The sequence below is a fragment of the Cygnus olor genome, chromosome 3 (genome assembly GCF_009769625.2).
Source record: "Cygnus olor isolate bCygOlo1 chromosome 3, bCygOlo1.pri.v2, whole genome shotgun sequence".
In the NCBI taxonomy this organism is placed as follows: Eukaryota; Metazoa; Chordata; class Aves; order Anseriformes; family Anatidae; genus Cygnus; species Cygnus olor.
In genome coordinates this window covers 107,630,378-107,699,080 of record NC_049171.1, presented here as the reverse complement: position 1 = coordinate 107,699,080, position 68,703 = coordinate 107,630,378, and the positions used below count along the sequence as shown (strand labels likewise).

Genomic DNA, 68,703 nt, shown 5'->3' with positions numbered 1-68,703 from the left:
CAACCTCTGCTCTGGGCTTGATGTGGTTGCGGTTTCTGCTCACTCGGTATTTAAGAAGAGCAAATTCTTCCTTGTTAAGGGTGGGTTTTTTTTGGTATAAGGAAGCAAAACTCTGGTCTGTGGAACACCAGAGAGCAGAGAACGGCCTGTTCTCAAGGGGCTGGCTTGCCAGCATGACTCCTGGCTGCTTCTCATTAGAAAGGACTTAAGCGCTCTTCGACATTGTGCCTGTAGGATTTGAACCACTGGGAAGGGGAGGGAGGGACACGTGTAATGTTTTAACAACGGCAACAGAGAAATCCTTAGGAAGTCAAAGCAGCTCGCCAGCAGAACCAGACTGTCACTCCTATCAAACGGGATTACGTGGCCACTCGGATTTCCCCAAGAGGGAAGTGAGATTGTGAGCAACCCCCAAATTCACCCAGCCAGCTGTGCACATGCTGTTCTACACACGTACGTCCAGCAAAAGGACCAGCCCACTCCGAAACACCAAATGGCCTGTCCGAAGAGTAGGCATTGTTATACATAAGTAAGAGTACTGCATCTGTTATCATTAAAAAAAATAATACGTAGAAAGGTTTAATCCACAGTTTAATCTTCAGGCCATGTTGCATCCCACATTTATAGCTAGCCGTCCTTCAGGTTTCAGTAAGCCCAAGCACAGAGAGGCTCACTTTGAGAGTAAGGCCTTTATTCAAACAAGACAATGCTTATTTGAGGGTGAGCAAGACTGCTTCTATTGTCTGTGTGTTGGTTCGCTCCAGTCATCCAAGCAAGGAGAGGGAAAGCCATGTCACAGCACCCCAGCAGCCAGTGACACAGAGCTGGAAAACACCAACAGGACAAAATGTGAAGAGGAACTCGACAAGGGTGCAGGGAATTGCAAAAGAGAGGTCTCAGCGCCTCGGAGGCCCACACTTGTCTGCGAAGCTGCTCACAGACAAAACCTTGCACTGCCTTTGTCCAGCAGTCTGGATAATATACTTCTAAAAAGGGATTGAATGCAGTGGCTGAATAGTTTCATTTGGTCAGGAAAAAAAATAATGTGTGAACACATCACGTCTCAGTTTGCCATCTGGATACTAATTAGGTTTTAATGAACGTGCCAGCGGGGCAGGGTCAAGGAAGCTCCAGTTTCATCACAATTTATTGGGGGGTCGAGTGCCCAGAAAACCCAGACCAGCCCTGTAGATGATCTGTACTGTTAGAGGCAGTAGAAGCTGCAGGGCTGGCTTCTGTAGGAAGAGCAACATGGGTCAGACCTTTCACTTAAAATCACAAGACCTCAGCCACAACCGATGGACCTAGCTGGACGTTTTGGCCTCCTCACAAACCTCAGTGCACAGACTTGACACAGTCACAGTTCTTTGCTCAGTAAATGCCTTCCACCAAAATAATTAACACCAGGATTAAGGAGCTTTAGCATAGCTTTGCAAGGAAACGTGCAGAGACCCACCACAGGATCTCCTGCATCATCTGTGGAACACTGCTGGTTTTATGGGTATTAAGTCTTTCACAAGCATTCAGTAATAAATTAGTTTACATTTTCTTCATTCTCTACCACTCAAAAATAGATTTCTGAAACAGGAAAGCTTTGTCTGTGAAACTGTAGCTATTAGAATACGTTCATATTTCCAGAAAATCTTTCACATAAATGTTCTTTAGCCTCCAGCCAAGTTCCCCAGTTTAATTCAAGGGTAAGATTTGTAAGATCATGCTTATAAAGACACCAACAAGCAAAATGGCAGGTGAAAGTGCCCCCTTTGTGACAGCACACATCAATAGGTTGTGTTGCTATAGGCCACGTTCCCAAGTTTGCTTTAATGGTATGGAAAAAAACACGGGGACATTTATTTATGTGTGTTTACTTATTTATTTATTTATGAAAAGACTATCATATACTTAAGTGTGGGGGATTTTGTCTTTTGCTCTCAGCTTTCACAGTTCCTAACTTGTATGTAGAGCTATTCTCCGGGCAGAGAGTTAGAGAATTCAGTCACACTTCCCAAAATAATCGTCGGTATTGCAGTCCCTTGGATGTTATCTAGCTACCTCCATTCCAACCCACTATCTGAATTTATCTAATGATAATTTCATTTAGCCCAGCCCCGCTCTGGTTCCTCCAGGGCTGGAAAGCCAGCTCTAATCTCTGCAAGGCACTCGGGGTGGAAACCAGGGCTGGCAAAGGGGACAACATTTTTTTCTGTCTCTAAGCAACAAGATAGCAAGCCTCAGATGTTGAAAAATGAGTAATTATGCTCCCCAAAGCTAGGACATTACCTCTGAAATATCTTGGGTTTTAAAGGCAACACAATCTAAATGCTTTTTCTATCTGCATTTTTATTATTATTCTTTTTTAAATATATCAATCATAAATCAGCGTTAAATTTTCCGGTTTTCCTCTGCGAAACTGGCAGCCAGAAGCAAACACAGTATAAGAAGTAGCAGGATTTGCATACATTCACGTCAATCCAGAGGCTGGAACTTGAACAAAATCTACAAATTATTCTGAGATCTCTTGGGGGAGACAAAATCTTTAAGAATTAACAAGCTAAATTACCACGGAGATGTTTGAAACAGCTCCTTCCTGGTCAAACAGGCGGTCTCATTTAGAGCGAAATTACGACTTCAACACTTCCTCTTTTCGAAAGCCAGGGAGCTCTAATATCAGAGGGGACAGAATAAAGAGAAGTGAGGCAGCTAGATGTGGAATTAGTTCACCGCACTGACACTTGATGCTTTCTTTCCAGTCATCCTGAACCATTTTGTGTCAGGTCAAAGTATTCCACCAGACACTTAGCTACTGTCCGCTAAACTTCAGGACTCCAACCCAACAGTTCTTTACCTATTAGGAAATCACTCAACAACAAGCAGGCCTTATTTGCTTCACCTCACTACAAAATGGCTGCACTTCACTACAAAAATAGAGAGCAGTTAAGCAAGCCTTGAGGCAGTCATTTCAGGCATGCCATGGCCACTTCAGCATCAAGCAGCATTATCTGCTCAGGAGTCCCGCTGTACTGAGCACAGTCTGTACAGAGCAAGAAGCCTGCAGGCGCTACAGTCCAGCACTCCAGTTCTGGGCTTGAAAACACACAGGCAACCACATAAAGTCAGTTTGCCAGGTGGGGTAATGTTTTCTTGATGCAAACAGCAGAAGGGGGACCAACTCCTTAGCTCTCCATAACTTTCAAGGGTATGTCCCTTGAACCCACTGTTGGCTCCCTAGGGAAAAATGTGTTTCTTCTCCAAAAGTATTCATTTAAACTATTCCCAAGGCCATCTCCCGATTTTCCTTCAAATTCCAGGACAAAACATTGCTTTGCTTTGATGAGGGGGAAAAAATAAAGAAAAAAGCACTGGGTAGGAAACTAGTGCATTAAAGCCACTGTTTCCCTCTGTGTAGGTCCAGTTATTCATGTCACACAGCAATTTGAAGCTCTGAGCATCAAGAGCTTCTTCCTTCTCTGGGAGTACAGCATTTGCAGACACAGTGCTTAGGTCCCACGACACCACAAATCATTTGGAGTTCACTGGGCTAAGTCAGCTTGCACTGAGCGAAGACTTGTCCTGTGTAATCTTCAACATCCTTCTTGAAGATTAGATCTTTCCTGGAGAAGCAAACTGTGAATTCAGGGAGCCATCAAAATGCCCATTTATTGAGCTTCTAGTTCAACTGAAGGTTAATGCTCAAGAACATGCGAAGTAGCTGAATACACTGAATGAGTTTTGAATCAGGGCCCAGCTTCAGGAGAGGGAGACCAGAAACAAGCCTCCATACCACTCATTTAATTCCATCATTATTTCTTTCTTTCTCCCCCCAGCATATTTCCCTTCATCCCTAGGGGGAAAGTCCCTCCAGGAGGCCATTGCTAATAAAGAAAAAGGCATATTCCTTGTAATTCTGATTGATTAGCATTAACAACTCATTGCATGCCACACAGTAATCCACCCTCACACATAATTAACAATGTCCAGTTTAATAACGTCAGGAACGCAGGCTCTCTTTCCCCCACCCCAAAGGATTTGGGCTGTAAAAGGGTCCAGCATTTCAAGGTCACCCCTGCAATCTCCTCCACAGAAGAGAGGAGGCTGAGGGAGAGGCCCATGTGAAAAAGGAAACACGAGGTACCTCTAAACGCCCCTGTTCTGCTCCCCTCCTGCCTCCATCCTGGTGATCAGACGGGGTCTGGGGACGCCCCCACCTCTGATCCCTGCTGTTCCCCCTTCCCTGCCTGGATCTAACCAGCTCCGTCTGGTGCGCTGACTCACTGCTGGGGTGAGCCAAGTTGCAGCCTGCGGCAAGCGGGAGCAGTTCCACTGAACATGGGAGTAATTGCCTCTGCAGCCCTGTCTCTGACCCCAATCCCACATGAAAGCCACTTTCTCCAAAACCCTCTCACCCGTGCTCAAGAGAACCACCAGCCAGCCAACCCCCACAACAAGCTGTCCTCTGCTGTGAAGTCTTCACCTCTGGATTTCAGTGGTGACAGCATCCTGCCACTCTAGGAGTCATTCAGTCATCAAACAGTTGACATTAGAGATTCTGGAAATTAAAAAAGGAAAACAAACAGAAGTAAATCAATAGCCGGTCTCAGTATCATGAGGAGTTCCGGACCATGTAGACATTTGGGAACGAAGCCCTAAGATGAGGGTGGTTGGCTAGCTGCTGTTTTCATGAGACAATCCTTGGCTCATGGAGCTCCCAGTACAAGCAAATGGAGAGAAACAGAAGAAAGAAGTGAGACGATTTGCCTGGGGCTTTCAGGCAACCATTGGCAGGGCTGAGACCTGGGATCTGTCAAATCCCAGCCTCGTGCATTTTGTACTACACAGCGCTGCCACCAGCCTCCATATGGCCTCGGTGAGGTAAGGCGATCTGGCCTCCATTTCCTAGATGAGAGGATCCTGGTCAGAGCAATACATAAGGCTGCAAGGCCTGGGAGCTGTTCTGATTCATGCCAGTTTGGAGATATAAAGCACTGTGATGTACTTTAAAAAGTACTGAAAATGATGCTTATCAAGGTTATTGTTCAAATCTAACCCTTGTTACAGCCAGGAAAAGCTGCTCAGCCACTGAAATGAACAGCACCTACCACAAGCTCCGTGCTTCGTACGTAGGGATACAGCACTTATAGTGGACAAAAACAGAAGGGGTGAGGGTGTGTACAGAACCACGCTTGTATTTCATCACCTTTACTCATAGACTTCTCTCTGAGACCAATAGGACCAGACCAGTCCTATAAAACTTCGCAGACATCTCACATTTGCTTGCAAGCACACATACCTGGTACAAGCTGGAAAGTCCTGTTTTCCTTCCTTTTCCTAAAAACACACTGGCCAACCTACCTTAATTCTGTTTATTAACCTTGGGCACAAATCCCACCCTTCCTCTGGCTGCGTGGCCAGGGAGCACTCTTCTGAACTCCACTGCTCAAGTTCTCACTGAGTCAAAGACTGTCATTCCCCTTTCCCTGTAGCTCAGCCTAACTCAGAAGGACTCTGCACCTCCCCAGTTGGATTCAGGCTGAGCTAGTCCACATGGTAGTCCCAACGTGGTGGTTATTTCTTCAGGTCTGCAAACCCAGGGGGAAGATCATGACATGAAGCAGAGCAATGGATCTACAGCACAATGTCTTGGACGCAAGACATAAAATGTGCGGCTGTTCTAGGAAGCAGCCACACTGACTTAGGGTGTGAAGTGAGGAAACGCAGAAGCGTTTTTCAACAAGAGATCTTTGCAACACAACGGTATTAACGCCAAGTACAGAGGAGCCAAGGTGAACCAGGCAAAGAATGGGAGGTAATTGAGGAAGATGCCAAATTCTGAAAAGGGATCTGGGATCAATCGTGAGAGGATCATCCCATTGCTTGCAAACCCCCACAACCACAGTCCCACCGCAGCTATGCCAAGGCCAATGTTTTCCGAGTCTCTCCCTGACATTCTTGGGAAAACAAAGGAACAGAAGGCCCACATGATCACCCTGTGGCAGAAGTCCAGGCGGAGGGATGCAATGACCATTGCAAGTAAATAATTCAGTCAGTGCAGATACCAGAGGACGAAAGTAATCCCCATTGCGAGAACCCACTGCCTGCTTAATCCAAGGCCCTTGCTTATAAAAAAAAGGGGTGTCTTCTCCATCGCTACCATCCACGCTTAAATAGTAAGGGTGTGCATGTGTAATACACACACTGCCAAAGGCAGAGGCCTGGCCTGGAAGCTCCCCAGGCCCCAACAGGTAACATCCAGCTGGTGACTGAGACAGAAGTGAGGAAGGAAGCAGAGCCAACCTCTTCAGCTGGGGAGTTTTTTCCTTCAGGGCTACACCTCAGAAACACAGACGTGGAAGATGCTGTTTAACAACCCCCACCCTGACATTTCCAGCCTCATTTCCCCTATAGCCACAGTGCTCTGGGGGCTACCAGGAGACATAAAAGTGAGGGACCCATCTGCTCTTCCCAAGCTTCATCCCCATCTGGCCTGAAACATCTTCCAGCCCCAACATCAACGCTGTTCCTGTGTTCCTATTTAACTCCATTCACTTCAGCTATCACAGGGGTCCCAGGATGCATGCCATGGCGGAGTCCCTTCTTTCCAAACCTCTACCTCTGCACATTACCCTGAAGACTTTTACTGGAAGTGAGGGTGGGAATAGATTTCAAACCCCTTTACTCTACTTTTTTTTCTTTCCTGCTACAAGTCCAATTGTCTGCCAGTTTTTCCTCAGGTTTCTCAGACTTCAGAAGACTGAGAACAATTTTCCTACCTATTGATGCCAATCAAAGGACAACAGAAGGACCCTGGAATGTAAAAATCATTGCGTTACATCTTGTTTAGCACAAGACAGAAAGCTGTGGCTTCACCTTCCTCTGTTACTTTCTGCTTTTCTGAGGGGTAGAGGGCCTGCTCACCAGGTGGCACTTGGTCTCCTCATCAGTGGCAACCCACAGCTGTGATCCTCCTGATTCTGCAATGTCAAGGTTACTCCCCACCTGCTGTCCCTAGCACGAAGCCAGCACCCACCTCCAAAAGCCCAGAACATCCAATACCTGTCAGCAAGGCTACTGGTTAGGACTCATTTCTTAGCCCAGGACACACTGCAAAAAAAAATACATGGGCTACCTCTGAGCTTCCTGAACTGAAAAGGGGCAGAATACATAGCAGAGGGGGGTGCACAGGACAGGTGGAAGGAAGGGTGGTGGAGACATCATGTAGAACATGGCAATGTGTTAGGTATATGTGTATTATGTAGGACAGGAAGATATCTAACCTTAGGAAGGAGAGTGATAACCTTCCTTCCTTTTGCACAACACAAAACTTGCAAAACCTGGGGCTTAAAAAAAAACAATCCAGACAAGTAACGGGGACATAAATATAACTTTTCCCAGCATTATACTCTCTGCAGTGAACTTGGCAGCATGTCACAGCATTTGTTATACCCAAATGTTGAGAAAGTTTCTAACTATACCAAATGACAGAACTTTGCTCTCTCTGTTGATTCTCACAAGTTTATTGGCAAGAGTATTTACAGTATGAGCCAATTGCAAGCAGATATTACCTAAAAAAAGCCAAAATACAGATTTTCTGCAGGCCCTTACACTGCAAACCTGGTTTTAAAAGGGTAAGAAATACCAGACTCCTCATGGAGAACAAGTATCTCACAGGAGATGTTTCTCAGATAAGAGTATTCCAGCAAGCTGTTCCCAGACGAACCCCAAGACTAGGCATAGGCAAATAAAAATAATAATAAAATAAAATAAAATAACGTAACATAAAATAACATAAAATAACACAAAATAAAAAACACTGAAAAGGCCCACAGTCACCTTGCAACAACACCCCAGCTGGGCAGGGAGAAGGAAGGAGAAGTGAGCTCTGAAAATATTAGATCTGTCAGAAACCCCTTCTCTCAGATCTAACGTGATCAGAACAGATCACTGCTCACAGATCTGGGCTCTGATGGTCAAACTGCCGCACACTTCGGAGTTTGAGGAGAAGCTGAGAAAGCCTGTAGAGAAAAATAAAAATTAGCATATTTCATTTGTTCTGCTACTGAAGGTGCCTCTTGCTCCAGCAAGCATGTGAACTCCCACGAGCCCCACTCTACGCTCAAGCTTTGTGCAAAGTCCTTGCTTAGGAATTTTAAGCAGCAGTTCAGAAAGGAGTGTTTAATAAGAGGGCAGCCAGTTGCTCTGGAGACCAGCCGTGCCACAGCACCTTCAAAGATCTGGCCATGCCACCTCTAAGTTTCTATGTCTCCTACTGCCTGCTCAAGTGCTTCTAATCACTATTTGCCACCATTTAAGCAGCTTCCTCCATAATGTGCACACACACCACTTACTGAAGGCTGGCGAGATAAGCGAGTCTGTGCTATGAGGCATGACTTGAGGTGTAGTTCCAATGCCTCTCCCCAGACCTCTCTCCCCAGCTATTCCACTCGTACTTTTGTTTATTTGTTAGGCAGATGCTGGAGGAGCTGGGATAGCTCAGCCTACCTTAGGGCCTGCCACGGCCTCACTCAGTGGCAGGATGCAGGGTCTGTTTCCAGGAGTTCCTGTGCGATCTCCAGCAAGTGCCCTACAATATAAAGCTGTAGATTTTATCATGGAGTGATATAGGTTTTGGAAGAGATTTTGCAGGTCAGCTCCCTGCTCAAAGCAGACCCAGCTCGATCAGGTTACTCAGGGTCTTGTCCCATCTATGGCTGTTAAACCTTGGAGGCACCTCTCTCTCTCGGTTTACAGTGGGAATAAAGCTACCTCTGGCAGCCTGTGGTATACCTTGCTTAACGAATGGGTAGGCCCTTGACTTACACGTATACACCACCCAGCCCATCCAGGGCCATTTGAGGCTAATAATACTGGGAAAGGCCTGAGCAGAAGAGCTTCACTGCTAGTCATCCACATGGCCTCAAGGTCCTCGACAGCCACGGGTCTACTACAGGACGACAGATACACTCAAGCTCTGAAGACAAGGACTCTGACAAATAAGCTCTAGCAAGCCTGCATGGCGCTAAAGACATTTAGTTCTGTCTCAAGCATGATGCTCACAGCTGCAGATCTTATTCTGAGTATATTTAACCTTAACAAAATAAGGAAAGACTGGAAAAGATCTGGAAAAGAAAAATCACACCAGAACTAGTATCTTTGTCTCATCTTAAACATTTGAAGGTCATGGTCTAAAAACATCATTTCGCCTGTGGATGTCTGTATGTGCAGTTACCTTAAAGATATACAACAGAACCATTTTCCAGAAAACAAAGTTTCTGTACATAGTGGTGCAAATAAATACAAATAAGTTTTTTAAAATACTTCTCATTGAAGTAGAAAAATATATATATATATTATATTTATCGTGACACAGAAAGGGATGAGAGCTTGGTTTTGGAAAAGCTGAAAAGAATAATTTTTGAACCATTTCTAATTGGAAATGGAAGATGTTTTTTTTAAGCACAGCAGCTTAGCAGTTGGCCATGCTGACCTCTACCTTACCCTGCATTTGTCTGAGCCAGGCAGTTTCAACTGAGAGCTGCTGGAAGGTACTGACAGAAGTCACAGAAAGCCTGGTGGCACCACATCCTCCCACGAGGAAATAGTCCTAAATGGAGCTTGACTGCTTGCAGATGCTGAGAGGCAGCAGTCAGCAAGTTGCAGAGTTCAATACTGGGTGGAAGCGCTACCTCCCACTCCTGGTTTCTTCCCTAAATGCAGACACATGGGCAGCAATCTGCCTCCCACAGTCTAGGAGAGAAACCATACCCTTTCCAAAACAGACCATTTTATAGCAGGACAGTGGTCTCTGGACAAGAGCTGGTAGCTGTACTGGCTTCAAAGAAACTATGTCGTGTGCAGATGGGCTATGCAGAGATAACTAACTTCACATCATCTTCTCTTTCTTTTGTTCCTACACTCACTGCAGTCATATGTACCTCAGGGTCCTCTTCAGATGGGCTGTCAGCCTTGGGCAGTGCTACACGCTGGTTCCTCACCTTCCCTGGGCCCGGACTTCCCCAGTTCTCCTGCCATGAGCTTCCTGTGTAGGTCATACTCATTCCACTGCTGTTCCTTGGGACTCCAACAAGCAGTGCTTTGCAGACCCTTTATTTTCATTCTGTAAATAGGAAATACAGCTCCCCATATGAAATTGAAAGTCAGTCAGGAGGGTCAGAAACGAGACCTCTTCTGCAAGATAATGGGCAGGGTTAAGCCCTGGGAGACAGCAGGGTTTCTGTTCTCATTACAGGCTGCTAAGGTGACCGTGGCTTGGGCATGAAATACCTATGCTGGAAGAACTAGGCTCAGGTTAGCTGCGGTGACTGGGCCATGCCAAATTCAGTCAGCTCCCAGGAGCAAGATCATAGGCTTGCAGCAAGTGTGTTTACACCTGCATCTTCCGAATTTCAGAAAGCACCATGCTTTGGGCCAAGCCAGCATCTCAGCTTGAAATGGTCTTTTAGCTCCAGGAATGGTGTGCAAGAAAAACCTGGACTATCAGCTGCAACACGGATGAAGATTTACAGTCATTATTCCCATGTCATGCAAGTAGGGGATCAGAGAGAGAAGGCTCTCCTTGTTTTTCATCCTCCAACTTCTCACACCATCCAACAGCTTTATCAGCAGTACGGCCCCCTACAGACCTTCAGGGATACTTCTGCTTGAAGAACTCAACCTCCATCTCCATGAATTCCTGCAACGTGCATGTCTTTCACCAAAAATTCAGTCATCTCTGGAAAAAAAAAAAAAAGTCAATAACTTCCCCAGTCACGAGAAGATGAGCTCAAATATGACTGAGTGGTGGCGCTGCACTCAGAAACATCACGTGCTCAGCCGATAAAAGGCAATATCCAGGTGCACCTCCACCTACTGCTCAAGGTGGAATTTTCCAGCACCAGCTCAAAACAAAGCTGGAAAGTGACAGACAGGATGAAGAAGCCAAAATAAGGAAAGGAAGAAAACACCAAACCCAAGGTGAACATCAAACCAAATGCAAGTCTCCAGACAGAAACATTAAAGCCAAAAGGGTAAGAAGCATGAACCAGAAGAGATTCAGGATGGAATTAGGTGACCCTGCTTGGCACAGGGGTTGGACCAGATGATCTCCAGAGGTCCCTTCCAACCTCAACCATTCTGTGATCCTGCAAAATTCTCAGCTCAGAACTCAATTCCCAACTCAGAGTTGGGAAACAAAACAAGAGACAAAGTGAGACTGAAGCAATGCTAAAAAGTTGAAAAAGAGGCGCTCTCAAAAAAAAAAATAATAAAGATTTTATTTCACAGAAATACTGACTTTTGATAAAAATCAATATTGTCTAACCAAAAAGAGACTGAACTCTGATTCTGAAATCATATGTGCCCTCCTGCCAGCAGTCAGGCCCCAAGAAGTGAGATATTGATACATTTCCAAATGGCAGTCTAAAGCAAGCTAAGGCTGTTTATCTGCCGTCTGGATTTTAAAGCTGTGAACTAAGTTTTCCATTGTGTTTGGTTTTGATTTCAACATCCTATCTGGAACATTCAGCTCATGTTCTCATGTTTTTCTAAGCAACCACAAGGTTTAGAGATTTACTTTTTTAAAATGAGAAAATGGAGATTCTTATGCAATATCTTCCTTCCAGCAGCTGGGAATTCAAGAAAAAAAAAATATATACAACATCCTGAGACTGCTGACAAGACCATAATGCTTAGTAACCACTACAATGTGCCATTAAAAAAAATTGCTGTCCGTTTCCCTTCCACAGAGAACTCTCTTATTTTTATCATTCATTCTCTCTGCCAAAGAGTTTGCTGCAGTCTTTACTGAAGCAGTGTACTGAAATGAACTATCTGTAACTTCTTAAAAGAATTTCCATTAAAGCCTGACTTGGATGGCTCAAAAAGCAAATATCATTGATACTGCACCTGTCACAGAAAAACAAACAACATCTGTGCTTGGATGTGATCAAGACATTGTTTTATGGAGAAGCAGTGCTCCCAAGACCATCACAAATCCACATGGTGCCTGCGAGTGCCAGATTTTATGTTCACATCTTGAAGTCAGCTCAAACAAGTGGAAAATCACAAGTAGACACAGAGCCCCCTTAATGATTTCAACTGCTTAGAAGAGTCCTGTGCTGTGTTTGTTCTGGCAAGCACGTGAAATATCTAAGCCTCATGAAAATGCAAGTTTTGGACCGTGTAAATAAATGAGGACACAAGTTCTCCCACTCTAGAAGAGCCCTGGCTCTTTTTTGCATGTGGACATTCACACACACATGCACTAGCATACGCCGATCTTGCTATATGTATGCCCCCAGGTGCACCCTAACTTTTGAAACACTTCCCCAGACCTATGCCAGGATTATAACTGCAGGTGCCTTGCTATTTCGAAGTACCTTTTCAGGGCAGAAAGCCCTCCAGGATGCGTATCTCTACGCAGGGTTTTAGTGCTGTGATGCAGTTGTGTTGCGGTTTTGTTGCAGCAGCAGGATTCCTCCAGGCTAAGAAGCCATTCTGACATTGTGATGATCACCCAAGATACACATTCTTTAGATATGTTTTTGGTGAAAAAAAAATCTGAAGAGCAACAATGCTTCATGAAAACCTACTTCACCTTAAAGTGGTACTTTTTTAGCTCGTGGCTACTGCAGCATTAGAGCCAATTCTCATCTATGCTAAAGGTCCTTCATGCCAAAAACAGGACACTTCACGTGGCGCCAGAGTAATTCACACCCCATCTAAAATCCCAGCACGCTGGCGTGAGAATCAGGCTCCGCACCCGGACCAAGGAGCTCAGCAGGAAGGAGAGGGCTCTGCTGATGAGATCTCCAGCTCCAAGCCGGCTGTTCTGTTCTCCTGGTTTGCTTCTCAGTGAGACAAAGCTCACAACATATGTCAGACAGCACAGGCAGAGCTTCTGGCTTTCCTTGGCAATTCTGCCTAACCCCGCACTCCCAAGAACGAACCCGCAACCCCAGGGCTTCTTGTAAGCTACCTGGAGCTGCTATAGTCTCTTGATGCAAACAAGGACATACATGACTGATCGGTACTTAGGACTGCCACAAGCTTCTCTTTCTAGCTTGGGGCGATCTTGTTTGATGCAATGTTCCTGTCCAGTTCAGCCAGAGCTGGTCATGACCAGAGAAAGGATAATGTTGCAGAACAGTCTTGTCTCCCCAGGCTGGGATAATGTTTCTGGACCACTACCTCCAGCCAGGGTCAGAAGGAATCCACATTGGCCTGAAAAGTGCCGGAGCTGTGTCCTTGGCTTCCTGGGGTAAAATTGCTCTCCTGGTAACCATGTGGATTGTGAAGGACCTCCTTCTCCTCTTCCTTAGCACTATGTTCCCAACAGACAACATGCACAACCTTTGTGGGCTCACCATGAGAAAGGTCCTCGGCCCGAGAAGAGGGGATTTGCCAGGCAGGTCACTGGGGGTGTGTTTCCACCGTGTTTCCTTTCTTCCTGTGCCACAGAAGCTTTTGCTGCGGAATTCCTTTGCCCTGACAGACCAGCTGAAACACAAGTGGAAGTTACACCATTATTGATGGATGCTGCTTTTTAAGTACCTCCAAGAAAGGACATTCATTTCTTTCCCAAATAACCTAGTCCACTGGCTTGCTCTTCTCACCTTTGGAAACATCCATCTAACCCCAAATGTCCCTTTCTGTGATCTCAGACCAATACAGCTTGTCTTCAGCTAGCATGAGCACAAAGAACACGTTAATTTTCTGCAGCTGACCCTCACATAAGTTTGGAGATTGCTATGAACTCTTAAGTGCTTTCATCCTTAAACTAAGCAGCCTTCCAGCTCCCTGCATATTCCCTTGTAGATCACGCTTTCTAAACTAACATGAGCTTTTACCTTTACCTACAGTCTCTGTTTCCCCTACCCTGTGACTGCAGGTCAGTGCTCAGCACAGTGGAAGCTGCAGGCAGCCTATCTCCCATGACAACCTGCAGGACTCTGCGCAAGTAGCAAGATGAGCAGTGAAAAACAACCCTACGTCTCCACCAGACCCCTTTCAGAGCAGAATAAATTGCCATAAAAACTCCTGGAAGACTGAGCTCTTGCGCAGTGAGCTGCTCCAGGAACCAGGGGTGATGGCTCTGCACCATCTTCTCCAGGAAAGAGCACTGGCTTTAAACAGCATTGCCTCTTGGCCACCACTACAGCCAAATGTGGCCCTTGCTCATATGCAGCTAACGAAGCGAGTTGGGAAAGGGGCTGCTCTTTCGGACACGGTTGCACAGCTATCACCCAATGGGCCGAGGCTCTAGAGTTAAAGGCTTCTTTAAATATCAGACAGAGGCTGCTTTTTTCGAGGTATGGACTTTAGGAACTGCTGGCAGATAGCTCTAAAGCAGGAGACGAGAGACTAGATCTGATGAGATTTGGATGTTTTGGCCTCTAGTGACTTATGTTCCCCAAGTTCCAAAATTCCTTTGGGATTTCTGTCAGGTATGGGACATCACAGATAAGGGGTGTCTAAGGAAGGATGGTGTAGATTGAGTGAATTGAGAGCAGTTGGAAGGATGGGCCCTTCAATCAGGAGCAGGCAGTTGAGACTCTTTGTTTCCAGATTCATCTCCCCCAGAACGCCATGGGGAGGCCATGAAGGGAAGATCTGCTCCTAGCCTGACATCTCACAGGGTCCAGGGCTTCCTCAGGCTCTCGGCACAGGTAAGGGACAAGGCAGACAGGTGCAGAAGGAAGGCAAGACATCACAGCAGCCCCCAAAGAAGGGAGCACGGTCATTTTCCAACCTCCCTGTAGCATCTGGGCTGCTCAGTCAGGAACATTTTTCAGTTTCACAATGTAAGTCATTCACCAAACTAAACCAATTACCCATCTTTTCCTCCAATGGCAGAAAACTTGTCTCCTCAGCAAAGCAGAAATGGGGCGGGGGGCAATACATGTTTGTTAAAAGAGCCAGGAAAGAGTGGGAACAGGAGCCAGGCACCGGTAGGGAGGAGAGAATATGGAAAAAGCCAGAATTGGATTGTCCTGGGGAGTTAATGCTTCAACCAGTAATTAAACAGGAAAAGTGTTATCACCACTGAATACAAACTCAAATTAGTACAAACTTAAACCTACTGTATGTGCCAACAGCTCTGAGAAGCACAGGTCACAGGTGCAAGCAGAAGTGCCACGTCCCTCTGTAGTGCTGTGTTCTTCTGTAGGACTGCGTACAGTGAGGGTGTGCTGCAGGCAAAGCCTTTCAAGTCTTGCTATCCCATCAGCAAGACTGTGCAAAACCACCAGAGAGGAAAACTGCACTGCTGCCACCAGATTTCCACCTGCCCGCTGTGTTTTGCTGATCAGCCAGTCTCAACATTCCCAACCTAAATATTCCCCCTTCCATAAGAAGCCTGCAATGAAGGGGCAAAATTCATCCAAGCTCTATGATAATAATAATAACAGCAATAATAGAAATAGCCATAATAATAAGGCAGAGCAAAGACAAAGTCCAGCCCTTGCTATACGTGCTGGGATGTGGTGGAGACTGTTTTCCCATGTTGGTCAGCATTTCTTCACCCTTGGACTGGTGTGAAGGATGGGAGCTCTCTGGTGGCAACATGTGAATTTGCAAAGGCGAATTTTCAGCGGCCCCACTGCTTTTCCCTGCTCATGTGAAAGGCACAAGAGCAGAGCTGAAAAACAGTCCTGTGCTGCCCTCCCTTAAAGGAGATCCAACCAGAGCACCTCTCACCAGAGAGGAGCCAAATGAAAGACGGAACAAGATGCTTTTTAGTGCAGGGAAGATTGTTGGAACAACCGGGAAGGTTGTTCCAACAGAGGCACTGTCAAGATGTTCCTGCTCTGCACATTGTAGGCTGGTAGACTGCTTAGCAGATCTTCTGCTGCTGGCTCATTGCCTTCATCCATCCTTCCCTAGGGATCTGCTGTCAGGAAGAGGACACGAGGCTACATGGACCTTCGATCTGACCTCGAGCAGCTCTGATGGAAGTGGAGCTGTCACACCTCAAGTCCTAGCAGAGCCTGTCCTTAGATAACTCCCTCTGCAGCTCCGTAACACTCCTTCTCAGTCTGAGAAAACGTAACAGGGTCAACCAGGAGCTGGTCAAATTTGTTAGCTTAAGCCTCTCTGCGAGAGGTGGTCCCAGCAGCTGGGGAGAAACAAGCGCACCAGGCAGGTAGGGAAAACCACAGAAAGGAGTTAAAGCCACAGGAGAGAAGCTGGCCTAGAACAAAAAAGAATGCCGGCAACTACCAGGCTGTGTCTGGCTGAGAAAGTCAGGACCGCTCTCCTACAGCTGTGAGGACGAATTACTTTCGTGCCACAAGATGGTGCCGTGTCTTCACGGGAGCGGCCAGCCAGGCCCTGCGCCCTCTGCTCTCCTGCTCTAGCAGTGTCTGATGGGTCCTGTCCTCCCCAGCAGCCATCTGAGGGCAGCTGGAACAACTCCACCCTGACCAGGCTGTGTGGGATCTGAGTTTGGGACCGAAAGGCTAAACCGGGAGAGGAAAGTCAACTGACAGCCCGGCTGGAGGTGCAGCCAGGGAGGGGTGAAGTGCTGTCTGTCAGGAGAAAGACTTTTGTGACAGGGAGAGCATGATCCAAGAATTGTGTTTTGGTTATGTTCAGTCCTTATGAGCCTGGGGAAGCAGCAGGGCCCTGAGGAAGGATATCAGGGGAGCCTGCGTGAGGGAGAAGTTGTTCTGGCAGGCCAGATTTAGCCCACACACCATCGGCTGGCTGCCTGTGCTTCCTGGCCTCCCTTGGCAATGCTGCCGCAGCCATGCCCCGTGCCAGCACCCACGTACGGCTGTCGTGACTGGCCGTCTGAGACCGGGCCGCTCTGGCAGTGCTGTGGCTCAGAAAGACACTCGCAGCACCCTGCTTGTCAGTGGAAGCTTCCCCACAGGCACTTCTTTGTACAGGAGCAGACACAACAGGAATGTATAGCTCGCCACGGCCCAGCTGTCAGCCCAGCTGGCTAGCAGAGCAATAGCTACCAAGCCCCTCTTGACCCCGTTCTCAATCTACACATACAGACCACATCCTGCTGGCCGACTGTGCCCACAACACAGACAGAGGTCAGGGATACAGTCAGAGCTTCCCACCCCCAGACTGCTATATCCACTGTGTGCCTGCACACTTGAGGAAACACAGCCAGACCCTCATCTCTCCTAGCATCCATCCCTGTGATAGCCACCCACCCATCACCTTGCACAGCCCACGTGGCAGAAGTGGTAGGAATGTCGTCTATATGTGCCTGAGGCAGGTTCACAAGGAAAGTAACATCCATTTTAAGACTGCCCAATGTATTGGAAGCCAAAAAAAAAAAAAAAAAGCAAGCACAACCTGCGGGCAGATTTGTCCTGCTGCCCATGCGGGCTGTGGGCTTACCTCTCCACACCTGTCTCTGGTAACCATCCTGAATTCTCAGAGCAGCACCCCGTGCCCTCCGCATACAACAACACATTCTCAGAAATCATATTCAGTGCTAGAACGCTGGTTTTGGACAGTTTTGAAGGGAGTTTGGGGGCTTTGATTACCCTCTAGCAAACCTCCTCATAGGCCTTCCCAGCTATCAGGCTGCTGTTGATGAACACCGTCATGCTGACTAATATAGTCACATTGCTTCCTTTTTCGTTACCCCATACGTTTCTTATCTTATGGTTAGATAGTAAGCAGATTAGGGCGGGGACTTTCCAGTCGATGCCTGTACAGCACCTTGCACGATTGGTGATACGTGTGGTAGGGCTAATTCACATGCCACCCAATCTTACCCTCAGAAACCCTCCTTAAAATTAACTGCTAATTTTAACCACCCCAGCAACAAGAGCCAACCTCCCCCCATTCCCAGACAGGTTCAACAAGTGGCCTCAACCCCAACAAACACAAACAGGCCTGGAGTTTCCAAGTCAGAAGAAACAGCCATCCTGCAGAAGCAACAGAGCGCCACAAGATTTTGTCATTATTCTGAGGCAGCCAAGTGCAAACCCTATCATGAAAAACAACCTGCTACAAAAACCTTCTGCCTGGGTCACATTGTGAGAGTAGCAGGGGTTAATTTAGTCAGGAAGAAAAAAAATATATATTAATGGCATTGCAGATAGATGTCCGCAGCAACCACCTCCACACCTGGAGCAAAGCCCACATAAGCCACAAATGCTTATTCTCTAAGAAATTCTTACAGCCATGCTGCCTTCGACAAACATGATCATCTTACATGCTCGGAGAATAAATGGCCTAAAGGTTAGGGTGTTACCCCATAAAGAGTGCATCAGCCCTACCACAGATTTCCTGCCTGGGGCTGGGAGTCACGCAGCCTCCCACAGCTCAGCCCTGCCCCTCTATAAAAGAGGTTGCAGACACAGCCCGGTGTCACAGCAAAAGCTCAGGAGCACAACCATGCTGGCATGGCAAAGCATTCAGATAATACAGCCAGAGAGACTGCTTAAACCTTTACCCACAGGTTCGGAGCAGTCCAAGGCCTCAGTGTGCTCAACACGCCCTTCCCTTCTCAGACTGAGGGGGATTTAAGACACAATTCATGCATATGCACGGAAGCCAACACATCATTTTAAGTTTTGCTTGTTGCCTATTTTGATGGTTTAATTGAGAGTTGAGCAGTGGTTAGTCCTTAGGCTGATTCTGGGGCAGGATGCATTTCATTCTCATCGTATGGAGGACTTAGTGCAGGCAGTCTAGTGGCAACAACAGAAAAAATAAAATAAAATGAACAAGCCAGGTAGGAGACATCAAGCTGAGTGGTGCAGTTGATACAACAGAAGAAAGAGATGCCATTCAAAAGGACCTGGACAGGCTGGAGAAGTGGGCCCATGTGAACCGAATGAGGTTCAACAAGTCCAAGTGCAAGGTGCTGCACCTGGGTCAGGGCAATCCCAGACAGGAGTACAGACTGGGAGCAGAAATCACTGAGAGCAGCCCTGCAGAGGGAGATTCGGGGGTTCTGGTGGACAAAAAGCTCAACAGGAGCCAACAGTGCGCGCTTGCAGCCCAGAAGGCCAACTGCGTCCTGGGCTGCATCACCAGAGGTGTGACCAGCAGGTCGAGGGAGGTGATTGTGCCCCTCTGCTCTGCCCTCATGAGGCCCCACCTGGAGCACTGCATCCAGGTTTGGGGCCCACAGCACAAGAAGGATGTGGACCTGTTAGAGCAAGTCCAGAGGAGGGCCACAAAGATGATCAGAGGGCTGGAGCACCCCTCCTATGAAGGAAGGCTGAGGGAGCTGGGGATGTTCAGCCCAGAGAAGAGAAGGCTCCAGGGAGACCTCATTGCGGCCTTTCAGTACTTAAAGGGGTCGTATAAAAAGGACAGAGACGGACTCTTTACCTGGGTAGATAATGACAGGACAAAGGGGGAATGGTCTTAAACTAAAAGAGGTTAGATTTAGATTAGAAATTAGGAGGAAATTCTTCACTCAGAGGGTAGTGAGGCACTGGAACAGGTTGCCAAGAGCAGTTGTGGATACCCCGTCCCTGGAGGTGTTCAAGGACAGGCTGAATGGGGCCTTGGCCAACCTGATCTAGCGGGTGGCATCCCTGTCAATGTCGGGGGGGGTGGAGTTTGATGATCTTTAAGGTCCCTTCCAACCCAAGCCATTCTATGATTCCTTCTATGAGAGTAGCTTGATGACATTCTTGCATTTTTAAATTAACATGGGGCTGTTCCATTCCTGAGCTGCCTTTTTGTTTTATTCCCTCCTTCATCTTTCTAGTGATGAAAATGCCACTAGGTGGTAATGAAGCATCTGGATACCTTCCCCATCACGCTTGATCCAGAATGGTTCTGATGAGGTTGGTAAAACTAGCCAGGATTTATAGCAGTAGGCAAGGTCAGATTCTTCTCCGGTTGTTCACAGGCTGCAGAGTTTTTACCATGTGGGAATTAAGAGGACTGCAACCTGCAGCAACTGTGGAAGCTGAGAGCAAATTAAAATAATACGAGTTCTGACATTCAATCTTTAGCAACTTAGGACAGCCTTTTTATTACTGCAAAAATAGCATGTATTTATAAGCAGCATCCAGCTTAGATATCCACTAAAAAATCTCAAATCACACTTCAGTAACAAGGTTAACACTTCACAAATGAGAAACTAAGGCAAAGAGGTAAAACAGCTGGCCCACCCTCACCCCAGAGGCCAGGGCAGGGGTTTGGGCCAGACTCCAGGCTCTTGGCTCCTGTGCACTGCCTGCTGTGCTGCACCATGTCTTTAGAAAAGGGACAGAGCATCTTTAGCCTCACCCCCTCCCCTGATATTTCCCTGTAAATTTTGATGCCAGCATATCTACTAAGCTGAACGTTTCAGCAGTGCACAGCAATGGGTTTCTCATTGCTTTGTTTCTGCCAGTGAAATAGCAATGACTGCAAGGTTTACAGAGACTTTCTGTTCCTGTCTAAAATTATCTTTGCTGAGCCTTGCGATGCCAAGAGCACAGAGCCAATATTCCATAAACCCTGAGAAATATGGACTACTGAATTTCAGGCACACAGAGCAAGTTAGGTTACAGCAGCATCCATCAGTCATGACCACAGCTCAGAGCACCCGCCATGCCGTGCACAAGGGGACCACTTGTTTCTTTGCTGCATGACAGCACACAAAGTCGGGGCCTGATCCTGCCACCCGAGTGCTCCACAGTTGCGGGGGGGTTGTCCAAACGAAGAGGAGTCTCTGCAATCCCTGCTTGAAACACAGCAAACTGGGAGAGCGGGGCAAAAGTGTATGAAAAGGCAGCAGGTGGGTACAGACAGATGGGGGAAACGTGGGGCTAAAAGGGAGACAACAGCAATTAGCATAAGCAGCAGCAGCCTCAGCTCACCAGCTGCTTTGCCAATTGTCTGCCTCCCTGAGTTCCAGCAGCAAAGCAGCAATTTGCCTAAAAGAGCACAGTCAGTAGCCAAAACTGCCCCTCAGAACTGTAAGTATTGGGGGAAAAAAATGATTTCTATGGTACAAAAGCAAGGCTTGCAGGGCTGTCATGTAGGAGTTTGCCTAAGTAAGGCATGGAACAGGCAGCTCAAAACAGCTACCAAATACTTGAGAGCGAAAGGCTAAAAAAGGAAGGTTTTAGAGGAGGAAATGAGTCAGTAGCTTGGAGGACAGGAGGGGGAGTTCACATAGCTGAGGCATATAAAGTAAGCAAGTAGTCACCATCTCAAATGCTAGAAACACAGTGAGGTGGAGATAGTATTGATCTCCGATGTCTGTAGATGCAGGGGCTCATCCACAAAGAGGAGTCCGTGGACAATTTTTTATATTGACCGTGCTGGGTTTTGAAGTGGCCCTTCACCGAACAGAAGCTTGTTGGCTGCAGTTCATCCAGCATTTCAGACTGCAGCCAAAGCAGAAAGCAGCCATGAGCAGCAGCAGTAGTGCTGCTGAAGCTTCTCAGGCTTACTTGTGGCTGGGGGACAGATTTTTCTGGAGGGAGGTTTCAGGTTAATTGCAAAGGCAGTTTGCCTTGAGAGAGGGAGGGGAATTCAGAGGGGGTTCACATTTTGAGGTGGTTCGTCTGAACATCCAGCTTGAGCTTTCTGCCTAGCTTATTCATAGCACTAATACCAGGAAAAAAAAGGACAAAGCTTATTCAGTGCTGGAAAGAAGCAAATTAAAACAAAAAATGAAAAGCGACTCCATTTCCACAACACTATTGTAGCAATCAATGGTGTTCATTTCTTTCTCTGTAAGAACTTTGCTCTGCATTTATGTCCTGAGGCCGAAGGGGAAGGCCTGGGCTCCTGGAAGCCTGGCCCACCCAGACAGGTGAAGGGCACAGGTTCCTCACCTCTGCCCCGGGTATCTGCCCCGTCAAAGGGCAGGCCCAGCGTTGAGGGAATCAGTAAAAAGAAGCACCAAAATTCCTTCCCCAAACGCGGGAGCTTCCCCTCGGCTCAGGCAGCGAGCAGGCAGCTATGAAGCAGCCTCACGAGGGCCCTGCAGCGAGGCCTCAGTGAGGAAAGCTGCAGCACTGCAAGCATCTCGGGCGATGCTCAAATTCGCGGGCCTGCGAGGAACAGGCTGCTCGGCTGCTGGGCTGGAAAAGCAGACTCCCATTCCCCTTCATAGAAGGTTTCTGTGGAGCAGGGGTTCCCAAACTGTGACAAACCCGAGCTGTGTTGCTCAGCGGTGCCTGTGCCATGGCGGTATGGCACACGCAGCCTGCAGAGCCAGGTCATGGGCATCCAGCCTCCTCAGAGCACCGCACCCGCTGGGTTTACACCCCACTGGGCTGCACCGTTTTGTCTTTTGGGGCACAAAGCCTTTTGAAAAGGCATCGTGGCTCTCGGTGACCTGCCCTTCACAGAGGGAGCGCATCTGTCACACGAGATAGAAACAAGTGAGAGTCCTTGCAAAAGCTCTTCCTTGCTGAGGCGCCTTTAACTTGTCAGGTACCTTCTCAACCCGTTGCAACGTTTCCAAAAACACAACAAAAACCTCTTGAAACAGACTGAGCCAAGGGGCCAGTTTCAATTCATTTTCCCTTATAAGTATACAGTATGAAACAGCCCCGGCCCTGTTCTCATGGCCTTACATCATCCTTTCCCCTCCTCCCCAGGACATCTGATTTCTGCACCTCGCTCTCTCATAGTGAAACCAAATTATCAAGAGCAAGCTCAGAACAACCACAGACAAATCGCCCACATGAAGTAAAACCGAAAAGCACAGCTGCCCCAGGTCCCAGTCTCATGCCACCAGAGATGGAGGTCTGCTACGGCACTGTGCAGAGGCTCCGGCAGCCAGCGTGTGCCTCAATTTTCCCTTCCCAGCACCGACGAGCTGTAGCTTTCACCCACACCGTGCCAACAGCTGGCATCGAAATACAGGACCAGAAAGAGTTGTCTGGAGAAATGCATTTGTAGGTCTGGTGCTCTATTACAGAGGCATTTTACCTGACTTGTTTTAGAACCATACATTTTTTAAAAAAAAAAATACGTTCCCACTCAATTCTTTTTACTTTCAAAGACAAAGACTTTGCTCCCAATTTAGCATTCCTTGATTAAATACATCAGAAAGGAGCGTAGGGAGGAACAACCCACCCACTGCCATTTAAGTCTAGCAAAAGACTCACCAGTACCACTTCATTTCACCACAAATCTGGTGCAAACACTCTTGCAGAAGGGACCCCTTGCCAGCACAAGGCACCCAACAAAAGAGCTTGCCGGAACAGGACTGCTTTTTCAACACATGCATTTTCAATATGTGATCTTTCAGCAACACGTATCTCAAGTGAGCAGGCACAACAGCATCTAAAAAGGGAAACGACGGGGGTATGCCGCAGGGAGGTTAGAAAAAAAAATTATGTGCGTAACTAGAACAGGGGAATACGGATAAAAACTGTAAGGTATGGCTTACACCTTTGTTGTTGATGCTTTATGTTAGATGTAAGCCAGAAATATTGCTGCCTCATACGCCAGCCCTGAAAACAGCCACACAAGTCTTGCTTTGTTTTCTGCTTCCAAGCAGGCACAGAGAGAGAGGCTCAACAAACACGCTTGATGCTGGGGGTTCTTTGCTCATCAATTCATGGCAGTTCAAGCCGGGAGCATCGCTGCACCCACTAACGAAGCCAAACCACCTCTACTTTTTCACGTTAGATGCTTCTGCAGTCAGCTAACAGCCTGCTCACAGAAGCCCCGCAACACATCGCGCAGAAACGTTAAGGAAACGATAACATTTTTATTATTTTTATTGTGTTTTTTTTTTTTTTTTTTTTTAATAATTTCGGGGCGAGCGCCCCAGAAGCGGAGGCCGGGCGGCGGCGGGTGCTTTGTCTGGAGGCCGGCGCGATGCACAGGGTTTCCTCGGCTCGCCGCGGCAACGGCCGGCGCCAGCCAATCACGAGTGGCTGGCTGAGATCGCACCAAAGTAGGTAGTGAAAAACCCTGAAAAAAAAAAAAAAAATTAGAAAAAAAAAAAAGCGAGCGAGCGAAGCCACTTCCCCCTCACCGCCTCCTCAGCCCGCCGCCCCCGCCTGGCCTCGACCCGGCCGCCTCCCCCTCACGATCGCTCCCTGCCCCTCACAGCCGCACCCGCTCCCCCTTTTACCCCCCTAAATCCCCTTTTACCCCCTCACACCCCCTTTTTACCCCCCCCACACCCCCATTTTTCCCCCTTTTTGCCCCCATTTTGGCCCCTCACGCCCCGTTTTGCCCCCTCACGCCCCCATTTTTGCCCCCCCCTCCTTTTGCCCCCCCCTCGTTCCCTCACGCACCCCCCGCCCGCCGCGCACACCTTGGGGCAGGTAGCCCCGCCCCGCTTCTCTCAGCGCCCGCCGCCATTGGCCGGCCGGCCATCCATCACCCGCCGGCTCCGCCTCCGATTGGGCGGCCCGCTCCCCTCAGGGGGCGTACGGAGTTGGGGGCGGCGGGCGCGCGTGCGCTCTGTCTCTAGTGAGGCAGCGGGGCGTTGCAACCACCATAGCAACCGCTTCCTCCTCCGGGCCCGGCGGCCGTGACGTCGGCAGCGTTTCCGCCCGGCTCGCGCCCTCGCCGCTTCCCTTCCTGCCGCCGGAGCCCGCGCCGCGCCCAGCCGCCGAGGGGAGCAGCCGCCGCCGCACCGCGCTCCGCCGCCCGCCGCCGCCGCCATGGTAAGGGACCCGCGGGGCGCCCCCCACCTCCGCCCCACAGCCCCGGGAGCCTACCGGCGGCTCCCCGCCGGGCTCCGGTCCCTCGGGGCGCCGCGCCGTGAGGCGGCGGAATCCCCCCCCCCATATCCCCCTTGCATCAGTGCTGTGGAACGTTCCTCCCCTCCCCCCCCCCGCTTTGCGGTGGTACGTTCCATCCCCTCAGAGCGCCCCCTCCCCTTCCCCCCCCCGGAGGCGCGATGGTACGGCCCGGGCCGCGTGCGCGCGCGGGGGGCTGAGCGCGTCCATTTCGCGGCGCGGGGGGGGGGGGAGGAACGGAGCGCGCCGCGGGGCCCCTCCCAGCGCTCCCAGCCTGTGCCGCAGGGCGCGGCCGCACCCAACCCCCCCCCCCCCCCCCCGGGGCTTTTGTAGGTCGGGGGGTGGGGGGGGGGGGGTATGGCCCGGCCCGGCCCGGCAGGAAGCTGCGGCTGCCCCTGGCCGTATCCGGCCGCGCGGCGGGAGCCATCTTCCTCAAGGGGAGGGGGTGGAGGGGCGCCCAAGGCCGCTGGAGGCTGGGGGAGGAGGAGGAGGGTGTGAGCCCTGCCTCGGCCGTAAGGGGAGAAACGCCCCCAGAAAGCCGCCCGGCCATTGTGCCCCGGCGCCGTGTGGGCGGATCGGGGGGGGGGGGGGGGGTAAAGGCGAAGTTTGCCCCCCTCTCCCCCCCCCCCCCCCCCCGTTTAACCCGCACGGCTGAGATTGATGAATTCGCATGAATTAGCTCGCACAACCCAAATTACCGCCCTGTCCTTGCGCACAAACGCCTTTCCAGCACCAAACACCCGTGTCTCTTAACACCCTCCATTAGGTTATTCACCGCTAGCTTTTGAAGGGCATCGCAGCCCACCCGCAGCATTCGCCATTAGTGTCCCTGACACAGGGCACAGCTCGCAAATAAACTCCCATCCCGCACGGCCCCAGCGCACAGGATGTGCTGTTAATCTCCCTGCTTCCTATAAAACGCAGCCGAAGCATCCCCGGCCGGGCTGCAGCGTGGAGCAGAGCTAATGGGAGTTGCAGATGAAGCTGCTGAAAGTCTGACGAGACTTGCAGCTCTTGTTTAAAATAGGCTTGTCTGAACAAGCTAGCTACCACCTCTGCAGTACGCAAACCTAGTTTAAAATGACTCCTCAGCGTGTCAGGCTGCATCTTGCTTCAGAACCAGGCAATTCCCAAGTCAGCCAGAACTAGTATTTCTCATAGTGATCTTTTTAGAACAGGGTGTGTTTTTTTGGCTTTTTTTTTTTTTTTTGGTTCCTATGTTTCTAGATGCGTTCTAGTTGCAGCAAATGATTTTGCTTTTAGGCAGAGTGTAGGCCTTTTGGCAGAGTACCATAACGCCAAGCAGCAGGGCATCACTTTACATCAAAAGAACACTGGATTTTCTGCTTTTATCTGTCTTGCCACAAGGTTCGGTTTCTTTGCTACTGGATTAAATGATTCCACGGTCTTTGGAGGACTGTGCAAATCATTTTTTCCTCGTTGTTAGTCAACAGTATTCCCCAATCCGTGTAATTACAAGGTACGTGTGCCTGGTGTGCGAGCTGACAGCCTCCTGACAATGGGTAGTGTGGGCGTGTGGCGTGTTCCTGCTCGCACCGCCGGGATATCACTACCGGGAGGCTCCAGTGGGGAGCGAGGGCTGAGCTCAGCAATCTCATGCGGGAGAGCCTGCGGACAGCCAGAACCTGCATCTGAAGCTGTTCGGAGCCTTCTGCTCACCTGACTGTTTGCTGTTGGTGGCAGTCTCAAGGATATCTTGATAAAAAAGTGTCTGGGATGCCCAGAGAGGCCTTCAAAAGCTGTTTTTAAGGGTGATCTTGAGGTTGCTATAGGAGTGCAGAGGACCACGAGAAAATTCCTGCAGACAGTTGGGCTCGAACTAGCTGATTTCTGTGCTGAATGTGCTCCTAAGAAGCTTTGCTTTCCGGCAAGAGTCCCGTTGAGTACCAGCTTACACCCGCATTACCTCACAAACATGTGTTTCAGCGGAGGAACAGGCGCTGCTCAAAATTTCTGCCCTCCCCCTGGCTGCCACACTTCCTGTTTTTCAGCAGTGCTGCTGGGATTGCGTCTCTCGGCAGGCAGTGCTTGTTCTGCCTACCTGGACAATTACCAGGAGCGAGCCTCGCGATAGCTGAGTGAAGGTGATGCTTTCCTCAGCTTTCAGCCAGAGGAAATAACCTCCAGGAATTCAGGAGAGATTTATTTTTCTTCTGGCTCTCTGTGATTGCTCTCCTCATCTCTCCTTGTCTAGCTGGTAACCCCCTATTGGCAGGAAAAGAAATAGCTGAATGGGGTTTTGATTCCCTTCCCTGTGCCCTCCCTGCAAAAAGAGACCAAATAAAGCAAAATAAAAAAAAAACTCGAGTCCAGCTGGCAAGGTCTGCCTGCAAGTGATATGCAAATAACCCCGTACTTCTTGCTGGTTTATGGTGTGTAAATAATGGCCTCTTACACAACAGCAGTAAAAAAAAAAAAGGCAGTTATGTTTCCTGTTGTGCTTCAGGTAAGAATTGAAGCTTCAGGCTTCTTCGGGTGCACAGACTGCCCGGTGTAACGTGGGTGTCTGTCCCTGTGGGGGAAATTGTCCTGCTGGGACTCGGGGGTCGCTGCTATTCCCACACCGGCGCTGGGGTGAATGGAGTCAAAGCAGTGCGCCTCCTCTCTACCCTGTAAGGTGGGAGTGCTGCTGTCCCAGGGGTTATCTTGGTAACAGAGGAAAAGCAAAGCCACATCTAAGACCCAGCCGTGTTTAAGTACCCTTGCTTTCAGTCCATTTGTTGGCCGTGGCTCGCCCCTCGGTGCGGAAGCAGGCCCGGGAGAGGCGTCAGCTCATCTCCTGCTGCTGACTGCAGCCAGCCTGCGTGGCCTCGTGTCTGCCTTGGCTGCGTTCGCACAGCGAGGTCTCGGTGCTGGCGACATCCCAGGGTGCTGCGTGGCAACGCAGGGGACAGCTTTGGGCAGGCCGCTGTCCCCGAGCGGTCAGGTGCCAGCAGTTTTTAGTTGAAAGCAATATTTGTCGCAGGCGTGTGGTGTGACGCCGTACTGAGTCAGGTGGAAGCGCCGCCTGCTTGTCCAGGCGGTTCTGGCAGCAGGGAGGGGTTTGTAAGGGAGATAGGAGGGGCGGTGTGGGGTGGCACGCCCGGCCTAGGGAGGACAAGGTGTTTGCTCACGGAATTGGGAAGCAAGTAGATAGATGGCAGTGAGGTGGCCGGCAGACAGGGAAGCACGCCGCTCTCAAATCCCTGCAGTTAAGGCAGGCACACCTCAGTGTGTTCGTGGTGTCGGTGGAAAAACTGATGATGCTTCTCTGCGAAGCAAAAGTTTCCACTTGAGAAGCTGTGGGTAGTCCGTGCTGGTATATGCAGCGTGCGCACGTGGTTCCCAAACAAAACAAGTCCGGAACTGGTTCCCAAAATGTCTCTGTAGATAACCGTGCGCGGGCATCGCTGCCGAGGGCGCTCAGGCACTGATTACAGGGAAGAAAGCCTACGGTGTGAAGTTATCAATGCAACGCTTGAAAACAAGTTTAGTCTTTCCAGCTTGTTGTGAGACAAACTGAGCATTTCTTGTCCCGCCCCTCTTAGAGGTGAGGAAGGAGCAAGGACTTGTTCTAGGTAAAATATTTTAACTATTCAGGGAAAATATTGGAGGCCACAGTGCTTTTTAGCAAAACCTGAAGCAAACGTCATGGGCAGAGCTGCGTTTCAATGCAGGCGCGCTACAAACCCAGTGTGTGGAGGATCTGATGCGTCTCCCTCGTGAAGTCGCTCTCGCGGGGCTTGGGCAGCGCTTTGCACTCGAGGCAGGAGCGAGGGCTTTGTGAGGGGAATAAGAGCCGCTGTGTTAGCGCGGCGCACGCTGACGAGGCATTTAATGCACCCATTACCTCATGCGCCTGCGGCGGGCTGCGTGGAAGTACAATGGGGGCTCTGGGGCAACGTGGGCGGCAGCACTGCCCGCGGGGCACGCCGCCCTCGGGGTAGCGGCCTGGAAATACGGGGGGAGAGCTCGTTTCTGCTGAACCCCTCAGAGGAACCTGCGCATTCTTGCTCGCGTGTCGCCCTGGATGTGCCGTGGTGTCGTCATCTCTCCCGACTGTGATCGGTCGCTGGCGTGCCTCCTTGCTGCTGCCTCGTTTCGGTGAGGTTGGCAGGCCCTGGAACAGGAGCAGCCTGGCCGTTGGGCCGTGCTGTTCTCCCCCGCTGCCCCCTGAGAACGGTTTCAAGGGACTGTTGCCCGTGTCGAGGGGTCGCTGTGTCCCCTGCAACTCTGTGTGCAGTCCAGAGCTGGGCAAGTGCTTCTACACTGAAAAGGAGCAGAACCGAGCCCTCTCTCTGAGCTCAGCGGTATTCCAGCCAGTGCGCGCGCGCGCACACACGCACAAGAGGAATGTGCTGTATTGAATCCTCGAGCGGAGTGGTACTGGGCCAAAGAGAGGATCCAGGCTAACAAACAGCCGCTTTATTCGGTCGTTGCCGGCGGGTGGAGGCTCCTCGCCAGCTGTTCCTCAGGGCAGGCCAGCAGAGGCAGGGTTAAAACGCCAGCTGAGAACACGCGCTTGGGAGCCTGGCGTGTTCCTCCTTGCTGCAGTGGCCTTCGCAGACATCTCGCTGCTGCCCTGCACAATTACAACGAAATTACAATTAAAATTACAGCAAAAGCTGTGCAGGGTTTTGGTTTTTTCCCTTTTTTAGTATGTTTACAAGACTCCCATCGTGGTACGAGCCCCGTGTTGAAGGGGGAGTGCCTTTGTTACAGGCGTTTACCCTCTTTTTGGAAGCAGTGAGCTGCACTGGGAGTGTGTGGGTTCATTTCAAGCCGTACTGTGACACGGCTGTAAGGTTTCCTCAGGCTGAAGATACCTGGTTTGTCCCTGGCAATTTAATAACCGCCAGCGTCAGCCTGTGTGGTGACTCCAGAGGTTGTACAGCAGCTGTGAAAAAGAGTAGCACCAGCTCCTAACAACCTTCTTCTACTTTGGAAAGTGTAAAACAAACAAACAAAAAATCCAGTCCTTAACTGTTGTCCCTTCAGGCTCTGCTCAGTCCCGGTTATCAGCTGCAGACTAACAGTGAATTTTGAGTTTCCAGACTGAATGCTCTCAATGTTTTTGGAATCTGAACCGAGTTGCCAGCAGTGCTCAGTTCCTTTATAAGGAAACGACTCGTCTCCCAGCGTGGAGGCACGCTTCTGGCCGTGCAGCAGCCACAAGCACACACTCCCGGCTGAGTAACAATGTCCTTTTGGAGCAAAGATCAAGAGTTGATAGCGGTGGTGGAGGTAGTTGATGTTAACTGCTTTTATAGCATCATTAGACTGCGCTAGTTCAGGCTTTCTGGGCGTTTTCTACGCAGAATCTTAAGGTTTTTGTGAATCTAAAAGCTGAGCCTTCAATCCATTGTCAGCTGCTGAGGTGCCATTAGCTAGAAGACAAACCTCGTGGAAAAAAAAAAAAAAGAAAAAAAAGGGCTGATCCACAGTGAACTTAAGACAACCTTAGTGAATGATGCAATAGTCCCAGTTGCTGTGCTGTTTGCTTTATTAGGGCAACCCTGTATTATTTCCAGTCTTCCCAGAGAGCTCTTGCCTTACACCAACCTCAGAGACAGGAGGAAAAAGACCTTTGCTCCTCGGTAGTTACCTGACAAAGTGCAGCCCCTCGGTATGGAGGAGGCGGCAGAGGAGTGAGTCACTTTGCATCCATGTTTGCGCTTTTGCTTGAGTTTATCCTTGAATAAGCTCTCCCTGCTGACTTTTCCTTGTGCTGCTGGAGACGCACAGAAGGGTGGCCGCCTGCCAGGCAGCTGAGGCACAGTGCCTTCCTCCCTCGGCTGTGTGCCTGCTGCTCGCCGGAGTAAATGCAAGGGATTCCAGGTAGATCTGTGAGGGTCTCTTTGGGGAAACCCCTAAAGAAAGCTTCCAGCTCAGATTCGTTGCTGTATAGGATCGGCAGCCAGATCTCCCAAGTGCTGCTCGTAGGAATTGAAGGCAAACCCCGTGGTCATCGATTGCGCCAGCTGTGTGTGCTGGTGCTTGGGACAACCTCTGCTGGCTTAGCAGAGCTGTGCTAGCTCCTGGAAGTTACAGAAGAAATCTCGGTGGAAGAAAACCTGAGGTCATCTGAGTAGTGATGCACGGCAGGCCTTGGTCAAGGCTTTGGGGGGGGGGAAAAAAACGTGTTAAGTAGCCATCCAGTCCTTCGTGTCTCTGAAGGACAGGGAAGTTAGCACTGTGCGGTTCACCTTCACCTCTGATTTCCCTGGTTTTCTGCCCGAACTCTGCTTGTTCATACCTTGGTGGAGCGGGGATGTTCTCATGTCCCCCACAAAATGCGTCTGTCAGGCACGCTTTGGGGCTTGAGTTTAAGGGGAACTAAAATAAGTAACAACCTTCCGTCTTTCTCGGTTGGTATCTCTCACGTGATGCTTTACCTGCCTGTTTGGTGGGGCTGACTGGGCTCAAACAGCGACGTGTGGCAGTTTACACAGAGGGAGGAGGGTGGTTTTTCCTCCTGAGATAGGAATTGCCATATCCGAGCATGAAGTTGCTTGAATTTGGAAGACCCAACAGCAACAGGGGGAGAGGCAGTATTAGAAAGTGCTGTTTGCACTGCCTGGTGCGGTTGGAACAGAGAGACGGGTGTTGGGCAGGCTTCGGTTAGCTTTTCACTGCTCTGACCGTGTTCTTCCAGCAGTGACCAGTGTGGTTCCCCGTATCGCGGCGTTCCCTATTGCACAGCCGACTTTAAGCTCTCAAACTTTGCTGCGTTCCCAGTATAAAACTCAGATACAAACACTTCCGTCCTGCCACCTCTTCTCTCCCTTCCCGTTCGCAAAAAAGCAGCGGACAAAGTGCAGTTCAGCCTCTTGGCATTCCTGCTAGGCCTTGTCCTCAGCCCTGTGCAGCTGCCTTTGGCCTTAGGTTGGTGGTGCAGGATCTGCACGTCCTGTCACGATTAGCACAGGAGGATGCCGCTAATGAACTGGAATTTCTCGTCAGAAAGGGGGGGGAGGGGATTAAAGCAAGCTGCCTTTTTTTTACTGATGGAGGAACTGCTGGGAAGTAGACCAGTGAATTGTGAGACTTGCAAGCTCTCCCTTTAAAATGCTGAATCAAGAGCAACTTCTGAAGGTGAGCTTGTCCATGGCTAGAAACTGTATGGCAGCACCCCCACTGTATCTCTGTTGACCTCTAAACCGAGCCCAGGTGACGAGCATGGAATTTGACCGCGTTTCACCTGAAGCTGATAGCAAGTATACTGGAAACGGCCAGGAAACTGAACAGAAGTGATCCTGGTAGACCTGACTGCCCAGCCTGCCTGCAGTGGCTAACAAAATCAAGTTGCTGCGATGCCAAAGCATCTGGCACAACTGAACCTCAGAGGACGAGGGGTGGATGTGCGTGCAAAACTGCTCTGAAACAATGTTCTAATATAAGTAGGATTGTGCCTTGTTCGGAATAGTTTTGGTTTGGCAGCTGGCTGTGGGCAGCATCGAGGCTCCGGATTCTTTACTTGGACTGCAGAAGGAGGGCCTGCAGCCTTCCCTGACTAGACTCTGAAGCTGTGGGTGACTATGGCAAGCACTGCTTGTCTTCTAGCCTCAGATTTAAGGCAGTACAGTAATGTAGCTGCGAAAACATTCAGTGGTGGCTCTAAAAGTCTTTGTTCTCATCTTTGCAGGCATCTGGAGTACAAGTTGCCGATGAGGTATGCCGTATCTTCTATGACATGAAAGTGCGGAAGTGCTCTACGCCTGAGGAAATCAAGAAGAGGAAGAAGGCTGTCATCTTCTGCCTCAGTCCAGACAAAAAGTGCATTATCGTGGAAGAAGGCAAAGAGATTCTAGTGGGAGATGTCGGTGTGACAGTTACCGACCCTTTCAAGCATTTTGTGCAGATGCTTCCTGAGAAGGATTGCCGTTATGCCTTGTATGATGCAAGCTTCGAGACCAAGGAATCCAAAAAAGAAGAGCTGATGTTCTTCTTGTGGTAAGCAGCCTTGCCAGCTCACTCATTCCTAGCATGAGGTCCAAGACTGGGTGAGGTCTGGGAGCGTTTGTTTTGCTCGGGCCTGCAAGATGGCAGGCTTAAAGTGCACAGAACAGCCTGATGCTTGTGTTGTGAGCCAGGAGAGGTTTCACTTGTGATCAGCAGGATGCTGTTTCTGTCCTTGCTGGATAATAAATGCCACTAATTTGACTATTTTTGGTGTTTTCCACTAGGGCGCCAGAACAAGCACCTCTCAAAAGTAAGATGATCTACGCAAGCTCCAAGGATGCAATCAAAAAGAAGTTTCAAGGTACGTAGCGCAGCCAACGCTCCTAGCTGTGCCATGCCCCCTGAGATGCTTACACAGCAAGGCTTAACCATTGACTAATTGGCTTTTTTGAGGTGCTAGTGAGGTGAGAACTTCACAGGTAAAATGCCCTGTGACAGAGCTAAAATAAGCTCTGGTTAAAACTTAAAATGTCTGACTGTGTTAGATTTTAGAGGGGCTAGAGCTGTGCTCAGGACAAGAGCAGGCTTCAAAGTGTGCGACGCTGCTGCACAGAGCAACTGGTTTGCACCATACAGCCTGCAAACCGTTAGATCCTTAACACTACACTGGATTTCACGTGTGGCAGAGGACTTCCAGGCCTGCGCCTGTTGAAAGACAGAGTCTCGTAGCCTTACTGTGCTGCAGTAGTAATTAACAAGCCGCTCGATTTAGCCACGCAATTGTGATTACTCATTTCAAAGGCATCGCATCTCTGAGTGGAGAAGCAAAGTTTCATTCAGCCTGTCAGGCACCGCTAAGGAAGGAGTAAACACCTTGCTGCAGCGTTGAGAAATTTCATTCTAGATAAATGATGACGATGGCTCCTGGCCAGGCAGCACTACTCCTTCAGCTCTTTGTGCCCGGGCCAAAGTCCCGCAGAGCGTAGGGCTGACGGCAGCAGTACACCGCAGTGCCAGTCGTCACAGGACAACTCGCCAGTGGATTGGAGCTGCTCAGGGATCATGTGGTATGCTGCGCATGCACAGGCTGAAACTGGAAAGCAATAACGGGCCCTTTCTGCTTTTCTCCACATAAGGCAGTGTTGGGCTCCCTGCCCTCTAAAAAAGAAACCGCTGTTAATTCTGTGTACAGGCAAAGTCCTTGCAGTGTCTACAGCAAGTTCCCACTTGGATTCTGTCAGCCATCTCAGCGCTTGCTGGTAGCTCCCTCAGCTGCCACGCCCCGGGTAGCACTGGAAACAAGATCAGTTCGCTCACAACTGCCGTGAGAGGGCTGACAGTGGGCACTGACCTAGTGAAAATGTTCTCCCTGGTATTTCTGTGGGGATGCGTAGCCAGATGTCCCCTGTGACGTATCGGGGAGGGGAACATCCAAATTTCCTTGTTCTCCTAAGCTAAGGCAGGGCTTGACCGCTTGAGTGAGCAGATTGCCTGTTCTAATATTACTACTAAATGTGTTTCTTTGGTTGGTTACTAGCGTATTGAAATGCTGCATTATTGAGTGTTTTGCCTCTTTTTTTAGGCATAAAGCATGAATGCCAAGCAAATGGGCCAGAGGACCTCAACCGAGCTTGTATTGCTGAGAAGCTAGGAGGCTCCCTAGTCGTAGCTTTTGAAGGAAGTCCCGTGTAGATGTCATACCGTGCCACAACTCTACAAGCATTCCATGTTTTAATATATCAGTTATGTAAAACATCCATTCTAGGCAAGGGTTTCACTAACTGTAGGGAAGCTGTCATAGAATAAAGTAGATTATGGAGATGTAGCTTGTATGTACAAATGACCATAAATAAATCAAATTAAGGATTTATCTTGGTGTATTAATATTTGCATTGGTTGTCCAGCCCAATACTGTCCCCAACGGATTAACACTAAAGGTCTCCAAAAACTTTGGTCCAATGCAGAAGTGTGTCGTGGGATGAAAGAAGGGGTGGGAGGTATGAGAACAGTCTGGTTCCTGTTCTTTTCTAAATTGTAATTAAGGTAAATTCAGTCGGTCTTTTTGAGGCTGACTGGCCAAATTGCCAAACTCAAAACTTCCCCCTGTAACTGTATAATGCGAAACTTAAAAGCTGTAAACCTGTAGTTACAGGTAGGCTGAAGCAACCTGTTAGCACCAAAACAGGGTTACACTCTTAGTGCTTGCAGTTGCAGAGCCATGCTAATTAAGGTTAATTATGAAGTTAAAATAGAGATAAAACGGACACACTTTTCTGGAGAAAGAGTCCTAATCACTCTCGTAGACTCACTGTGCAGTGATATTTAAAGGCTCACTTGTTCTACAGGTTCGATTTCCTTGTTATGAAGTGTCTTGAGGTCTCTTCCAAGCCTGAACAATTCTATTAAATTTGCTTTTCTTTTGACATAGGTTAATTTAGAACTACCTTAGTTTCACTAATACACACTTATAGCGGATCAGATGCTTCTAAGGCTTTTACAAGTGCAGATTCTTATATCAGAGCTCTCCAGCTATGGGTAGTACGACGAGAAGGAGCCACTTGAAAAATATTAGGAGACGAAAAGTGGTGTTCTCAGCCCCAGTCTTTGGTCACTTGGTCCATTTGTCCATAATTAATATTGATTTAACTTAGTAGAACCAATCAGCCTGACTAATATGGCTTGATCTGGGCTTTTTGTCTGTTAGCTTCTTTAATTCTGTAGAAATGCATGGAAATATCACCTACTAGAAAGTTTGACCTGAAATGCCTTTTGTATGGGGGGGGGGGGGGGGGAGGGGGTAGAGAACATTCCTGTGCCAGCTACAGAGATCTTAAAAGCTTCCATGTTTCACCAGTGGTTGATTAAAGCTGTTTCCTTTGTGTAATGTGTACATGGGAGTTGCATAGAGTTTTCCTGTATGTCTGTAGAGAAAAAAAAAAGAAAAAGAAAAAAAAAAACCAAACCCTTAGCCTCCAGTGCGTTACTGTGATATGTTCTGTGCGTGCCAAACTCTAACAGCCTGAATAAATGGGGTTTCCTTCCCCTGGGTCGGTGACTGATTCCTCTGCAGCCTCCAGCTGAGCCCTCCTGCGGTGGGGCTTAAACCGGGCGCTCAGGAAGCTGGCACACCTCTGCAGCTCCGCGCCGCTGCTCACGGGTGAGACACGGGGGGGGGAAGGAGGGGTTGGGGAGAAAGCGCGTTCGTTTCTTTGCAGTGTTAATGCCCTCCTCGGCCTCGCACACGTGTACCAGCTGAGTGACTGCCAGCCTGCTGCACCGCTGGCTTCCCCCGTGCCATTTGCTCCCTTCCTTCTAGGCTCTGGTTTTAGGCTCTGCACCCAGATCTCCAGGGGGAGGGGAGCTTTGTGGGAAAAGCTTCTCGCCTTTGCAGCCTAACAAGGAGAAACCCAGCGTGAGTCAGTCCGGCCAGCCCCACGGAGTTAGGGGCTGCCCCTTCCTCTGTGAGCCTTTGGGGACGCAGGGGCAGGGAGCTTCCTTGTCCTCCCAGCTCCCTGGCAGGGCGGGAAGCAGTGGTCCTTTACCTAATGCTGCGTGTGCCCTTTCTGGCTGTGCTGTGTTGGAGCTTTACGTTAAAGGCAAGTGATGTCTGTGCGCTCTAACTTGGCACCCAGGGGGCTGCAGGGGTGGGAGCACCAGGGCTTCTGACATGATCTGCTGCAGCGAAGCTTTATGAGTGTGAGGAAGCTGGGCTGGTACCTGTGGGTGCTCCCAGTCCGTGCCTTAGTTGGCCTCAAACCTCGCCCAGGTGGGTAATCATCCCCATAAAGTGTTTGTCCTTACCTCAGTGTCTGCAGCGCTGCTGTCTGTCCAAAGTCCGGGCTCAGATAAGAAAACGGGAGTGACACGGTGGGAGTGGTGCCTGACAAAGCGAACTCCCATCCAGGAGACAACTGATAACCGGCGCCTGCAGGGTGCAGAGTCCTTCCAGGAGAAACGGTGGAAGCTGCTGGCTCGACACAGGCGCCCTCCTGCACCAAAAGGGGAAGCAGCGTCCCCAGGCAGTCCTGGGGCACCGAGCCAAGGCCGCTGATCTTTAAATGAAGTGCCTGGCTGCAGCACCCCGGCATCCAGGCCCCCTTCATACCTGCCCTGAGGCACACCTTGCTCACCAGGTACCTGAGGGGTGAAGGGCCTGGCCTCTCTGGAGGCTGCTGTCCTTCCCCTGCCATCAGAAAATCGACGCCCTGCGACAGGAAATCCCCACGGTGCCACTCCAGGAGCTGAAACGGAGCTAAACATCTGGCCCCCAGAGACCCCTTTCCATCGTCAGCTTTACTTAACACGACCAGCCCCTCTCTGCTACCCAAAAATAGCCAGCCTGGTGCTGGCCTGAAGGGCAACGTGTCCCCCATGCTGAGGAGCCCGAATCTGCTTTCACGTGGTTTGTGGAGCCCACCCAGCCCTGCAGAGCCTACGTAACTGTATCCCATGCCCTCTCGTTTTGGCTGTGTTGGGGGGAGGTGCTGCTACCGCTCTCATAGGCACACTTGTTGAGCGTGGTCTGTTTTGCACAAGCAAGCACAATAAAGGAAACGGCTGTTGCAAAAGCAACAAACTGAGAAAACCAAAGGGTTTCATCATATTACACTCGCTGCTTTGGGGCGCATCCCACCAACTGCTCTCTGGCGTGATGGCCGCCCCCAGCCTCTCAGCAGCTCGTTCCAGCCTAGGGTTTTCTTGTTAGGGTGGGTTTGTTTTTGTGTTGTGTTTTTTTGGTTTAGATTTTTTTTTTTGGCGGGTGGCAGCCACACAAGGGGCTGAGGCCACCACCCGGCAGCAGGACACAGCCATTAGCTCCCCTCCAGCCAGGTGCGTGAGCCCTATCACCCCGTCCACACCCAAAGCTCAGTTTTGGGCCGCTCAGCAATTCCCCACAGTGAGTACAGAAGCATCGAGCTTGCCCAGCCACCGCACCACCTCAATAAAAACCCACCTCCAAAGCCACAGCGCTGGGGGGGGGGGGGGAGCGCTCAGCCCCCAGCCCGTGTGGCAGGAGGAGCAGGGCCAGCAGCGGCTCTGGTCCTGAGCCGCCACCCTCGGGGGAAGGCAGCTTTGTGGTTTTCCTGCAGGAAGAGGCAGCCGGGGCTGCAGCGAGCGTTGCACCATGGTGGGGAGGTGGATGGGGCACCCCCTCCCTCCCTGCAGCCTCCTACCCAGGCCCTGCAGCTCTGGGGCCTCAAACCCAGAGCTTTTCCTGGGACAGCTGCCAGCATCAGCTGCCTGAAGCCTCTGGTGCCTAGGAGAGGCTGAGCACACTGCCCTTCCCAGAACCAAACTGGAGGCACGTCTTCCCTTGCTCGCTACCCCGTTCTGGTTTTGCCTTTTCTCAAATGCTGGAGGAACCAGGCCCTTCGGAGCCCTCTTCCCCTTCTCTCAAACACAGCTGATGTCAGCATTAGGCTCAGTAGCTTTACTATGGGGAACCAAGCACCAAGTGATCACGTGCCCTCTCCTAAGAAACCAGCTTTTTTTTTTAAAAAATAAATAAATAAATAAAGCAGCCCCCCCAAAGGCAAGAACAGACAGCTGGAGATCCCTGCAGCAAGCAGGGACCACCACATTACAGGGCCAAAGGGACAGGGGAAACCCCAAGGATTAAGCAAAACAGGACAGTCCCAGGCAGGCTGGAGTTGCTGGCACTGCTGTCTCCAGCAGCTGCTATGGAGAGGCTCCTTGTCTGTCCCCGTGCTCAGCGTGAGCCACACCAGTGCACCCCTCAAGGCTGCGTGACCCCAGCCACTTAATCACACCTGGAGCACCACCGCTGAAGCTCTGCGCCTCCTTCACCTGTACTGGAAGAAAATCAGGAGACAGCTGCTGCAGCACAGCAAGAGAACAAAGCATCCACTTCTGACCAGAGCAGGGTCACGCTTCAGTCATCCCAAAGACGTACCTGGCACAGCGACTTTGAAAACTAACCAGAAAAATAAAGAACAAGCGCTCTTCACTACGACGTCATTTTAATTGCATCGACACCCAGAAAATACACAAAGGATACGCACCGAGAGCCACCCGTCAAAGAGAGGCTTCCTTCCACTGGTGGGCCTTACTTTCACACTTCTTTCACTCAAAAAATAATATATATATATATATATATATATATATATATATATATATAAAATAATAATTGCACCGGTTGATGTACAAACACAGTCTTCCCTTTTCACACATTCGTGGGTTCTGCCGCTACAGGAGGGTCGAGCCCCGGCATCTGCCCCAACGTGTCGAGAGCAGCACCCACGGGAACGAATGGTTGTACAAAACAGCATGAAGGTTTTCTTACAAACGTACACCTGCAGTGTTTACTGGTTGTTGGTTTCTTTTTTTTTTTTCCTTTTTTTTTTTTTTTTTTAAAGTTTCAAAACTAGGTTTTGGGTCACTAATGGCTTGTATTTTATCTACAGTAAATTCAGCATATACTTTTATTTTTAGGAATGTGTAAGGCATTTTGGTAAGTTGAAGGGTAAGTTCTAAGTCACAGACTCATCAAACCGAAGTCCCTTCCTTTGAACTGTCCTCTTCCCCCTGGAGAAGAAACACAGGAGAGGTCAGTTACTCAGCTGGCTCTCATTCTTACTCTCACTGCAGGTTAAGCAGCAGAGCATTTCACAGGCTGGCCAGATCTTCCCGTCTGGGCAGGGAGAATCGTGACCACCATCCAGTGCAGTCCCAGGGGCTGCCAAAAGCCAGCCAGGTGGTTTCTGGCAGTAGGTGCCCCACTGCTACCATTTTAAACCACCACCTGACACACGTTTCCCTGCCTGTATCAAGGGAAGGCACGGCTGTGGCTGGTGCTGGGAACAAGTACCGTTTCATGAAGCTGTTCTTTCAACTTCTTCACCGTTTCTCTCTCTTTGGCCAGTTGGTCCTGGGTAACCTTCAGTAGCTCCTGTAGTTTGGTTGCTGCTTGGCCCAAGTCCTTTGTTAGTTTTTTTTCTTTTTCAAGTCTTTCCTACATGGGAGTAAAAAGAAGCCATCCGCCTGAGCCTCCCTCTGCAGTCTAGGCTGCTTGCAGGGGACCCTTCCCCTCCAAAACACACCTGGTCACCTCGGGGCTGCACCCAGGGGCCTCAGTGACCATGAGCTGGATGAGCACCCAGCTCTCTCCTTGCTGTAGGGGCCAGGCGTCACCCCAGCAAACTCAGGAGATATGAAACAACCTCAAGGGAGCACACTGATCTGCCCTGTATGCCTGCACAACCACGTGCTAAAGCGGTCAGCTCAGAGCATCACCCTTACCCTAGCCAACAAGGGGCTGTAACGTGCACCCTGCTGTCCTTCAGCCACGTTAGGGCAGGGAGCACCTTCCATGGGAACTATCCACCCTGCCCCGCCATCCCCAGGAACCAAAAATCACGCCCATAGCCCTGCTTGGAAAAGGCTTTTTGTGCCTGGTGCTGAGCCGTGGCAGCGGAGACCAGGGCAGCAGCCAAATCACCTTGAGATGCTGGGCCTCCTCCGTGCCTGAAGCCGCTGCGTTTTCAGCCAGTCTCAGCTTCTCCAGCTCCGCCTGCAAGCTGCGTGCTGAGCTCTGTGCCTGGAAGGGGGACACGCAGCCATTAACAACACACCAGCCGGCACCAGTGGGCCCCTCCTGCACCCTGCCCCACGCAGCGGGGCCCCGGTGGCTGTCCCTCTGCTGTTAGCGGGTTACAGAGCCACCGTCAGGCGGCGGGATGCACTGCCCCAGCATTTCTTGGCCACTCTCCAGAGGTGCTCGCTCGCAGCCCCAAGCCCCTCTAGGAGCACGGCCTCATTCCCCCCTCGCCCCCAGCACCTACCTCCTCCAGCTCCAGCACCAGCTTCTGCCTCAGCGCTTGCTCCTTCTCCACCAGCGCTTCGTTTTGCTCCAGCTGAGTTTTCAACTGCGTGGAGAAGGGGAAAGCGTCCAGGAAACAAAATAAAAATAATAATAATTAAAAAAGCAAAGGCCTGAACAAGGAGGATGACGAGCTTCTTCCATTACCAGGGAAGCTGGGCTACAGAGAAGAAACAAAACCTGGAGCTTTGTCCAAGGCACCGAGGGGCAACATCATCTGTCCTCTGCACAAAGCCAGGAGGATGCTGATGGTGAGCCTGGGGTTGGTTTTGCATCGCCAAATTTTGCTTGCTTTTTGGGCAGCACAAGCTGGGACTCGGGACAAGAGGCACGACAGAGTGAAGGGAGTATCTGGCGGGTCCCCGCGTTGCAGCAGATGAGCAGTGCCCAGGAGAAGGCTCCACGGTTAACAGGATTAAAGGAGAGGGAGACAGAGCCCAGCTTGGGGCAGCAGCTGCCACCGGCAAGAGGTGTTAGCCCGCGAGGAACAGCCGCTGCTAATGCCTTCAGCCCGGCTCCGGCGAGATTTGCAGGGCCTCTGCTCCTACGTGAGCTCTGTAATCCTAATCCCCAGCCCCCAGCCAGGAGGGGCTCCTGGTGCAGCAGCGCTGGGATGGCCTCCGAGCAGACCCGAGCCCTGCGCCCAAAGGGGCATCACCGTGTGGCAACCCCGGCTCGAGGCAGCGCTCCCTGCCTGCCCCCCAAAAACGTCCCCAGCCTGATGTTGGCACAGAGGGCTCCCGAGGGAACAGCCCTGCTGGTGAAGGAGCGGGACGTGTGGTTGAAGGGGCTGGGGGATGCATTCCCCCAGGCTCCACGACCAAGCCCCGTACACACAGGACAGGACAGCAAAGCCACGCGCGGTTTTCCATGCGGTTAGAGACGGTGAGACGGGACGAGGGACACGGTTAAGGGGCAGCGCCCCTGCGAGCCACGGTCTCACCCCCCTAACCTCGAAGGGCATGGGATCGCTCAGCTCAGCTCGTGACCCCACGACTTCTCCGTCCTGCACGTGGCTCTTCATCTCACCCAACTGCTGCCTGACCTGGAAGGAGGAGCAGCAAGCCTGGCTCGGTTACACACCCCACACCACAGCCGTTACAAGACGCACAAGGACCTACAGAGCAGTTTTGGCAGCCTTTTTGCCAGCACACCAGCTGAAATGGTCAGAAGCTGCTGGGATGGGGCTGGGGGGAGCAGCCTCTTTGAACCTCCCCAGTTAAAGCCCCCAGCTCCACCCACTGGAGCCCCACTCAATCCTGCATCAGCAGTTAAAACTGCCTGCTCACCATTCGCCCCGTCCAGAAGACAGGGAAAGCTTCTAGATGGAGACAAACGTGTTCAGTGCCTACAGCTGCTTGCCCATCTAACGAGATGAGCTCTAATGACCACCCAGCACCAAGTTGCCCCAAGAGCAAAAGGCTGCATTGGTTTGCTCAGCGAGCCAGATGACAGCAGCTACAACGCTCGGAAGAGTCACAGGACTTAAGAGAAACTGAACTCCCAGCTCACTGTGCTCTGAGCACCCCTGCAAGCCAGGGATACCACCCAGGACTTTGAAAACAAACCTCCTGACCCTCAGTTCACTGCAGCGGGGCTCACGGAAGCACTGAATGGCCGGAGCCCTACCCTAACCCGGACTCCTAAACCTCACTGGTGAGATATGCTTTCAAAGAATGAAGCATTTAAATATTAAAATCCAAAGCAGCGACTGCTGTCTCAATCAAAGGACTGATTTAAAAAGCAAAAGCCTTCACGAATTTGGCAGGTCTGATGGCTTTCCTGGCCCTTTATCCCAGGCCTCTCTCCCACTTACCCGCAGAAACCCAGACCCATCTTTCAGCCCTCCAAGCAACTCCTACACCCACGGGATACACTACAAAATTCATCCCACCCAGAGCTGGATGGAAGGGTACTTAAGGCACCCAAATGTCTGCCCAGAGTGGTGTGGGGGGGGGTAATCAGTGTCCATCAGGGGGACAGCTGGGGTTTTGCGCTACGTGCCAGCTCACACAAGCTTTGCTGCTCTCTATTCCTTCCAGCTACCATCACAGGAAGAAAGAAAGGCAAGTAAAATCCCCTACTTGGTCACAAACATTTGCTCTGAAAGTTTTGTGCCCGGGAGTACCAGGTTTACCCACGTGCTGGCTGTGCCTTTTCTCCTCTCTCCAGACCCGCGGGGAGGAGCAGGGCTACCAGCAGGCAGACGAACCCTGGGGTCACCGTTAGTGAACTGCCCCGAGGCCAAGCAGCTGCCCTGCATGCAGGCGGGTGGTGCACCTCCAGGGATCTCCCTTACCAGGGCCAGCTCTTTGCTCTGCTTCTGCGTTTCTGTCTTCGCCGCCTCCAGCTGCTCTTGGGACTCTGATAAGAGCTGCCTCAACTGGCCGGGAGAAACAGAAAGCAATGAGTAAGGAAGAGCATTAGGGTTGGGGCTTTTTCTTTCCCCCCCCCCCCCCCACACTTCCAAACCACCATGGTTCACACCGCACCACAGAAATCCAGCCCTGCCCCTCTCTTGCTGCCCTGGGGTCCCCCCAACCCAATCATCCTGATGCCCCGGGGCACTACGGACACATTATGGACATCTCCGTGCAGATCTCCCTGTACCAGCCTGCTAATGCATCTCTTGGCATTAGGCATCCGCAACCCAGACTGGAGCAAACAGCTCTCTATTTTCTCCTGCTTTGCAAAGTTCCAAACCCCCAGGGCACTCGTCAGATCCCCAAAATGGGGACGGGTGGTGAATCGGGCTTAGAAGAAGAAATACTGAAGGTAATGGTTGTCGCACTTACGTCTTCAACTTCTTTTGTGTAGTTTTGGCGCTCGGAGCTGGCTGTCTGCAAGTGATTTTCCAGTTGTGCTTCCAGAAGAGAGATGTATTCCTTTAGCTGGATTAAAAGGGAAGAGCACAGAGGGTGTTTGAGGTGCCAGTCATCCCAAACACGCGCCACCCTGCAAGCCCACCTTCCGCGGGGCGAGTCAGGAGGTGGGTTCTGATTCAGCCCAAGCACAGCACGCATCGGCCTGGCGCCTGAGCAGGGAATTCCCAGAGGCTTGGCAGCACCCGGGCTTTCCCAAGCACCCAAAAAGCCTTACCTGATCCGTGCTCTGCAGCTCTGCCTTCAACTTCTCTACCATGTCTTCAAGGGATTTCAACTGGAGTTGTGACTAAGCCAAAATAAATAAATAAATAAATAAATAAATAAATAAAAATGGGACAGTAAATGGCATTTCACTGTGGTCCTGAACGCATTTTGCACAACCAATAACCAGCTTGTGGTTCGCTCCCACCTCCCCCACTTTCTTCTGTCCTGCACAGAGGAATCCTGACACCAGCCTGGAGCTCCCTGGCCTGCGGCCAGCAGGAGCTCCTCTTCCCAGGAAAGGTTAGTCCAACAAGCCCGGGCCATAAATCGTGAAGCAAGGTAACAGCTTTTGCCTGCTGGCTGCAGTCAGCTTTCAACACCCGAGAAACTGGCACCGAACCCAGCGCAACTCCTGCTGAGAGCACCTGGGGTCTGGAAGCAGCAGAGCAGTTTTTCCAATGAGGTGTCCCTGGCTTTGCTACGAAGAGAAGCCAAGCTATCCGAAAGCTCGAAGTATGCTGTTTGCATTTAAGCCCGGATTTATTTCGGGGAAGGACTTCGCGGCTGCGGAATTCTTTGCAAGGGAGGAATTCACCTCTTCTCCACGGAGAGGCAGAACTGCTCCGGGACCTGCCCCAGCCGCCACGCTCACCCCGCCACGCACGCCGTGCTGTCAGCACACACCAGCAGCAGCCACGTCACCCCCGTGTGCTCACCGCCAGCCCTCACTGCCAGGCAGCCAGCAGCGCTGCTGGAGCCAGCGACCGGCTGAGAAATTAAAGATTTCTTGTATGAGAGCTCCCCCGTCTCTCTGCAGCCCCGATGAGCTTTAAAACCCCGTGTGGTGGCGAGCAACCTGATCGCGGAAAGCGGTCTCATTTTAGTTCTGCGTTCAAGAGGATACTGAGGGCAGAGAGCTTGGCAGAAGAGGCACGACCAGCCAGGTTCTCCTAGGCTCCAGCTAAGTTACAGGAGTTCACAAAACACGTCCCCCCAGACTTCTGGGCCACACTGGCTCTCTGGCAGCTGTTGGCTGGCTCTCTAACCAGTGAGAGTGGTACCCGGAGCTAGACAGACAGCTGGTCCAAAAACTAAGCACAGCACATGCCTGGACCTCAGCTCCTTTCTGAAGCCTCCACCAAAGCCAAGGACAACCTAGATATCGAGAGCAAGCCAAGCTCTTCTGACAAGGGGAGACCAAGAGCACGGCACGTGCTCTGCCTCAGTCAAGCCAGTGCCCACCAGGAGGACTCGGCCTGGCTTCCAAGCCTCACAGCTTGGATTACTGGAGCAGTAATGTAGTTTCCCAACTACCGGAGAGCTGCAACCCACTCCTCCCGCACATACCAGGCAGGGAGGTGGGACCCAGGTGGAAGAAAGGCTCAGTGAGGTGGGTTTCTTGTGGTAGTTTTGTGACAGGAGGCCTCGTGCCTCAGAGTTCAAGGCTGGCAGGAACAGTTAGGGTCAACATCCGCCTTATAGCCAACAGCCTCCCTGCTCCAGGAGCCTTTGTACATCAGCAACCAAGCCAGGTGTGCCCCAAACACCCACCTTTTGGAGTTCCTCTTCAGAGACTGTGAGCTTTGCTTTCCAGACCTGCTCCTCCTCCTCCACGCTCTTCTGTAGGTCTCGCAGCATCCCCTCCTGTTGGCAAAGCCCCAGCTGAGCCCCAGCATCCTCCAGCCCTCCGGAGGGGAGCACCACAGCTGCTGCCGGGGCTGGATGCCCTGGGATACCCAATTCTTCCCAAAGGACTTGGGCCAGAGCATGAGCAAGAGAATTAAGGGCCCCAGGTGGGGCTAGGGACTCCCAGCTCCCAGACTAGCTCACCCACCCTGCTTAGTGGAGCCTTTGCTTGTGCCACCCTGCCTCAAACAACATCCCACAACCACCAGGAAGGTTTCCAGCATAATTAGACTGAAGAAAAACTCTAAAAATTCACGTTTGTTCTCTTCCCCTGTCTCACCAGCAAATAATTTTGTCCATGGCAGCCCCAGCATACCGTGTGATGCCCACCACAAGCCCATCGGCAGGATCTGGGCTGCTGGGAGATGGAGTTGTGTTTCTACTAGAAGACCAACACGAGGAGTTGTAACTTACCGTCTCTGCGAGGATAGCTCTGTACTGCTCACATTCTGCTTGTAAAGTGCTCTGCGCTTCCTCTGCCTCTTTTAATTTAAGTGCTGAATCCTGAAAGGGGAGAAGGATGGAGAAAAAGAGAGATGAGGAAAAGAACTAAGCGACTTAAACGCTCCCTCGCACCTCCACTTTCCAGCCCCTTCACTTACCACGGGCTCTGTTGTACTGATGTGTTGCTTTAGCACATTCACTGTCTTCTCCTTAAATTCTTGTAGCCACGTATCATAATCCTGAGTGTGAAAAACAGGACAAGGAGGGGAAAAGAAAGGAAGAGGATGCTTAGATGCCTGACGTACCTGCACAGCAGAGGCCCTGCAGGGGTCTGAACAGGCAGGTGCCTACCTGCTGCGGGGACACGGTGACTTCTGGGAGGGCAGAGAGCAGCGTCTGTTTGGTTTGTGTCTGGAAGGTGTCAAGCTGTTGGGCCAACTCCTCCTGTAAGAGGGACAAACTGGCATGGAGAGGAGGTCTGAGGTGCCTGTGGGCCAGGCTGCCTGTACCAGTCCTGCTTTTCTGTGTCTGCACGGGTAAGCTGGCATGGGAAACCCAGCAAGCAGGGAAAAGTGCTGCTGCTGCTGAGGGTCACTGAAATATCCCTCCCAGTTCACCCGTGGCCCTGGTTCCCCAGCTGTGACCTGTACTGTGGTTACACTGCCCTCGAGACGAGATTTGGAGAAGCTGTCAGGAAGGTTAGGGCAGCGCTGCTCCTAAGACGAGGCAGGAAACCCAGGGCAAAGAGTTCTGGCGGCCTGAGGAGACTGACTGCTTCCCCTGCAACACCGACATCACCACTGAGGAGAAATACCAGGCTCACCTTTGCTTTTGTAGCAGCAAGTAGCTTCTCCTCACATGCCTTCTCCACCGTGGCCAACGCCTCCATTGCTTTCCAGTTCTTCTCACGAAGGTCCTGCCACGACCACACACACAATAAGGCAATAAGCCACACGTCACGCTGAAGGCCACCGAGCTGCCTTTGGAGGACACCAAAGCCTCCGTTCAGGGAAATGGGCAGCCCATCACTTTTGTCGAGCATCTCCCACCCCACCACCCACGTGCGCTCCTTTCTCCTCTAACCCTGCGGCCACCCAAGGCAGCACGTTGCTCAGGCAATGCCCGAATGCTCGAGCCTTCTTGCAGGAGCAGAGCAGACCTGGGTGGAGACAAGCTCCAAAAGCAGCCCTCAGAGCTGACTGAAGAGGACGTAGGCCTGGCAGAAGGCTGCGAGGTTGCCTCCAGGCAACTGATGCAGCCTTGCAGTAGAGGCAAAAGGAGCAGAGAGGCAATGAGGAGTGAGGGACCCCTGAGCCGGGGTTCCCTAGACCTTGCTGGATAGCATCTCCCTGCTTACAAGGTCCTAAGCCTCCCAGGAGGACAGGGGAGGGACACCCCACCCATGCAGCCCACCAGCTTGAGCACATGAGGTGTACACCCGGCCAGGGGCCCTCCTGCTCTCTGGCAGACAAGGCGAGACCCCCAGAGCTCCACGGGGCTGGAAGAGCCCGGCGCTGCACCACGGAGTGATCCGAGCAGCAAATCCATGCCCGGTTCGCTCACGTACGTTGTTTTTTGTCTTCTGTTGCTCCATTGCCTCTCGCAGCTCCGCTGCTTCCCTTTCCAAAGACGAGAGCTGGTCTGTTTTCTCCTGCAGCCTGGAATGAGATGATGCAGGGGTGAGCTTCCGCCTCCACCTCCCACCCGGGTGGGATTTTGCATCTGGGGTCTGCTCTGGGATCTACAAGCAGCGGGGAGTTGCACTCGCATGGGGAGATGGAGGGAGTGGGCTGCACTTGTGGGACTAAAACCAGGACTGCAGAAACGAAAGATCGTAGCCATGCTGGAGGGGGGTCTAGTTTTCTACTGACTTATCATCAGTAACAAGCTAGCTGGCTAGCCGTGCATCGAGGACAAGGAAGAAACAACTTGAGCCAAAGGCCACAAACGCTGGATTATACAACTGGAACTGCTCCCAACACGCTCCCACTCATGGCTCATTAGACCGCGATAGCCCACAGCTCTGCGTTTTGAAAGCATCACCCTGCTATCTTGAATAGCCATGAATCAGCACCACCAGCTACACCTCGGAGCCTGCAGCTTCCCTCCACACCCTCAGATCCACCAGCTGCCCTGCAGGGAGGCTCAGCTGGAGCAGACCAAAGAAGATGCAAGCCCTTGACGTGAATCACTCAAATCTCTTGGGGTCCCAGGACCCTGTGTTGAACAACTGCCCTCCTTTAGAGGAACACCAGGTGCTTGCCCACAGCAAGGGCATCTGAGAAATTCTCCTGCCGTGGACTGAGCTTCTCGGAGGTGCCCTGCACAGGGGTGAGAGGCAACAGACGCAAGTCATGATGTGGGAAACCAGTGAGACACCGGGAAACCCTTTTTCACTGACACCTGGAGGTTGTCAGACAGTGGAAGAGGGAACCAGACAGGTGGTGAATCTCCATCCTTGAAAATACCCCAAATTCACCTAAAATAGCCCCAAAAGCCTTACTCTGAATGGCCCAGCTTTGAGCACAGACTTGGATCAGAGGCATCCCAGGTCCCTAACCACCCCCAGCACCAACACAACTTGCACAGTCAGTTTTACAGGAAGAGTTAGCCTTCACGTGCCTGACAGCAATCAAAGCGTCACTTCAGCACGGACTGGCTGTTATTTGGAGTCAAGGAGCAAGCTGGAAGAGCAAGCAGCTTTTGTACGCTAAGCAGCACTTAGACCTACCTTAATTGCATCTGCTTCATTTCTGCTTCGTTGGCTGCCTGGAAGACAGAAATCACTTTCATCACCCGTCCTAGGCAAGAGATGCAGATCAGCCATCTCTGGCACCCCACAGCGAGACAACAGAGCTAACACAGGTACTAACATTAATATTATCCTCCTCCCACCCCAATTAAAAACGCACAGGACCTGCAGGTCTCTGTCTTTTTCTGCCTCCCTCATCTGGCCTGCTTCCAGCAGAGCTTCGATGGATTTGATCCTCTCCAGGAGCTTGGTGTTCTCCGAGCCGGCATCCTGCAGTTTCCCCTTCACGCTGTCGAGCTCCGACAGTTTGCTTTTAAGCTCTGCTTCGGAGCTCAGCAGCTTGGCCTGCAGTTCTGTTGGAGGAAGGGGAGAGGAACACAGTCAGGTAGGTGCAAACAAACTCAGAGACTCCCCATCCTGGTCGCTTGGCCACAGATGCCTTCTGGGGACACAGCATCAGCAAGACCACGGACCAGCCCCGTGTCTTGTTTGCGCTGACACTGGGAAGCCCAACTCACCCCCAGATCTACTCATCCTGCCCTGAACAGCCCCACCAAACACCCTGCCCCAAAAGCTCAAGATCTGCCTCGTGTTTCAGCTGCCCCACGGCTCTCCCTGTGCTGTTTCGCGGTCCTCACCAGCGATGCTCTGCTGCTGCCCTTTGGACTTCTCTGCATCTGCTAAGAGGCTCTTGTAGCTGGCCTGGGTTTTGCGGAGCTCGTCACTTACTTCCTCCAACCTCTTCTGCAGCGTCGCCTCCACCTCTCTTTGGGAAGCCTGCACAGCGGGAAGAGAAGGCTTTAAACAGCACACTGGGCGTCCTGGCCAACGTGAAGCTAAGCTCAGCGACACGTAGCATTATTTTCACGCTGTGTTTTGGGGGAGCAGGGTTGTCACGCTTCCCCTCTGCGTGAAGCACCTCCTTTTGTAATCAGGTGGGAATCAGACAACACCCTGATGTCTCAGTTCTGGGTCAACACTACCGCCAACCCCCTCTCTTCCCCTCCAGCCTGGAAGAGAGGAGCTGAATGCCGAAAAAACCCCAAGCTCCGGCCCTAAAGCACAGCCCTGGCTGGGCAGCCCTGCAGAAAGCTTCCCCTTCGCAAAGCCCCAGCCACCGCTCGGAGCCCGAGCGACGTCTCCAAACCTTTCTGCTATGGGTTTGTTCTGGCAGCCACCACGCGGCTCCGTTTACCGCCGGCGTTCACAGCTGCCACTGTGCAGTGGGGAGGGGGAAGAGGGAAACGCCCTGCCAAAACGCAGGGAGCGACACGTGCTCTTTACACCAGGGAGAGCGGCCTCGGTGCTTTTGGCTCCCGAAGATCAGATCCCGTGCAGGCAGCTGGTGCCCCAGCCCAGCACGGAGAGGTACTGACACGGCAATTAGCTGGACGCAGCCGGCCAGCCACGTGTTTCCATAGGCGGTGGAATTTTCTGCGTGGTTTGGGCCAGGGAAGACTTTTTTCCACCTTAGAAAGCAGCAGAGAAGAGGCCTGGCCAAGGCATGCGCTTAGAGGGGAGAGGCAGAGCGAGGGGTGTGAGGCGTGCTGCAAACCAGCAGCTCCACGAATCACCCCACTGCGAGCGCTTTGTGTGACGGGGACAAAGCGAGGCTGACGAGCAGCCCAGTCTCTGCCTGAACGATGCTTCCAGAACTGCCAAAAAAAGCAGTGCTTCTCCACTTTCTGAGGCTTTAACACCAAGTCCTCAGCTCCGAGCTGCAGAAGCACATTTTCCCCATCACCACAGGCACCTTAAACACATCACTGGCTTTAAAGACCTGCAGCTTATTATTATTATTATTATTATTTGACTAACATTAAGGCATGCAGCAAGCTGACAGCCCCGAAGAAGTTCTCCTAAAAGCACGCCTATAAGTTGATGTTTTAAGGCAGCTTCTGCCCTCGCACCGTGCCCACATCACTCAGGCTCCTCACTTTCTCTTGCTATTTGACTGCAAAAGCAGCAGGGGCCAAAACCAGTCCGCTGGAAGAAGATCTGCATCCTCAGGCACCCCGAAAATCGAGAGCTAGGACCCTGAACACCCCTCGTACTGCCAAGATCAGTGCTCCCAGATCCTAGCTTAGCAGAACCCCAGCACAAGTGCTGCTTCCTGCCAGAAAATGCTTTCCCTGCATCCGTACAGCCTGCTGCTGGCGACGTGCTCTGACCACAGAGTCTCTGCACGGGAGGCAGCCTGTGATCACCCAAACAAAAAAAAACCACCAGCCACACCCTGGTGACACCAAAAAGCCGAGCTCTGCCTCCTGTGCTACGATTAACAGGCTTGAAAACAGCTGAGTTGAGAGCGGGTGAGGGAGCGAACCCACATCTGCACAAGCCCAGAGCCATGCTGATGGGGGCCAGGGGGTTTTCTATCACATCTCTGGTTTTGGTGTTTTTTGTCTTGTTTTTAAAACAGAAAACTGCCCTGTTAGCAGGAGACACCACCGTGCTGCTGCAGAAAAAGCCCTGCTTTTCCCAGGTGCTCCCCTCCCTGCTGCCTCCAAGGCTTTCAGCACTGTCAGGAGGCAGCAGAGCAGGCTCGACGCCCGGCCACATTTGGTACAGCAGGGACCAGGAGGCACGGCCAGCTGCAGCCTGCCAGTTCAGGTCCCGGGCATTTGGCAGCACCAGGCACACTGAGCAGCGTGTACAGCCTAGATTTCCCCCAACACCTTCACGCCAGGCTCAGAGATGTGTGAGAAGAATGGTTTTAACTGGGTCTCATGCTGCCTGGGCTTTGCTGGTGTTGGATGATGCAAGAAAGCCACAATGCGTGTGACAAACTACCACGGGAGAGGCAATTAAGAGATCCGCAAGGCAGTTTGCCTTCCAGCTGTGGCTGGTAATCCCTCTCTCCAAGCTCCTTCCATGGCCACGTCCATAGATCCCAAGCAATTCAGCCCCCCTTCAGGGCATCAGAGCCTCTTAGCCCCTAACTAACCTGGAAAGGGACAATTCTACTGAGCGGGGTAAGGTGTGTGTGCACAATACACCATCAGGAGCATGCACACAGCCTTATCTCTCGACAGCTGAATTAACAGAGCCCAATTCCCCACAGCCAGTGTCCCTTGTGACCCCCCACCCCTGCAGAGAGAGGGGTGAGAAGGCAGGGTGTGACATTAGCACCTTCCCTTCCGAAGGGTGCTGAGGGAGAAGGGGCGTTATGGGATGCCTTTGCTCTAAGCAGCTGCCATTTTCAATTTCCATTGGAAAAAAAAAATAATAATAAAAAAGACCACATAAGGTCACAAACCCAGAACACTGTGGGGCTTGGCCCTCCTGCTGAACTCTCCCTCCCTCTGTCCAACCTCATGCATGCTCTTTTAAGAGAGAATGACCAGAAACACATGGAGATTAAGCAACCCAGACAAGATCAGAGGGAAAACATCTGGCAAAGCCCCGCACTCCTGTTTTGCTTCAGCCAGCTGTCCCCTCGCCACAAGCTCGAGCCGCAGCTAGCACGGGCCCTCCTGCAAGCCACCACACGTCCCTGCCAGGGGAGCGGGTCCGACAGTGCCTGCCTGACCTGCAACTGCTCGAGCTGCTTCTCGGAGGCCACCGCTTTGATCTCCCAGCTCTTTTTCTGCTGCTCCTCTTGCTGCAGCACCTCGGATTTTTCAGACAGCTCTTTCATCAGCTTGTTGCATTCTTGCCGCAGCTTGGCCAGCTCAGCGTTTTGCCTGGACCAGAAAAAGCAGGGTTATTTTAGCCCACAGGACAGTCGAGTATCCTTGGTGTAACGTCCAGGGGAACACAGCCTCCTGCGGGCCTGATAGGGGACTTGAAACATTTTAGTGGTTGCATTTTCCTATTTCTAGGGTACGCCTGCTGCTTCAGGGAGGGGGTGGAAAGAGTTGACAAATCACTTTTCAAAAGCGGTATTTCAATCACAGGAGACATTCCTTTCTTATGAAGTAGAAGACATGAGGATCTGTATTCCCAGACACAAGAGGAAGTTCTCTAAGCATCTGGAGTCCAGTCTGTAATTATTTTACCGCTGTTAATCACCAGCTATTTCATATTTTCTATAAAAAGGAGCGTGAAATTCTTCTATCTAGCTCGTATTTGTTCTACAGGCATCAGGCACGTCTCGGTTCTTTCTCTGCAGCATCACTCATTTCCAAGGGCCAGCTGGATTTCTTCTCAAGCCAGGAAGCACGAGCTCACCTAAGCAGGGAAGGGCCTCACTACCTCCCAGTCCCTTCTCCCTCCCACTGCCTGCTGGCTCCGGCGTCAGCACGGGTAGCCCTTGCCTCACGGCAGAGGGCTTCCCCCGCCCTCCCACTTTGTCACGAGCCACAGCACGGGAAAAACATCCTCATTCCCCCCGCCAGGCCCCAGAAGCCACTTGGCAGACTCTTCCTCCCTCCCTCCTCTACCTCTGGGTACCTCAACTCAGCGATAGGCTTTGCAGGGGGTGTCAGAGGTCCCTTGGAGACCCAAGGACAGCTAACCCCCAGGGTGTGCCAGAAGGCAGGCCCAGCCTCTGCCCCCCAGCCCAGCTGTGGTCTTACTTGCTCTCCGTCTGGCTGGTGGCCTGGTTGAGCGCGTCCCTCAGGATGGAGTTCTCCTGCTGCAGGCGGGCGAGCTGCGTGTTGGGGCCGTTCTCCAGCTGCTCCTGCAGGGTCCGAATCTAGAGGAAGCCAGCACGGGTTACGCCACTTTGTGGGGAGCACGCGACATCCCAGCCCAGCCTGCTGAGCACAGAGGGACATGCCCACGGGAGCTTCACCCCCTTCCTCAGTCTACAGACACTGATGGCCCCCAGGAATGCAATGCCTCGTGAGGATGCTCCCACACACCTGCACCATGGTCCAGGAAAGTCCTCACAGGGGAACTGAGCATCACAGGGTCACCCCCACCTCCCCACATCTCTGGTCTCCCCGCTCTCCATCTCTGTAGACTCCCAGAGGCCAAAATCCATCAGGCAGCCAGAGGAGGATGCTCCAGAGCCTACCTTTCCCTGGAGCTGCTGCGTTTCGTTGACGTGGTCCTGGTAGCTCGCCTGCATCCGTGCCTGAACTGCGGTGATCTCCCGCTCACGAGCAACCAGCTGCTCCTTCAGCTTGCTCTCGCTGGCCACCGCCTTGGCCTTCTCAGCTGCAAGTTCCTGCAAGGAGAGAAGTCACCTGCTTAGTCCTCGGCGCTCCAGTTTCCTCATTTCAAGGAAATGCAGAACTGGGCCTTCTAATTCAGAAGACTTAAAAGTTCTGCCTTTTAAGAGCTACCAGCCACCTGCGCAGCACAGCCAAGCCAAGTCACTTAGCACTTTCATTTCCTTTTGCATTTTGTTTTGGGCACTGTGGCCACTGGATGCCACTGTTGTTCCACACTGGGCCAGCAATGAGAAAGGAGTAAGACAGTCTAGATTATTATTTTTTTTCTGGATCATCACACAAAGTTTGGCACAAAGCAGGGAGGGGAAAAAAAAAAAAAAAAAACACTAAATACCAAATACTAAATACTCCACTTCCCAGGGGGATGAAATGTGGGGGAGCAAGAGGCTCGTGGCACCGCCGCTTTGTCAAAACAGGGTGAGCTACAACGACACCAGGAAGGCTGCACAGCACCTACCTTGCTCAGCTCCCGCAGCTTGTTTCTGGCAGCAGACACGTCCTCCTGCTCAGCAGCGAGCTGCTTCTCCTTCTCTTCCAGCTGGCGTTTCAGGGCGGTGACCGGGTCCCCCTTCTGCGTTGCCTGTGAGCGTGAGGCAGCACATCAGTGAGGACGACCACCTCCAAACCCACCCTCTTTTCCTACAGGCAGGAGCCACCCAACATGCAGGACGGGTTCCTGCCCTCTATTTCCAACAAAAACCCAGCTCTGGTCTCTAGAACTGGCCCTTGGGGTTAGCGGGGCCCCCAGCCTGCCAAAAAACATGGAGCTCTCCCTCCCAAGGCTCAGCAGAGAGGCAGGGTCAGGAGTAAATGGCCACCGAGGTGCTCAGAGGCCTACCGTGTGCCAGGTGTCCTGGACGATGCCCGCTTTCTCTGACAGGATCTCGATGAGCTGCTGGGCCTCTCCCTCGCTGAACACCATGCTGCTGATGCTGGACACAAGCGTCTTGTAGGGCAGGTAGAGGGGCCCATCCGAGTCCGCAGGTGCTAGGGAGGAAAGAAGAGGAACTGGGACCACTCAAGTCAATGGCAGAGCATCACCTGCTTTTAAAACAAATACCTTAAGCAGGCTCCAACCCCACAACTGATATTTCAGTTCCTTCCACGTCTGGGCAAGCAGCTCTAGGTGTCCCTGCATGAGCAGGGGGCTGGCCCAGACAGCCTCCAGAGGTGCCTTCCATCCTCAACCGTTCTGCATTTCCACAATTCCCTATCCATCTGCTAACGTGTGAAGGACAAGCTTGGGCAGGAGCGGGCATGGAGGCCACCCCGGTACAGCCCGACCCCGCCAGGCTGAGCCACCGCCTCTGTGAGGAGAGGCCGGGGCTGCCCCATGGCTCACATCTGGCTCGCATCTCACCCACGCGGGTGACAGCACGTCCCTTTTCTCAGCCCGGTCCCGCTGGGTGAAGGGACCCACCGGGGAAATTCTGCCCATCTCCCGGCAGCGTTACACGCGCTGTCTTTGCACGAGGAGGGCGCGACACGACCGCCACCTCCCAGCCGGCGAACGGGGCCGGGGCAGCCTGCCAAGGCACGGCACGAGGCCTGCTCCGCCTCAGCCCGTCTCCGCAAAAGGAAGCGGCGAAACGAGAAGCCGTGGCGGAGCAATGCCCTGGCGAAGCTGCCACGGGGAAGCACGGCGGGGACGAGGGGCCCGAAGAGCCACTTCTCAAACCCCGGGGGACACGTGGTACCGGAGACACGAATTGCTGCTTGCCTGGAGGCCCAAAGGCAGGAGCTGATTCAGCAGCGCAGCCCAGACCAGGCACCCCCACGCGTTTCAAGGCAGAGCCCAGCTCCTACTATCAGAGCTAACGACCTGGGACCCAAGTACACATTAACCACTTGCAAGCAAGCGTTTTTCGCAATGCCGGAGACTAAAAACAAACCACGCGAGACCCCCAGGCCACTCCTGTCGGATTTGCTGTCTGTTCCAGCGCCGAAGACATGCCTTTGAACGCCCTGGGTTTTTATCTGCCGCGGGATAATTTGTTGCTTCTGCCTTTGAAAAGGGGAGACATCGCAGCACGCACTGAGAGGCTGCCCGCAACACCACGGGCCAACTGCAGTCAGCTTTGTGGTGCAAACATTGCCAAGAGCTTTCCTTTGAAAAATCCCACAGGAGCACCTCAGACACTCTTGGCCTCTAAGACACGCGGGATCTGTACTTCGTATCTGAAGGAATGGATGCGCACGGCAGCCAAAAAACTCCCCGCTGTAAACAAGAGCTAAGAGTTTGTCTCCCATCCATGTTGCCCCAGCTGTTCCAGCTTGGATTCAGGGCGATGTTTTTCAGTGCTGGAGAGGCTGTGCTGGATCCCCAGGTGCACATGCCAAACCAGTCACCTCCGATTTCCTATTGCTGCAATAGACTTCAGCAGCAGTTGCTCCTGAGCTCAAACAGTGTAAAACCCCACTTTTATATGGAGTTGGCCTTTAATAAAATCCTTTCGTCAGAGAAGCAGATCCAAGGGCTTTAACCTGACCTTGGAGACCCGCGGCTGCAAGATTTCCTGCTGAGTAGCAGGTCCTCTCCCAAAACACGGGTGCAAAACCTAATGGGTTGCATGGCAGCCTGGGTTTGGATATGCTGGAGAAGGCCACCACGTAAAGCGTTCACTCACAAAAAGGACACAGGCATCACATCACACTTTTGAGAACACCTGAGAGATTTCTGTGACATGTCCATATGGAAATACTTCTACAGGTAGGGCAGCACACAAGCTAAAGCACCTCAGAGCCTGCAAGTGTCATTTAACCAAAAACAAAAAATAAACTGTTCACATCGGTGCAACGAGAGGCAGGAATCCAGCTACAAAGCTGTTTCTTCCCTCCCCACACCTATTTACACCCGGGAAAGAGTAAGCCCCCGTTCTTTGATCTCTTCTATCTCCAAGTCAATCAGGTGAGGCTTGAACTGTGACAGGCAAACTTCCCTTTGCCCTGACATAGCCAGTCACTTCTCTCAAACTATTCCATGATGAGTCCCCTGCAGCGTAAAACAACTTCATTCCTCTCTCCTCCACCAGGCAACTTTTCACCTCCGCTGAATGAGGAGGAAACTTTTAGAGTCGCCCACCTTCCCACAGAAGGTCCATCTCACCAGACACGGCCGCTCTACAGCTGCCCTGTTTCCAACAGGGAAGGAGAACAAAGATCTCAGAACAGGACAGCTGTTTTAACAGCACCACGACTCCCTGTTTGCTTACTCAGCGGGGATACACACAGGAATCTGGCCTTACCTGGCTCAGACTTCTTCTTGGATGCGGCCTTCTTCTTGACAGGTCCATCATGCTTTTGCTCCTCGTGGGCTGGAAGAGCCTCGTTTTTTTTGACGGGGACAGAGCTGACAACTGGGGCACTTTGCTGCGTGCCCACTGGTGGCACGGCCACGACAGGCACCTCCTTAGGGGTCACCTCCAAGACAGGAGAACCTTTGGGAACGCTGACAGGAGGGGAAGCCAGCGCTGGGCTAGGAGCAGGCTCTACCTTTGCCACCTTCTTCTCCTTCTTCCTCTTCTCCTTAGGAGACGGAGCAGGTTTCTCCTTTTCCTGGGGGGGCACTGACACCACTGCGATCGGAGGCTCAACGGGAGTTACGGGCTCAGGCACCACGGCAGGCTCAAGAACCACATCCTTGGAAGAGTCTGTCACTTCCTGAGGCAGCTGCTGCTCCGGTATCTTTCCATTAGGTTTTTCTTCCTTTTTCTTTGCTTTTCCTTTTTTCTCAACAGGTTTCTCTTTCTTCTTTTTCTCTATTTTGTGCTGGTTGGTCTTCTCAAGCTCTTTACGTTGCTTTGCCAAGGCTTCCTCATAAGACGTCTCCTTCATGGAGAAGGTGGACACCAGAAAGATCCCAATGGCTGATATCACCATAAAGCCTCCAAAGACCACAACACCCAGCGTCTGAGGATCATACACATCCATCCTGCCTTATTCTTCTGCGCCTGCAAGACATGAGAACAACAGTCAGCCAGGGGAAAACCCAAAGATGCAATCACCTCGCCAAGCAGGGAGTTTGAAAGAACATTTGCATTTCCAGTCATCTTGCAGTGATGGCCAAATGGCCAAGATTCATAGACCCTTGGTGAGGGCCAGCAGGCCATATACATCACCAGCTTTTGCCCCTCCGCTACGTTGCCTATCCACAGTTCTCCAGTTTTCCTGCTGCAACCAATTCCACTGGTAGCCATCTCCAGAGGAACCAAAGAGCCGGAAGGAAAACACCAGGGATGTGATCAGAGACGGAAACGAGCAAGCACCTCTTACGTGTCCACCGGGATGGTTTTGCATGACCCTAGGCAATAACTGTGGCACAGGGGCAACACCAGAGCCCCTCCTCAGACAGCCTGGGGCAGGCTGGCCAAGAGCTGGGCTCTGCCAGGACCTCTCCCGAGTCCTCAGAGCGCTTCAGCCCAGACACACGTTCAGATCTCAACTCTGGAATACAACAACCAAGAAGAAAGGAAGAAGAAGGCACGAGGAGGACAGCTTTCCCTGCTTGCTTCCAAACGCAGAAGCACCTGCTGTGCAACAGCCCTGCCCTTCTCCCCTTGCCATCACACCGGTAACTTCTGGAGAGCGTTCGCCTTGTGAAAGCACAAGCTGCGTAATTTCTAACTGAACCATGTCCCAAGCTCCTAAAACAGTCTCTTCCCTGCTGTCCCACTTGCATTTCTCCTACCAGAGGATAACCTCCACGTGGTCCCGAGGCGGATCGTTAATCCCCAGATGGGGATGCAGGAGTTGACCAGTTGAGATGCAAAGGAACGCTTTCCAGGAAGGCAAAGATAGTTTCTCATCATTGTGCCTCAAAACATAATCAGGAAGATGCAGAAAGCCCTTCGAAGTTCCCATCCCCACACTTAACTGTAAACATTATCAAGTTTCCTTTCTAAGAGGTTGTGGGTTGAGGAGGGAGGGGAGTAGGCAAAAATAAGAAAAACTAAGGAGATCAGCATCTCTTCAAACCCTCGGTGCTCGAAGGGGAGACCTCGGAGGCTTTTTCTTTCTACCAGCCCGAGCAGTGAACTCGCACCCAGAGCTGAAGCCCAAGCCACGCTTGCAGCTAGCGGGTGACGGCGCCATGAAGACGGCCACCACAACACACGTCACGCGCATCAAAACCCTTCTCCAATGCTAAAGAAGACGATGCAGAGCCAGAAGGAGCCGCAGACCAGCCCTCTCCCACTGCAGACACTCACCTGCCCGGGGAGGAGCACTGTCACCAGGAGCCCAGCTCTCCCCGAGCATCCCGGGCGAAGCGGAGGAAGCTGGCAGGCAGGAGGGCTCTGAATGCCAGCTGGAACCAGCCGCCCCTGGAAGGACCAACTTTCTGCCCCGGGCACTGCTCTAGATCCCAGCTGATACTACAGCACTCACCGTTTCACATCTGACCCTGTCATTCGGGATTTAAACAGCCTCAGCCTGCTCCGTCCCAGCACACTGGGTGCTGGGACACTTCCCTCTGGCTGTAGCAAGTGAGCGCTTCGGGGTCTTTCCCACCAGGACAGAAACAGATCGCTCCTAACCCGCCGGGTGAAAAAGGCAGGATTTCCTCTCCCCTGCAGTAACTAGAAAGTAGGGCTGAAGAACACACATCTACAACCTAATACTGGTTTTAGGGTTACACTGAGGTGTCTGCGAGCTGTTGAGACGATTCTGGGGACAGAACAACGTGACCTGCATTTCTCACCCAGCAGCCGCCACACACTGGTAAGAATAAACCCTTCCTGACCTCACGCTGTTTGTACTTAGAGCAAATGTGCTGCTCCAGCTTGGGGCAAGGGCATCACCAAGTGCTGGCAAATCCAACCCAGCCCCACCAGCTGCCACCACCACCTCCAAAAGCAGCTGCACGGAGCCTAGGGAGGATAGGAATGGAATTAAAAAGAAAAGAAAAAACAACAGGCTGGCATCAGAAGCACCTTTCCAGAGCTCAGCCAAGACTTTGTGCCCAAAATTTTGCCGGCTCTGGCAGCCTTGTGGCTGCGTCTGTGCCGTACCCACAAGCAGTGCCGGCGGCAGCGTGCTGCAGAGGAGGCTCCTGCAGCTCTCAAGCCCCAGCACTTGGCTCCAGCCTCTGCTGCGGACACGTCCGATGTGCACGGGGAGCCCGAGGAGGCAGGACAGCGCTGCCACGCAGGGGCTGGAGCAGTAAGGGGGTGAGACAGGCAGTGCCAGAGCTCCTTGCCCACCCCACGTCCCACCCCACGCTGCTGCCCCTCCGCAAAGCCCACGCGGGGACCCGGAGCAGGGTGCCTGAGCCTCACCCAGCCACGCTGCAGTAAAAGCCTGTACCTTGCCTCCTCGTGCACTTTACAGCCAGGGCGAGATAACAGCGGAGATTAGCAGTAAGAAGTCCTTCCTAGCTAAACCAAACAGCCCCCACCTCCAAAAAAAAAAAAAATACAAAAAACCCACAGCACCAGCCATTGCCTGGCACAAAGGGTCCTGATTTTCCCCCTCCGGGCTCCAGCACCTTCAGTGGTTTTGCTGCTGAACAAGGGAGAGAATCTGACCTGGCACATTAACATCCGCGTGGCAAAGCTGTGGTGATGGGGCACCGTTTGGGGGGTTTTTGCTGAAGCCACGAAGCCTCTTTGCGAGGAGGGAGGCATCCCATTACCCCACTGACTTAGGAGGACGCCTTGAACCTGCTGGCAGAGCGGTCACAGAGCTCCTCGGGAGCTCCCAGAAGCAGCACAGAGGAGGCAGACCCCGAGGCGGCCCCTCGGCTGCTCCCAAGGATAAAACCCAAAAGGAGGATGAGAAACACCAACCGGGCAGCAACGCCTCCAGGCGAAGGGGATGTCAGTCCTGTCGTGGATCTCGTGGGGCTGGCTGCGAGGAGCAAGCAGTGGCAGCAGAGACGTGGTGCAGGGCAGCCCAGCAGCCCTCTCCGGGACGCGTGCATGCACTAAGACGGCAGCAGGCTGGACAAGTACCACGTGCATTTACACCAAACCAGCCTGGACTGGGAGTTTTCTTTAAAAGGCTTCCTCCGGGAACTTCCCGCTGCACAAATGTTAAGACTCAGCGCGCCGCAGCGCCAGCATCGGGAGCAAAGCTCCGCTTTGGCATTTCCTGAGCTTGCTGCCTTCCCCAGGAGCCCCAGCTCTGCCTTTGAAGGGCTCAAAGTTTGCTTCTGGGTTTTCACAGCAAGGCACAGCCCCTCTCGCGAGCTTGGCGACAGAAGAGCGTGTGCCTTGCCGCTCGGCAGGAAAGCCTGCCAACACTTCGCGTCTGCACAAAGCCTCAGCGAAGGCAGGGAAAATAGGGCACCGGAGGTACCACGGCTTATCTGCTCGCAGATGCCTTGAGCGACATCTCACGCTTGGTGGGCTTGGTTCAACGGCAGGGCTCTGTTGAGGCTTCCAGACTTCAGCATCTTCCCCTCTGTACCTGCTCCTTAAGCGCAAACCGGAGGATAGGTGCAGGGGTAGCCCGTGATTTCCTGCCCGCAGGAGCATTTTTCAGCCCGATGCCCAGACTGGCATCATGCTGAGCATGAGGGGTGCTCTGACACCCACCTGAGTCCATGTCCAAAGATCAAGCTCACGTCTGACACAGAGCACGTTAATCTGTGTGAAGTTCCTCAGACAGGATCACCCCCTAGTCACCACCCTAGTCAAAACAGTGAAAAATCACCAAACACCTCCACATGCAAACTCCTTCCTGCTCCTTCCCAAAAATAGCTTGTTCAGATAAAGCTCTTTTACCGCCACCAGAACAGGAACAAGACAGACAACCACTATTTTGCCTTTTCCCGTAAAGGAGCTACCTGCAAAGTTGTCCTCTAACTCTTCAGTCCCCGTGGCTTTTTCTAGTTATCCATCAAACTTCCAAAAACCCCAGCTAACAGCCCAGGAGAGCAGATTTCCCTCACCACCTCGCACCACAGAGTCACCTCTGTTTGCCCCGAGCAAAAGTCCAACTCACCATAAGGAAGTGAAACGAGCAAAGCCCTCGGCCTCGCTGGCTTTAAGCGTGGAACAGCCTCCAGGACGCGTGGCCACACACGTGTGGCACACGGGCCCTGCTCGGTGCGTTGCATGTGCATTTGCCAGAAGCAGGGAAGAGTCAAAACTCCGGCTACGGCCTTCCCCTCTGTCCAAGCTTTCCTCCTCTCTGCAAACGCTTCCACAAAATCCACAGGGTGTCTCTGAAACTCAGACCTCCACAAGTGCTGGTTTAAATCACCCAGGTCAAGTGGCAGGGGCAAAGGAAGAGACAGGTTGTGCAGCAACCACAGAAGCCTTATTTTCCTACAGCCAAAGGGAAATGCACCTACTATCTACCCCTGCTTTTCAAGGGGTGGGATAAGATGCTCTTTGCGACCAGGGCACCGCGTCCCCCTGCAATCCAAAGCCTGCACTTTGCTCTAGTGCCAAAGCAGTGCCTCCAGCTATGGTAATGCAGAAGAAGATGTGAACAGTTGTTGGAGGGCAGAGAACCGGGTTCGTGCAGCTGGGCTCTGCACAGCCCGAAGCAATGTCTGCCTGCACAGCGCCTGCGGCTCCCTTTGCTTTACAGCACCCTAACCACACGCAGGTGTGTCGAGGCTGGCTGACCTGGCACACAAGTTTCCAGGCTGAAATTTCGGTTCCTGCCAAAGGGCAAAGTTATCTCCCAGGCCACCAGCATGAGCAGCACCTAAGGGACTGGCCTGAGGTCAGCCCTTTTGGGAGGGCGCTGCCCAGCCCCAGCTCTGGGGTATAAAGGCTCGCCCTGCTCTGATGCTTCAGGGGCTCCCCATCGCTGGGGACAGCGCTCCTCCAGCACAAAGGAGCGAGAGGGAACTTGGAGGCCAGATCCTGCTGATAGCGGGGCAGCCTGGCAGCAGCAGAAGGCAGCGCTGTCAGCAGATAAAAGACGATCACCAGATCCACCTCCTGAAGCTTCTCCCTCCACCCGGCTGCAACAGACAGAGGCAAAATTGAAAGCCCAAGAAAAACCCCAACCAAACCCACACGCCTCGAGCGGATCCTACCCACGTCCCCGGGAGCCTCCGGGTAAATAGGCTTTCTGAATAAGCGACCGCGCTTTTCTGGTCTCGCCTGGCACGTGGCGCTCAGCGCAAACAGCAACACGCCGTGACTTCAGGTTAGCAGCCACACCACTACAAGCAGTTCCCTCCCGACTTAATTGCATCTGCGTTAGTGCTCCATTAGCGGAGTGCCAGCCCTACCCGTGGCCCTTCGCAGCGCTGCCGGCTCCCTTCTCGAGTAAAAGGGCAGGGGTATATCGACGTATATATCACACGTATATAGACTAGAAGGAAGCACAGTGCAACACGTAGCACAGCTGTGGCTTGACTCCTCTCTGTGGCGGCTATTACACATCCCTCTCCTCTCCCTGGCCCCAAGTGGCACTCTGCTGCTGGGTCTCGTCCCCTTCTGCGATGTGGACAAGCAGGAGCCATTGCCTGAAAGCCGACATTTCGGGCACGGAGGTGGCCTCGCACACGCTCTCCCCACCGGGCTCCTGCCCCGGCGGGACGTCCCGCTATGGGCACCACACGGAGAAACCTGCAGGACGGCTCGTACGGGCCAGCCTGGAAATACTGTGGTGCCCATGGGGTGCCAGACACCCCGTCCCATCCCACCTTCCCCACACGGGGGATGCCGCCTCTCTCCTGCGGTCCCCTCCAGCATCTCTCCCGTGCCCGGACCCCTCGCTGCCGCCGCTCCCCGAGGGCCGTGCGGGCTGGGCGACACGTTTCGCCTGGCTGAAGAAAAAAGGAACAACCTCCTCGTAGCTGTAACTTTTTTTTTTTTTTTTTTTTTTTTGCAACCGCGCTTCATCAGCTTACGGAATTTCCTACGGCCGGCTCCTGGCAATTTCTTCGGGACGACCGCAGACGGGGCGAGCGGGGCGCCAAGTTAGAGGGGGAAAGGGAAGCGGGGGGTGCCCCGGGATGGGGGTACCCCGGGATTGAAGGGGGGGGTACCCGGGGACTTGGGGGTAACGGGGGGTGTCCCCTCAGCCCCACAGCGGCGGAGGGGGGCCGGGGGAGGAAGAGGAGGCGGCGGCCTCGTCCATCATCCGGCGGGGCGGCCCCTCCCCGGCCGCCTGCACACGTCGCCATTCCGCACCGCTCTGGCACGCCGCGGGCCATTCATCCACCGCCGCCCCCCGGCCGGGGACCCCCCCGGGGGACCCCCCCGGACCCCCCCATCCCCTTCTCCCCCCGCTGGGGGACGCGACAGCGGCGGGGAGGGGGCGCGGGACGGGACCCCCCCCCACCTCCTCCCCGCTCGGGACCCCGCAGCACTGGGGGGGGCACCGGGTGGGGGGGTCCCCGGGTTGGGTGGGGGGGTCCCGGTGCGGGGGTCCACACCGGGGGGGGGGTCCCGGTGCGGGGGTCCCAATTGGGGTAGAGGGTCCCTGTTGGGGGGGGGGGGTCGCGGTGGGGGTCCCAGCCCGGCTCCGAGCGACCCCCCCGCGGCGCAGCGCCCCCCGGTCCCCGAGCCCCCCGGTGCCGGTGCCCGGCGGTCCCTACCGGCGCCGTGTCGCGGTCCCTGCCCGCCGCCGCGGCCGTGTGGAGTCGTGGCACTTTTCTGCCGGGCCCGCCCCGCTCCCGGCCGCGGGGCCACTCAGCGCGGCGGGGCGGGACGGGCCGGGCCGGGCCGGGCCGCGCCGGCCCCTGGGGGCTGTAGTCGCCCCGATCCGCCCCGCGGGGCACCGGGGGAGGGGGTTTGGGGGGAGACGAGGGGGGCCCCGAGGGAGCGGGGGCACCCGGTGGGGTCCCATCAGGGCGCCGTGTGTGTGCTGGTCCGTGGTGGGACGGGGGGTGTGGGACTCGGGGGCCTGTTTGTGGCACGGGGAGTTGGCTGGGTGGGATTAGTTAGGTGCTTCGGCGTCTTGGAGGTGAAAAAGAAGGGGCTGGGAGGGGCTCTGTTCGCGTTGGGTGGAGTAATTATTAGGTTGAACCGTTAGAGGAGAGCTAGGGCACTCTTTGGGAGATGCTCTACCCTAACGTGTGCCGTGAGAGCCATCGTGCTATGGCCAGAGGCCCATCTCCATAGGACTGTGCCTCCAAACCAACCCCCCAGCCAACCACCCAACCACCCAACAGACCAACTACCTGCGCAACCAACCCCCCAACCAACCAACCCACCTCCCAGAAAAACAACTACCTGCTCAACCAACCACCCAACAAACCAACTGACCACCCAACCCGGCAGGAACCATAGGCTGATGAGCAATGAAAAGGGCTAGAACAGAAGTTTGCTGCCTACTCTGTAACCCAGGAATTGCATTAGCTGTGCTTTGCACCCAAATTTGCACAAATGGCCTGGACTCAGGTGGGAATGCCCCTCATGTCTCCACATCTTCAGCCAAGCTCAAAGCCATCTCCTTCCCTCTCCTGCTCAGCCCTGGCCCCGTTGTGGTGCACACCATGGCTCCTGCATTGTTAGGCACTGAATATAGAGTAAGAAGTTAATTTGTTATGGGAAGTGGCTGGGAGGGATAATTTAACATTGTTGCAGGGACTTGTGATCTCGGAGGCAGCAGAGCTGGGTCCCGGGGAAAATTCAGCATTTGGGCAGAATGAAATTTCAGGTGATTGAAGAGTGAGGGGGATAACAACGTTAATGCGTTTCAGCGGCTCTCACAGGGTGGCAAATGGGGCTGTTCTCAGCGGCATCCCTGGGATTTACATCAGCTGCCACGGCATCGCCACCGCTTGCGCAGAGAACAAGCTGTGCTATTGAGGCCGGGCTGGGCCGGGCAGCAGGTCCTGTCCTCAGCCTGGTACATCTCGACACAATGGCAAGGAGAATAAGCAACTGTTTTATGCAGACCGGTGTGATGAAATTTGAGCAAAATATGCTAATGGAGAAACGTTTCGGCTAATTATGATAATGCAGCTTCTGCAGGGGGACCTGAAATAGGCACCAACGCTTCTATTCTCAGCATTCGTGAGATCTTGGAGACTTCTGTGGGTTTTCTGCGTGCTGCAGGCAAAGCAGGTGGTTGGGCAAGGCAGGGCAGGGCTCCCCGCCACAGGCTGGACCTGGACTGGCAAGACCCATGAGCACAAAGGATGGACATGGGCAGAGAGCGATCCAACGCTCAGCCCTTCAGGTAAAGACATGGAGGTTTTGGACCTGGGTGTCCTCTGCTACAGCAACAGGGATGAGTCCCGTGTTTGTTTGTTTTTTAATTCTTCCATGCCAAAGAGCAAAAAGTTCATCTCCTAAGAGGTGTAAGCAAAGGGCAAAGCAATGAAATACTCTAACCAAGGATGCCAGCACTCTAACCTGCCGAGGAGGGCAGCTAGGGTGCAGGGGTCTGCCCGGCCGTGATCACAGCCCGGGGGCCCCCAGCAAGTCACCCGGCTCAGTCCTTGCCCAGAGGCAGCATCCAGACCAAATCTAGCCCCACCAGAGCCCTGTGTACCCTGTTGTTAAAATAACCGAAGTGCTGGCGACTATCCACGGTCATCCTCACCGCTAGAAAGTTTTTCTTGGGTTCCATCTGAAAATCCCCTGCTCCAGCTCAAGTTTTTTAGTCCCTAGTTATTTTTGCATCCACAAGTCTTTGGCCGCCGGTGAAGAAGCTGTTGTTTAGCCCTGGAGCAGCTCCAAATCTTTCCACTAGATGTATTAGTTATCCTAAATTCATAACCATCGCGGGGATATTTTTAGCTCTGCGCAGCGGTCGTCAAACAAACCCTGCTGCGAGGCAGGGGGATGCTCTGCAGGGCTCCCCAGGTCCCTCCTCCTCCTGGAAGGCCAGGCGAGACCCTGCAGAGACGATCACCAAGTCCTGCCTCGGGGCTGGGGCTCAGCTCGCAGACGGCCTGTGTTGTGTTACAGGACCTGGTGGTGCCCGCAGGGACATGGGGACGTGTCTGCCACCCTTGCTGCCGTGGCTTGCTGGTACAGAAACACGCCGCAAAGGCTGGTAGGAGCCAGAGGAGAGGCGGCCTTTGCTCGGGATGTGACTGCACTACAGGCTCTGCTTTATTTACCAGCGGGGCCGCCATGCAGACCCATGGAGGTCACAGCAATCACCTCTGGATCAGTCCTGCTGCTCCTTGCAGACATTTCTGCAGCAGCGTGGCTGAGGTTTGGGTTGGAAAGATCACCGTGTCACTGCAGAGGTGACCAGGCCTGCTTCTGCAGCAAGGTATCCCCTGGCTTCCCCTAAGAACAGCACGGGAAGCATGCTAGGGAGAGCAGAACGTTAAGTGAGGAGTTAAGAGGCTGTTCTGGCAGAGAAACAAACAAACCCATCCACAGATTTTCAGCCTGCAAAACAAGGCACCTGGCACGGCCAACCCATGTGGGGGTGAGCACACAGCCACAAAACCCAGCCGCGACGGAGCAAGGGGGTTTAAGAAAAGAGTGTCACAGCACAGCTGTCCCCAGGTGATGAGACCACCTCGGCTGTGTGATCCAGAGGCTGCTGGCCAGCCCCTGCTCTTGCGACCACATCTGTACTAGTGCCTAGCACCTAATGACGAGCCACCCATCAGTATTTTAGCTTATTTTTTTCCCTCATTTTTCCAACCACTCCAGCCTGCAGAAATGGCAACCAGAAGCCAAAAGTTCTGTGACTTTAGGACCTCTGACAATAAAACTATTACAGAAGTAGATGGCATTGATGAGGAGCCTGGAGTTGAATTAGCTGATAAAGTGATAAAGTTTTGTACTAGATAATCTCTTTCTTTCCTCCCCAACTACTTCCCGCTTTGCCCGCTGACCTCATCGAGAACATCACATGGTGGTGTCCTTTCTTCTGCCTCCCTGGCTGTAACAGGGCTCCCACTGTGTAAGTCTGCCTGAAGTCTGGTGTCAGATTGCTCCGGGCCATCTGAAGGCGTGGCGACACGTGCTTTGAAGTGGGGCAAGGTCAAATGTCCATGTGGTTCATCAGTGCCTTCATCCGTCTTCAGAGAGGCTTTAGGCAGCGCAGATTTAAACTCGTGCTGCTGTCGAATTTTCTTGAACAGACTTATCTCAGCAGGGAGGGGGTTGTGAAACTGCAACGCCACCTCCCATGGCTCAGCCAGCCGTGAGTGTTAGCTAGCTGATTTGGGACCCCTGGACACACCTTCTGGGGACAAGACCTGACACCAAAGAGACTTGCCAACCGCTAGCTTCAGCTTCCCAGCTGCATGCCTGACCAGAGCTGCTCTGCAAGCAGGTCCTGCTCTCCGTGGCAATCCCTGATCGACCACCATGGGCTTTGCACACTGATTTCTCCCATCTCTAGTGCCATCGGCACTGCCCTGGGACCTGTGAGCGGGAGATGTAGCCCCATAGCTGCTCCCTTCCTTCTCTGAAGACATATGGGGAAGCCTGATTGCAGCCAACAAGAGGGACGTGAGCTGGGCAGCAGAAGAAGGAGCCATCCCAGCTACATTTGCCCACAGACATTACCCGGAGCCATGGCTTTCAGATCAGCTAACGCGGTTTGCAGGGAAGTCGTATGTCTCCTGTAACATAATTTGTAAGCCAGTATATGCTCTCCTGCTTCACTTTCCAGGCATGCGTCCTGCTAGGCCAGTTCCTCCTCCTGAAAGAGTCACTTGGTCTTCTAGGGGCTTAAATGAAGTTTTTTTGAAAAGCAACTACCCTGGTGGCTTGTGAACCAAAGGGTTCACAGCCGCAGAGCTGAGGAACAAGATGTGCACAGACCTAGTGGGATGACGCCTGTGGCTCCGGAGAACAGCGCGGGGTGAAGCACCAGCAGGGCCCAGAGAGCAGAGAAAGCGTAACTTCCCAGTGCCAGGCGTTGGAACAATGTGCAAGGCGAAGCAGTGAGAAGTTTGTCTGCAGGCACACCGAGAGAGCCCAGAGGAACAATGGCAGGTGTGGTCACTCGAGGAAAACAGGGATAAGGGAACAAAAGCCCTGCAGGGGCTGGTCAGTGTGCTTGTCTGGCCTTGCCGTGTGCCTGATCAGCACAGTCTGTCCTCGCTCCGCAGTAAACTCTACCTCCAACCCTTTTCCTGAGCGAGGGCTCCATGCTCTCTCTGATGCCATGGCAGAGAAGGAGATGCACCTTTGTTCCTTCTGCTGCTGGTCTCAGCCCAGGAAATGCCATGGTCCCACAAGCTTCACATCAAAGCCTGTTTGTCTGAAAGCTTTAACACACCTGTCCCAGGCACTGGAGAGCAGCAGGACGAGCTCTCTGTAGTCCCACCGTGAGGTACATGAACTCTGGAAGGGCAGCTGGCAGACGGCGCATAGCCAGATCCACCCTGAACCGA

General features: G+C 52.5%; 2 protein-coding genes and 2 long non-coding RNA genes across 14 annotated transcripts; 1 reads left to right on the top strand and 3 right to left on the bottom strand.

Annotated features, from left to right (window-relative positions):
* Positions 1-1,918: 1,918 nt before the first annotated feature.
* Positions 1,919-11,126, bottom strand: LOC121068257. 2 transcript variants are annotated; one of them, XR_005818752.1, is made up of 3 exons: positions 9,930-11,126; positions 4,404-8,578; positions 1,919-3,872 (listed from the first exon to the last, which is right to left on the bottom strand). It is a non-coding gene; the product is annotated as an uncharacterized LOC121068257 (long non-coding RNA). The 2 variants fall into 2 exon arrangements; XR_005818753.1 differs by lacking the exon at positions 1,919-3,872 and having other exon boundaries at positions 6,674-8,009; positions 8,497-8,578.
* Positions 11,127-23,647: 12,521 nt separating this feature from the next.
* Positions 23,648-24,339, bottom strand: LOC121068256. Its single transcript, XR_005818751.1, has 2 exons — positions 24,206-24,339; positions 23,648-23,856 (listed from the first exon to the last, which is right to left on the bottom strand). It is a non-coding gene; the product is annotated as an uncharacterized LOC121068256 (long non-coding RNA).
* On the top strand, positions 24,205-34,407 carry DSTN (destrin, actin depolymerizing factor). Of its 2 annotated transcripts, none has more exons than XM_040553346.1 (4): positions 24,205-24,560; positions 32,281-32,588; positions 32,822-32,898; positions 34,120-34,407. In XM_040553346.1, the coding sequence occupies exons 1-4, from the start codon at positions 24,558-24,560 to the stop codon at positions 34,227-34,229; spliced, it is 498 nt and encodes a 165-aa protein (XP_040409280.1). In that variant the 5' UTR covers positions 24,205-24,557; the 3' UTR covers positions 34,230-34,407. The 2 variants fall into 2 exon arrangements, with proteins under 2 accessions (XP_040409280.1, XP_040409281.1); XM_040553347.1 differs by lacking the exon at positions 24,205-24,560 and adding an exon at positions 32,149-32,163.
* An 843-nt stretch (positions 34,408-35,250) lies between these two features.
* Positions 35,251-64,089, bottom strand: RRBP1 (ribosome binding protein 1). 9 transcript variants are annotated; one of them, XM_040553339.1, is made up of 27 exons: positions 63,979-64,041; positions 61,416-63,204; positions 61,007-61,100; positions 60,768-60,884; positions 56,717-57,421; positions 54,310-54,458; positions 53,929-54,051; positions 53,312-53,464; positions 52,869-52,987; positions 51,881-52,034; positions 48,987-49,125; positions 48,514-48,701; positions 48,328-48,365; positions 47,164-47,254; positions 46,420-46,512; positions 45,948-46,040; positions 45,755-45,835; positions 45,567-45,656; positions 45,018-45,110; positions 43,477-43,548; positions 43,173-43,268; positions 42,677-42,760; positions 41,330-41,422; positions 40,340-40,423; positions 39,997-40,095; positions 39,367-39,510; positions 38,502-39,083 (listed from the first exon to the last, which is right to left on the bottom strand). In XM_040553339.1, the coding sequence occupies exons 5-27, from the start codon at positions 57,399-57,401 to the stop codon at positions 39,045-39,047; spliced, it is 3,000 nt and encodes a 999-aa protein (XP_040409273.1). In that variant the 5' UTR covers positions 57,402-57,421; positions 60,768-60,884; positions 61,007-61,100; positions 61,416-63,204; positions 63,979-64,041; the 3' UTR covers positions 38,502-39,044. The 9 variants fall into 9 exon arrangements, 8 of the variants coding, with proteins under 8 accessions (XP_040409273.1, XP_040409278.1, XP_040409272.1 ...); XM_040553344.1 differs by lacking the exon at positions 41,330-41,422 and having other exon boundaries at positions 60,257-60,884; XR_005818750.1 differs by lacking the exons at positions 60,768-60,884; positions 61,007-61,100; positions 61,416-63,204 and adding an exon at positions 35,251-38,472 and having other exon boundaries at positions 38,561-39,083; positions 63,979-64,069.
* Positions 64,090-68,703: the final 4,614 nt, after the last annotated feature.

Excerpts from the sequence above, each read along its gene's own strand:
- DSTN (XM_040553346.1), top strand. Across the intron at positions 32,589-32,821 it reads GAGCTGATGTTCTTCTTGTG|GGCGCCAGAACAAGCACCTC; the intron begins GTAAGCAGCCTT and ends GTTTTCCACTAG. Across the intron at positions 32,899-34,119 it reads AATCAAAAAGAAGTTTCAAG|GCATAAAGCATGAATGCCAA; the intron begins GTACGTAGCGCA and ends CTCTTTTTTTAG.
- RRBP1 (XM_040553340.1), bottom strand. The coding sequence starts at position 57,401 with ATGGATGTGTATGATCCTCAGACGCTGGGTGTTGTGGTCTTTGGAGGC. Across the intron at positions 42,761-43,172 it reads ACACAAAAGAAGTTGAAGAC|TTGAGGCAGCTCTTATCAGA; the intron begins GTAAGTGCGACA and ends TCTCCCGGCCAG. Across the intron at positions 39,511-39,996 it reads AGGAGGCCCAGCATCTCAAG|GAAAGACTTGAAAAAGAAAA; the intron begins GTGATTTGGCTG and ends ACTCCCATGTAG.